At 46.5% G+C, this 71888-nt stretch overlaps 1 long non-coding RNA gene across 1 annotated transcript; it reads left to right on the top strand.

The window, feature by feature from the left end:
* Positions 1 to 13919: 13919 nt before the first annotated feature.
* On the top strand, positions 13920 to 48805 carry LOC129468251 (uncharacterized). Its single transcript, XR_008652581.2, has 4 exons — positions 13920 to 14170; positions 36043 to 36181; positions 43969 to 44161; positions 48400 to 48805. It is a non-coding gene; the product is annotated as an uncharacterized lncRNA (long non-coding RNA).
* Positions 48806 to 71888: the final 23083 nt, after the last annotated feature.

The following is a 71888-nucleotide window of genomic DNA, read 5'->3' as shown; positions in this document are numbered from 1 at the left end:
TTGGTTAATGACACGCCCTAGCAGGCAGTCCTCATTGTGTGATGAGCACTAAATTAGTCCCACAAAGGAAATTACTTCACTGATGTCCTGTACTGGTACCAACGAGAATCTTCTTCTCTCCCCAGGATAAAGCAGGTGGCCAATTGCTGCACGCTGCGGAGGGGTTTTACATGTCTGAGACCTGGAGGCAAAGCTGGCTTTTACAGGGACTGGCTTGGCTCCTGGGGAGGTGAGCTTGCGTGCCCTTCTGACTTGTCTTCCACCTGCTTGGCACCAGTTTAGTGAACACTTTTAGGTTCCATGGCTATGAGCAAAATCTTCTTCCCATTGTTGCTAAATGGAGATTTCACAAAGGTTGATGATACATATTTTCTGACCAGATGGTTCAGGGAAACCCTGAGAGCCCCAAGATGACCGAATAAGCTAGGGGCTTAGATGGCTAGGATTTTGGGGTTGCAGGGGAGACTACGTTGTCTAGAAAGGCCTGCTAATTGATGCCTGCTATTCCACCATGCCAGCCCCAACTCTGCAGAGCCTTGAAGGCACTTAGGTCTCAGGTCTCTTTTTCAAAGGTAGACCGTCTTGGGAAGGTCACATCCTATACCGTTACTGGTAGCCGTCATTAGGTCAGGTTAATGGGAATTAGTAAGGACAGAGTGCTGGCTACGTTCTGAGAAGTAGGGCCAGGCAAAAGTCAAACCAGACAGGAGAATAGCAGTGGAGACAACACAGACCAGCCCTCTCTGATCCCCTGGGATTTAGATTCCATCTGCTTTTAAGTGTAGTTTGAAGTTAAGCCTGAAGCATGATAATAATTAAGATAGGAGAGAATCTAGGGAACCATCTTGCATGGGGGGTGGGGTGGGTATGGGATGGTGTCAGGGAGATAGTGAGTGACATTGGTGCATGATGCATGGGCAGGGGACATCGAGGGCTTGGGTATTCAACTAGGACCTGAGGGGTGGCTGAGATGACCCTCCAGAGTCACTTTCAAGTCCAAATATTTGCCTTCCATTCTTAATGCAGCAGAGAAGTTCCTTCTGATTTGTTGATCTCTGGTTGATACCCAAGCATTGGGGTTGTCATGGAGTCAGGATCGACTGAGGAAAGTGAATTGGGAGCTGCCAGAAAATCGGATTCATGCCCATGTGTCGATTCATACCTTCACATTCAATGCTGTTGTGTGAAGACTCCTAACCTCCCTGTGCCTGGACTGTAAGTAGGAAAAGGACCATAGCATGTCTGGGTCACACTTTTTCAGATGGAGAAAGTGAGGTCCAGAGAGGAAGTGACTTCCCCACTGCGAGTCACAGAAATAATTCACCCCAGTCACCAGGCCCCTGTTTTATTGGTTTCTAGACCCTCCATCTCCTTTCTGTGCCCTGAGTCTTGGATCACTCCCCCCAGGCAGGGCTCTTAGGCATTTCCTGCCTCATGTGTACAATTGTGAGGATTTATTGTAGCTGGGATTTTGTTTCAAGCCTTTAATATGATTAGCAAACATCAAATATCAAAAGCTTATCTAGTAAACACCTCCCGTCCATGCCATGGATGTTATGGTCAGCTCTGGATTGAAGTCGAGTCACATTTCAAAACAGATGCAATTTCAAGAGGCCAGAGCGAGGCCGCCGCATCTGCTGGCTGTGATCTTTCGTGTGCAGTAAATGGCATTGTTGGAGAGCTGGGCTGTAAAACTCAGCCTGGTCAGCAGGACCTGCTCACAATGCAGGGAGCTTTCCGGGGGATTTTAAAAATGCAGTCGAGCACTCCAAGCCTGGTGGGCAGTCTGCCGGGGCAAGAACAAGCCGTCTGTTCAAGACTGGGATGTTCAAATCAAATATTTGTAATCTTTGACCGAAATTTAAGTGATACTCTTAGGAGCCAGTGGGGTTTCCAGGAATGACTCTGGCAGGGGAGGAGGGAGGGAGACGGTGAGCGTTTGTAAAAGAAGACTATGGCGCCTCCCAAATCTCACAGTTTAAGCCAAAAGAAGCACATTTCCGTCCTTTTCCTAGACACGAGATTAAAAAAAATTCTTTGTTCTATTTGTGAGCGAAAGTGCTGGAGGAATCTAAGGTCTGCTCAGTGGTGTTTCCTTTGGGTCCGTGGATATTGTGGCGAAGTGCAGTGCGTCTTGTTGGACATATCAAGATCAGAGGCTGGGCTCTGCCCCGGTGCCACTGAGCACTCCAGCTCTTCTTCACGGATGCCGGGTGTATTTATGTGAGCACACGTGTGTGAGAGCAGGAGAGTGGGTGAGTACATGGACTTCCAAAGGATTCCAATAGGTGCAGCTCGGCCACTGCCATACCCAGGCTGCTTTGCTCTTCCTGCTATTCCCATGGGAGGCAGGAGACACCCTATCTGGAGGACTAATGTTTCCCCAAGTGCCACAGCCCATGGATTTCAGTGACCCGTTCCAGCTGTTTCTGGCAGTAGCGCGGTAGCTGTCAGCAGCCTCGCGGGTGGCAGGGTGGGTTACACCGTGGAAAATGCTTCCTAATGGGGCAACAGCTGCCACCGGCAAGAGCTCCAGGAATTGGTGTAATGAGAGAAATTGTTCTCTGCTGCTGGGTATGGCTGATTTCACCCATAAAGAAAGATTCGCTGCTTCCAACAGGGGAGGCACTCTCTTGTTTAGATTCCTGTAAGTCGATGAGGAGTGGGCTGTAGCCATGAGAAAGTCACCACGGACTCTCGCAAGAACATGGGGCTTTGCTCTGTATTCTATCTGGGGGTGAACTGGCCCAAGCTTGATACCATCTGCAGTGTACAGTGTTGCTGAAGTTCAAAGTCACCTGGGTTTCTCAAGGTGAATCCCAATCTAGGTGCTGCATCTGGGAGGGGGCTAGAGCAGAGTGAGTGGGCAAGGATCATTCTCACAGGACTGGAGGGTGGGAATGGAAGGGATTTCCACTTGCCTGCCACAGCCAGTGGCTCAGGGTGATGACATTGCCACACTGACCATTACTAAAGCCCAGGGAGGCTTCCTTCCTTCCTTCCTTCCTTCCTTCCTTCCTTCCTTCCTTCCTTCCTTCCTTCCTCTTCCCTCCCTCCTCCCTGTCTCCCTCCCTCCTCCCTGTCTCCCTCCCTCCTCCCTGTCTCCTTCCTTCCTTCCTTCCTTCCTTCCTTCCTTCCTTCCTTCCTTCCTTCCTTCCTTTTTAAACTTTTATTGAAGTTATACATGCACACTATTTAAAACTTCCCCAAGGCTTCTTGTGAAAAGCAGCAGTTTCCCCCACCCTCTTTCTCCTTGTTTCCTTTTCCCCAGAGGCAGTGATTTTTAACTCTCCTGGTTGAATCTTGTTATTTTCCTCCTCCCCTTTCAGCAACATATTGTTTCTTGATGTGACAGCTTTAGGAACAATCTGTACACTTTGCACCATGGAAGATGAACATTTAGCTTCTTTTATATCGGTCGCTGTCTCAATACCACTGGTGCCAGCGCCAGTGCCTGATCCTGAACTAGTTTTGCTACTTCTCAGACCCGGCTTCGTCATGAAGGTCAGTGTTGGGGTTACTGATAGTCTCCTTCTCTGCCCAGGTCTGTTTAACTGGTGGACACCAATCACCTTTCTGTTGCCTGTAGTGCTTTCCCACTGATAGAATTCCCAGTTCACCTACTACAACTAAATGACTCAGAAAAGTGTCCAGAGAGCTGGAGATGAAAGTGGGAGGAGGGGGCCCCTAGTCGTGCTCAAATCACCTACTTTTCTTGCTAACTCTAAAGTAAGGAAAGCAAGGGCTTTCACTCTGTTCAACTCTGGACTCTGGGTTTGGGAGCATGATTTTTTTTTTAATTAAAAAAATGTGCTCATTACGGTAAATTTCTATTGATGTAAACATTGCAGTCCTCCTGACGATGGCCCTCACATCACAGCTTTGGGCAGGGAAAAGCAAAGGGGCTCAAGCAATAGAATGGAGCCTAGACACTCGCAGCCAAGTGAGGATAAAACTGTTTCTCAGTGAATGTGGAAAATGTGGAGTTAGGAGCTAAAATTACCCACGAAAAGGCTGATTGGTGCATGCAGACCCCAAAGCAATGCGATGTATTCCATAAGGCAGGGAATTCTTGGAAAACCTGTGTGTTGGTAAAGTGTGTCTTTCTCCACCTTTCTACCCCTGCAATACTGTGCGGTAGAGAAACCTAGTTGAGGTTAGAAATGCACTTTTCTCAGGGCTCAAGAGACATAGGAGAGGTGGTCAGGGGGCACATAAATAATAGAGGAGATATGGCAAATGCATTAGAGGTGAGCCATCTGTCCCTGCTGCAGAACTGAGCTGTGAAAATGTGATTCGACCACAAGCTCTCAGAACAGGGAAGGACCAGTTTACGTTTATGACAGGCCCTGGATGGAACATTGTGCTTGGCACAAAAGTGGGTGCTCAAACCAAATTTGTCTTCAATAAATGAAACAGCTCATTTTGCAAATGAGTAAACTGAAACTCAAAGAATTAAACTGGCATGTCCCGGGTCATGCAGCAGGTTCATGGTGGGGCTGGTAGAGCAGCCCAGATCCCCTGACTCCTCTACTCCCTGCACCTCTTCTATTGATTCATTCAGCACAAACCTGTGCCAGGTACTGTGTAAAATGCTGAGGATTAAAAAGACAGAAGAGGCTGGGCGCGGTGGCTCACGCCTGTAATCCCATCACTTTGGGAGGCTGAGGTGGGCGGACCATCTGACATGAGTAGTTCGAGACCAGCCTGGCCAACATGGAGAAACCCCATTTCTACTAAAAATACAATCATTAGCCGGGAGTGGTGGTGGATGCCTGTAATCCCAGCTACTTGGGAGGCTGAGGCAGGAGCATTGCTTGAACCCGGGAGGTGGAGGTTGCAGTGAGCTGAGACCGTGCCATTGCACTCTAGCCTGGGTGACAGAGTGAGACTCTGTCTCTAAATAAATAAGTAAATAAATAAATAAAAAGACAGAAGACCAGGCTCTGTGTCAGAGGAGCTGAGAGTTTTGCTGGGAGGCCAGAAGTAAACAAATAATTACAGAAGTGTGGAATGCTGTGATGGGACGAACTTATGCAAAGGACTTTGGGAAAATGGAGAAGGGGGAATTAATTTAGATTAGGAATCGGGCGGGGGGGGCTCCCAGAGGAAGTGATAATTGAATTTGATCGTGAAGGATGAATCAACTCAGCCCAAATGAATATGGCCAGACTTCCATTATACACTCTGTTGACAGAAGATGCCGGGACAGCTGGGAGGAAAGGGTCTGGAGGCAGGGAGATCAGGGAGGAGGCTCTCGTACTTCTCTAGGTGAGAGAAGACAGCAGCTTGAACCAGCAGGACACTGGCAGGGAAATGTGAAGAAAGGGAAGATTTGAGAAATACCTTGGTCCAAGAGCTGCATCACCCTGTGGTTGGCTGGAGGAGGGTGGGAGAGGGAGGGCCTAGGCTGACTCCCAGGGTCCTGACCATCCAGGTATTTGCCTGGATGGTGATGCCATTCACTGGAAAGGAGGACACAAGAGATGATGAGAGAGGTTTTTGGTGAAAAAGGGTAAGTTCAGGTTTCAGCTCCCAGCATTCGACATAGGTGGACATGGGTGAGAAATCTAAGAAAAATATTCAGCAAACAGTTGAACTGAAGGTTTTTAAATATAGAAGAGAGAAATTGGAGGTGTTGGTGGTTGTCGAAGTCATAGAAAAGGAATGGTATCCATCAGGGGCATGTGCAACAAGAGAAGAAGGTTGAGGGCAGAACCCCGAGGAGCACCAACATGTGGGTGTGGTGAGGAGGGGATGCGTAAAGGTGTCTGCAAAGGAGAACCCAGAGACATAGGAGGAGCTGCTCTCAAGGAGAGAAAGTTGATTTCAAGAAGGAGGTGATGGTCAATGTGTCTAATGCAGCAGGAAAGTCTAGGAAGGAAAAGACTGGTGAAGCCCATTGCATCAGGCAATGTGGTGGAGAGTGAACACCAGAATTCAGTAGAGCAGTGCACCTTTGGGAGCCAACTTTCATGTCTCTGGCCTTGGGATGAACAGAGGATGCCAATCTGCAAGGCTAGCTCCTAGGGACCCATGGAAGAGCTGACCTAGCAAGCCGGGGGATGGATTCCAGCCCAAGCTGAGGCCAAGCCAGTTTGACTGATGAGGAAATCGTGTCTGTTTCTTCTTCTTGACAACTCTATACCCTGGTGAATGTTTTTTCTCCCCACTCTGACTGGTGTACACGTTTATGAGCATCCAGTGCACGATGTTTGCTGCTCCTTCTAGGTGGAGATTCACCAGAATGAGATATTGCAGAACCAGGATTCAAAGGTAAGGCCCACAGTCCACAGAGTTTTAAATTTTTTTTAATTAATTAATTAATTAATTTTTTTGAGACAGAGTCTCGCTCTGTTGCCCAGGCTGGAGTGCTGTGGCACGATCTCGGGCTCACTGTAAGCTCTGCCTCCTGGGTTCACGCCATTCTCCGGCCTCAGCCTCCAGAGTAGCTGGGACTACAGGCGCCCACCACCGCGCCCGGCCAATTTTTTGTATTTTTAGTACAGACGGGGTTTCACCGTGTTAGCCAGGATGGTCTCAATCTCCTGATCTTGTGATCCTCCCACCTCGGCCTCCCAAAGTGCTGGGATAACAGGTGTGAGCCACCGCGCCCAGCCATTATTGTTTAACTCTCTAACAAGATCTCCTTCTTGATGGGAAGACTGAGCTAAGCAGTTTCATTTCTTCTTTTCTTCAGTAAATCCACTGGCAAATCTTGTATGTGTGATCTCTAAACCTTGTGTTAGATGAGGACCTTGCATTTATTCTTTGGATGAGAAAAATAAATGGCAAAGATGGGCCCCAGATAGACATGGGGGGTATGTTATACATATTTCTGCTAGTTTATGTAGTAAGCCATTTAGGAACCAGACAGATAAAGGGTATGTGTATTTTCCACAGATTATTTCCAGATTTTTACTCATTTAATAGTTTCCTATGAGTGTCCATGGTGGGGTGGCTGGAGAGCCAGTCTTGACTTTGACCCAAATGGTGCTTCAACCTTTTCATTAAAATTCTGCTCTTCTAAAAAAAATCAGAGGAGTTTGAATTGTCATGTCAATGAAACAGGACCATTCAAGACTAGAGAAAAGAGACATGGGAATATCCTGTGTGAGAGAGAGAAAAGCATCACAGGTAGTTGGGATAAGGTAGAAGTGCAGGTGAGAACTACCTTTGTTGAGCTTCTTGATCCCAAGGCAAGAAGGAAAACGAGCTGGTTGTATAATTGTCTATATTGAAATTACATAAATACAATCAGCAGTGATTTTAGAGATTGTATAACTGTATATTTAGACAAAAGGGTTGTTATGGAGGACAAGGAGCCCCACCGGCTTCAACACTCCCATCTGCCCCCATGCTGGTCTAGGGCTTCACGAAAAAGTATAAGTCCCTTTTCTCATTTAGCCACTTCATTTCACAGATGGGGTAACTGAGGCCAAAGAGGTGAATACATTTGCTCCATGTCATTCAGTTAATTGGTGGGTGAACTGGGACTAAATTTTGAATCTTCTGCCTGCTTTTCTATCTATAGCCATTTTATGAGTCTTCAAGAAAATCTATTATTTAAGGTTTAATTCTTATTAAATCCACTAAACATTGGCCAATCTCATCATTCAGAGGTAGGTCCTATTAACATTCAGACACACACAAACACACACACAATTTATAGGTTATATATCCATTTATTTTTGCTTTTCTTGACTTAACATTATATCATAGTTTCTCATATTATTACACATTTTTCTTTGACTGTGATTTTTAATATTTATATCAGGTATTGCTGGGTGCAGTGGCTCATGCCTGTAATCCTAGCACTTTGGGAGGCCAAGGCGGGTGGATCACTTGAGGTTAGGAGTTTGAGACCAGCCTGGCCAACATGGTGAAACCTGTCTCTACTAAAAATACAAAAATTAGCCAGGCATGGTGGTGGGCACCTGTCGTACTAGCTACTCGAGAGGCTGAGGCAGGAGAATTGCTTGAACATGGGATGCAGAGGTTGCAGTGAGCCGAGATTGTGCCACTGCACTCCAGCCTGGGAGACAGAGAGAGACTCTGTCTCGAAAAAAAAAAAGAAGATATTATCATACGGATATATTATATAATAAACTATTGGAAGGATTGGCTGGCTTTTATCCCCAGGTAAAATCTGTTTAAAGGCATGCACATCTGCCCAGCCTTCTGGGAAAAACAACCCCAGGAAAATTTTCCAACTCTGAAATCTCGGCTCACCTTCCACATAGTGATATTTGAGACAATGACCTGTAGCTTCTGAATTCCAGGGAGTAGCTTCCATTATTTCAATACTTTCGGCCAATGTCTTCCCACGACTTTGTTTCCACAACCACGGCTTGGCTTGCTGTCTGGGCTGGAAGCACTCAGTGCTTCCTCATTCAGCTGAGGAGCAAGGGGAAAGCCACTGACTTATCCAGCATCAGTGGAATCTCCGGAAGAGTTGGGCATTGACCAAAGAGGACATAGGTTCTTTGGGATTTAGAAGGGCTAACATAAAATCAATTCCTACAAGGCTAACAAATTGGGAAAGAATAAGGAATGGTGTTCAGAAAGATGCCCTCAGTCATGGCCAGGCCTGAAACACCTCCAAATCATCAGAGAAAAATTGCATTGCTGCCAGGGTGGTTATAATGTCAGGTTCTGTTTATGACGTCTGGATGTCTTGAAAATTAATCATTTAAGAAAAAACATTATTTATTTACGATCCATACTCTACTCCCCTGCTCTATCCCTCCCCACCTCCTTAAAGGCAACACATTTTGGCACTTTAAGTTGGTTTTTCCATTTTCTACGTGCTTCTATTGGTATTTTTAGGTTTATTAATACCAGGCATTGTGTATATTGACTGCAGGTGCACTTCTGGTGGATTAACATGTGTTACTGATTCTTTTTGTTTTTTGAGACAGAGTCTTGCTCTGTCACCCAGGCTGGAGTGTGGTGGTACAATCATGGCTCACTGCAGCCTTGACCTCTTGGACACAAGTGATCCTCCTGCCTCAGACTCTGGAGTAGCTGGGACCACAGGTGCACACCACCATGAAGAGCTAAGTTTTTTATTTTTTAAATTTTTTGAAGGGACGGGTTTCGCTATGTTGCCCAGGCTGATGTCAAACTCCTAGTCTTGAGCAATCCTCCCACCTTGGCCTCCTACAGTGTTGGAATTACAGGCATGCGCCACTGTGCCTGGCTGTATTGCAGATTCCTGATGGAGCACCAGAACGCAGAGTGAGATATTACAGAACCAGAATCCAGGAAAGAATACTTAACCATCACACGACTTGAGTAGACTTGAGGAGTTCAATCTCTCCTAACTATTCCCCTCACTTCCTCTCTTTCTATTCTCCCCATAATGCTTACTTTACAATTTGAAGTTAAATTGATAGTATTTACATTTTTACTATGAAAATATTGTTCACCAAAGAACCAAGTAGTGTATGAGTACCTCCCTTTTTAAATAGAATATTTTTGTTTCTTTTGGAGCTAATAATTTCTTCATTTTTTTCTCTTTTGACTTGAATAGTACTATGTACATATTTTTCTTTTTAATTAAGGCTTGTTAATCATTTTCTTTTGCCAGTGCTTCTATAAAGCAGATAATCTGCCAGTTGCATTTTCCCACCTGTAAAACTCACTCCCATAGTGCTCCATCTTCTGCTCCGGTTCTGAATGACTGTTTTTTGAGCCTAATATGCAGCTGTCGTCCTGGGATGTGGTAGACTGCTTGTTAAACATATTCACTGCACCTTCTTGCACGGGGATTATATTTCTGTGTCCCATTGATACCTGGCTTTGTCACGCAATTTGCTTTGGCCAATGAAATGTAAGTAGAAGTGTAAGCAGTGTGTATCACTCTGGAGAAGGAACTTTAGAACCAGGAAATGGTTTATCATGGTCTTTTTTATTCTCTGCCATGACAGTTGTCAATGTTTCAGATAGAGAATGCTACATCAAGTCAGATCTGGGGTAAAGAGGACATGGAGTAGGGCTGTAGCCAATCCACAGTAGACATGTAACAAGAAGAGAGCCTCTGTAGTTGTATGCTACAGCCTGACCTGGCCTATCTTGTTTAGGCCACGCAACTGATGATTGTAGCCTTTCTGCTTTGGCAGTTGCTATGTTCTGAATGTTTGTGTCCCTCCATAACTTGTATGTTGAAATCTAATTCCCAATGCAATGGGGTTAAGAAGTGGGGCCCTTAGCAGGTGATTAGGTCATGAGGGCAGAGCTCTCAGGAATGAGATTAGTGCCCTTATAAAAGGACCAAAGGAGCTAGTTAGTACCTTTCACCATGTGAGTATACATAGAAGGCACCATCTATGAGGAATGGGACCTCGCCACCCATTGAGTCTGTTGGTGCCTTGATCTTGGACTTCTCAGCCTCCAGAACAGTGAGCAACAGATTTCTATTGTTTATAACTTACCCAGTCTAAGGCATTTTGTTATCGTGGCCCTAACATACTACGACAGCTGGTCTGTTCCTAGCTTGCTTGCTTGTTTATTTATTGTTTAATCTATTGTTTTGATGGAGCATACCCTATTCCAGCTTCCTAACAAATGGTGCACAGAACATAAAACTTGTGAGTTCTTGCCTAACTAAAATTTCCTTTCTTCTATCTTCACGTTATTTAGCTAGTTTGGTTGGGTATAGTGGTCTATGTTAAAATTACTTTTAGAATTTTGAAGGTGTGGCTTCTTTGTTTTCTAATATTCTGTGTTGCTGTTGAGAAGTCTGATGCCATTTTGATCCAAACCTTGGAAGGAATTTTAATTTTTTTCCATAGAGGCTTTAAATTTTTTCCTTATCCCAATGTGTTGAAATTTTTCTCTGATATAACTTTCTATGGCTGTTTTCTCATCTTTTTTTTTCCTGTATACTTTCAACCCTGGAACTCATGTTCTTTCCTTCTAGAAAATTTTTTCAAAAATAATGATTATGTCTTTGATAATTTCTCCTCTCTGTTTTATGTTTCTGTGATTAGCATTAGTCAGACGTTAGATATTCTGGATTGATCCTGACATTTCATCTTTTCTTTCCCATGTTCCAACTCTTTGTTATTTAAAAAAAGGATGTGTGAAGATTCCTTATTTTCTGGTATTTCTATTAAGTTTTCTATTTTAGCTGTGTTGTCTAATTCACAGCAATTTACAAGAGAGTGCAGGGGAGATGACTTTGGGGATTTAATTTATGACATTTAGATTTAAAATTTGCATAAACCTTGAAATTGCTGACGTTGGTGTCTTCCACTTTGCAATATCACCTGCAGTTCACAGATGAGGATGATAATTTCCAGAAAAGAAAATGACTTAAAGTAATAGCACGTCCTCCTAATTCCAGGTCAGCTTCTTTCCACTCCCAATGTTGTGCCTTTTCATCTTACTGTAGCTGAAACTTTATTTCAATTCTAATAAAGGACACTTTTAAAATTAGCTCCTGAATGGAAGGAAGCAATGAAGATTGGTTAGGGCATCATTGAAAAGCAGCACTTGGCTGGGTGTGGTGGCTCACGCCTGTAATCCCAGCACTTTGGGAGGCCGAGGCGAGCAGATCACAAGGTCAGGAGATCAAGACCATCTTGGCCAGCATGGTGAAACCCTGTCTCTACTAAAATACAAAAAATTAGCTGGGCATGGTGGTGGGTGCCTGTAGTCCCAGCTACTTGGGAGGCTGAGGCAGGCGAATTGCTTGAACCTGGGGGATGGAGGTTGCAGTGAGCCAAGATCGCACCACTGCACTCCAGCCAGGCAAAAGAGCAAGAAAAAGAAAAAGAAAAAAAGAAAAAAGAAAAGCAGGCACTTACGTAGTGGTGAGCTAGCATAACTCGGGGCTGAGATGAAAATCCGGTGCCTCTCTGGCTCTGACTCACATGGGATCTGTTGAGTTGTTTCATTTTTGTAGACGTTGGTTTCTTCATCTACAAATTGAGGAGGTGGGAGTAGGTCATTGCTCTTCAAACTCTTGAGGTTCCATGGGGTGCCTAGGGCCTCAAGGGCTTGGGGAGGGGGCGGAACGAGGGAAAGGGAGGTGGGGCTCTGGGTCCTTGCTCAGCTTCACCTGAACAGTTCCACTTGGTACCGCTTTATGTATTTGGTTTTTGTGTAGGCTTTTGTTGCTAAAAAAGGTTTTGCGACTAAATGTTTGGGAATCACTTGACCAACCTTCTGTAGGTTTTCTTTTGGCATTGTGCTTTTCCAGTACTCTGATTAGAGATGTTCTTTCAGGCTGTCGACTTTGACTGGCTGAAACTTATAAGCTATCAAGCTCTCTGGCATTCCTATAAATTAGGATGCATGTAGAGATAATTACCATTCTGGAATTCTAAGCCCTGGAATCCTGGTGAATTCTTTTTTTATTATTTTACTTTATTTTATTTATTTACTTTTCTGAGATGGGGTCTGGCTCTGTAGCCAAGGCTGGAGTGTAGTGGCATAATCTCTGCTCACTGCAACCTCTGCCTCCTGGGCTCAAGCGATCCTCCTACCTCAGCCTCCTGAGTAGTTGGGACTACAGGTACATGCCACCATGCCTGGCTAATTTTTGTATTTTTTGTAGAGATGGGCATTTTGCCATGTTGCCCAGGCTGGTCTTGAACTACTGAGCTAAAGTGATCTGCCCACCTCAGTCTCCCAAAGTGCTGGGATTATGAATACTAGTCAATTCTTAAACTGTCTTTCAAATCAATTGTCTCACTGCAGACACTGTCACTCAATACATATTATCAACGCCAACACAATGGGAAACTGGATCCTGCCATTTTCTTGATTAGATAGTAGAGACAGGCTGGATCCTGCCATTTTCCTGATTAGATAGTAGAGACAGGCTAAAGTAGAGTCTTAGCTGTCATTCTGCTGTCGGGGTCCTGCTTCCCTCCACGGAGAGTCAAGTATGGATGTCAGGCCAGGCGCAGACACAGGCTCAATGCCTTTTGTCCCCTTGGCTCTGGAGAGGGACAGAATAGACCAGCTTGTAGTCCCTTGCCCTTGGGAAGGAAACTGGTTTTCTGCTCTGTTCAACCGTGTTTACTAATCATTAAAGGAAACAATAGATGTAGGCCAAATGCTGGTATCAGATGAGGGGGTTGAGAGTGAGCAGATCAGTGTCGGAGCCTGGGATTAAGGAAGTCAAGGTCAGCAGTGGATCCCTCTGAGGCCCAGAGAAATGGCTTGTTCAGGGCACATCTGCTACCTGGGGTGGGGGAGGCAGAGATTCACTTCAAGATGAATCGCATTCGCCTTAAAATTAGAATGCCCTGCCTAGAAAGCCTGTAGGGATTATGTGATTAAACCTCCTTATCTTACACATGGAAAAACTAAAACCTATAGAACGGACACCTCTTCCCTGCGGTCACCCACAATTAATGTTTTATTCCTCCCAGTCCACACTTGTGCAGTCCTCACATATCTCTGAATAGGGACTGGGTACTTAAATTAGGTAGCTGGCAAGGAGGTTTTTTTGAGGAGGGAAGGTGAGGGGATTTTTCGACCTTGTGCCATTGCTTGAGAGGCAGAAGCCAACACACCATTAGTTAAACCCAGACGAAATTCATCAGATTATGAGACTCTAGACCCCACACCTGTCTAAGGACTGCAAAGAGCAGTCAGTGTATATGAGAATTCCCTCCTGCCTCCTATGATTCTCAGTCCTCATCAGCCTGGGCCCACTGGTAAATTTATCTTGAGTTAAAAATACCGCTACTACCACCAGCACACGCCAAATACAGAGTCCTTGAGACACCTATGCACTGAAGCACCTATGTGGTGTTTAGCACTGATACAGTACTCTGCCCTTTCTGAGCCTGATAGTCTGGCTGTCTGATAGCAGGGAACCCACAGATACCATCTACTTCCGTAAAATTCGTTCAATTAATGAGCATCCACCGGGAGAAGAAGGATCATTTTCAGCCTCCCTGACCACAGGCTTTGGTTTCAGGACAATGCAGATTGGGCAGCAGATCAAATAAAGCCATCACCAGCCCATAGGACAGTCTCAAGGGGGTTAACTGTCCCTGTCCTCTACAAATGTTGCTGGGGAGCAATTTGCCCTTGAATCCTCCATACTGTCCCTAAATTGACAATTTCATTTCCTTCCAATCCCACCCCCTGCCCTGAAGATCTGCTGAAGCTGTGAGTTCCATGTGAGAAGGCAGGAGGATAATAGGTGAGTTCCATCCATCCATCAGCCGTAATGGTCGCAGACACTCCACGCCTTTTGTCTGCTGGTTTCCCTGAGGATGCAGGCTAGGGACCTGGGGTATTTACACTGCCTTTGTGTGTGTGGGTTTTAAATCAGCCCTCTTGTTTACTTCCCAGCCTTTACCCAGGCTGTTTACTACCTTTGGAGGGGCCAGGCCACTAAGTCAACATGCATTAAGACCCAACATCAAAATGTCATAATGCGAATGAGCAGAATTCTGAAAGGCCAGGGACATTGGCTGCTCTGTTGGGTCCTGTTTAGTCTGAGGGTAATGAAGAGCTCACAGATGACCTGATTTCATTAAACTAGGTCAGACTCAGCTGAAAAGCGGCTATGACTCTCACCCAGTTATATAGCCAGCTCTTCCTCTCTCCCTGACTCCCTCCGCCCCCACCCCCACCTCGGGTCTTGAATGCTTTCTGGGAATTAACGCTGAGTTTGTCAATACAGTAGCTAAATCTCCATGGAATAATTGGACCTTTCCCTTCGGCTTCTGTTTGTGCAGTGGCGAGGCCAGGCATGTGAGAGAAGGGGGTGGACTTTAACGCAGCACGTATGATTCAGTTGTAGCAGTTTGCTTTTGAGCCACATATTCTGAGTTACAGCATCTTATCTGAGGGCTGTATTGACGGAAGCAGCTGAACTGACTCAAAGAGGAGTTATCATGCAAACAAGGCTTTCAATGTGTCCAGGCTCACCAGCAACACACAGGCCCTCTGCATCTTCAGAAGGCTCCCGGTGGGGAGTAGGAAAGGGACCAGGCAGAGGGTGGAGGCAGGAAGGAGTGGTGTCTGAAGGCTGCTGAGGGAGGAGAGGTGGTCTTCCCCCATCCCTCCTTGCCAGGGAAAGACTGAGTCTGTGGTGGGCATCCAGGCGGGCAGAATTCACTTCATCCACACAGAAGAAAGCGTTTCTAACAATTAAAGCTGTCTGAAGATTGGATGGACTGTCAGATGAGCTCACTTATATTTTATTAAGCATCTACTATGTCTCAGACCTTATGCTGGGGACCTTCCTCTGAGCTCTGCAACATCTCAGTTCACAAGAGATGAGAAAACCGAGGTTTAGAAGTAAGTTACTTATGTAAGGTACCAAAACTAATATGAGGCAGATACAGGATTTGAACCCAGATCTTTCTATGTCCATGCTTCTTCCACCGCTCCCTCTGCCCCCACCTCTTGTTCAGGACACATGGGGGATGGCTTATTTTTGCTCCATGATGTCTGAGGCCTTAGCTCTGAGACTCAAAAGTTGGGGGCTGAGATCACTGAAGGCTTGCTGCATCACATGCCTGATGGTGAATGCTGGCTATTGGCTGGGGGTCTCGGTTCCTCTCTACATGGACTTCAGTGTGTGGACTCTCCATGTGAGTTGCTTGGGCTTCCTCACAGCATGGTGGCTGGGTTCCAAGGGTGAGCGTCCCAAGAGAGAACATAAAGTTGGAGCACTTTTTTCAGTCTATTCTTGAAAGTCACACAGTGTCACTTCTGCAAATTGGTATTAGATAGCATTCATTAGAAGCAAGTCACTAAACCTGCCTCATGTTCCAAGGGGAGGGAAATTAAACTCAATTTTTTTTTGTGTGTGTTTATGCTAATACCTTTAAAAAAATTTTCTGATTATAAAAGTAATGCATGAGTAAGGCAAGAACTCCAAACATTATGATGTAAGCGTATGACACCCTTATGCTAAATTCCCAAACAAAAGAATCATATGTGTTGTTTTCTTATTGCTTTTTGGTTATTACTATTGCTTTTTGAATATTACTATTTGTATTAGGGTTCTCTAGAGGGACAGAACTAATAGGATTGAAGTATATATGAAGAGGAGTTTATTAAAGAGTGTTGACTCACACGATCACAGGGTGAAGTCCCACAATAGGCCATCTGGAACCTGAGGAACAAGGAAGTCAGTCCAAGTCCCAAAACCTCAAAAGGAGGGAAGCCAACAGTGCAACCTTCAGTCTGTGGTGAAGGCCTGAGAGCCCCTGGAAAACCACTGGTGTAAAGTCCAAGAGTCCAAAAGCTGAAGAACTTGGAGTCTGATGTTCAAGGGCAGGAAGCATCCAGCACAGGAGAAAGATGAAGTCCGGAAGACTCAGCAAGTCTGCTCTTTCCATCTTCTCCTGCCTGCTTTATTCTAGCTGTGCTGGCAGCTGATTAGATGATGCCCACCCAGATCGAGGGTGGGACTGCCTCTCCCAGTCCACTGACTGAAATGTTAATCTCCTTTGGTAACACCCTCACAGACACACCCAGGAACAATACTTTGCATCCTTCAATCCAATCAAGTTGACACTCAATATTAACCATCACACTATTCTAAGTAGTTGTATAACATGATTAAAGTGGTATTTTGGAAAGATCACTTTGGTGGCAGCAGTAATTAGAGGGAGAGAAACTGAAGTCCAGGAGACTACCAAGGGATTAGCATCATTATTTAACAAATATATGAATACCTTCAATGTTGGCTTACCATAGTCAAATCTGAAGATAATAGGAGACTGCTTTAGGGGAACAGAAAAAAAATTAAAGAGGAATGGATGAATTCAAGAGATACTTTCAAGGCCGCTTCATTAGGTTTAGTGACTGGATTGTGATTGGGGCAAAGGAGAAAGAGGGGCAAAAGGTGCCTCAGGATTTCAAGTATGAGTCTTTGAGAGAATCATCCATTATCAGCTCAAGGCAAGTCAGGGATGGAAGCTCAGTTTTGGGGAGAGAGATGAGCAAGATGTATTTGGACTGAGCTGTCAGAAACCACTAAGTTTAGGAGCTAAGCAGAGAAGCCACTCAAAGCAATAGGCAAAGAACAGCCAGGTTTGGGAAGACAGAAGCAAGAGCATGCAGACCCAGAGCAGAGGGGAAGAGATTCAGAGAGGGTGGCTACGGTGCCAGGTGCCATAGACATTTCAAAGAGAGTAAGGCTTGGGAAAGGTGATGAGCATATAGAGGCGAGCAGTCATGGCTGACTGAGCATCCTTGATGCCAGTGAAATGGCAGAGGCAGAATCCAGATTACAAGGGCAATAAAGAGTATAAATAGCTCTAAACTCAATCTTTTGATGAGAGGAGTGGCAAGGTTCTAGAAACACACGTGGAACCAGAAGTATTGCTGAAGGCTTTTTGGAAAAATACAACCTAAAACAATATTCAAAATCCTTAAGCTTGTGTTCTAATATGTAAGAGGCTGAAAGATTACCTCCTAGGGTTGTAGGCTTAAGCCACAGGTTTCCCAGACTTTTTGGATCATGGTGCTCCTAGGCCAAAAAAAATACATAACCGTTCTGTTTAAGAGGTTATATAAAGAAAAAACCCAAATATCTCCTAATGAATTAGTAGCTATTTGAAATAATACCAATAAATGGAAAGAAAAGTACTGTTTTTATTTCTTTCACAAATAACTACAGCTCACAGGATGTGTGAGCCAGTCGGGCACTATGCACCTTCTCAGATCTTGGAATCTGATGGGCCGCTACCACCTTCACCTCCCGTTCCACATTGGTTTTCACACTGCATGTGCCTGTTATCCCTGCAACCACCTCAAACTCAGCTTTGCAAGGATATGATGTCCTTAAAAGGGATGCAGCACAATCTAATGCTGAAACGGTGAGCAGCCTGGAGCTCAGAGCTGTATGTTGCCCTTTGGGTGTTGGGCATGGCTTCTACATTTAAAATACTCTTCAGGCTGGGCATGGTGGCTCACGCCTGTAATCCCAGCACTTTGGGAGTCTGAGGTGAGTGAATCACCTGAGGTCAGGAGTTCAAGACCAGCCTGACCAACATGGTGAACCCCATCTCTACTAAAAATACAAAATTAGCTGGGCATGGTGGTCCTTACCTGTATCCCAGCTGCTTGGGAGGCTGAGGCAGGAGAATCGCTTGAATCCGGGAGGTGGAAGTTGCAGTGAGCTGAGATTGCACCATTGCACTCCAGCCTGGGTGACAGAGTAAGACTCTGTCTCAAAAAAAAAAAAAAAAACCTTCCTAGTATCCTAGAGTGCTACCCGATGTAAGATGAAACTTTACATGAACTGGAAACAATTAGAATGAACCCACCCAACCACCACACCAAAATAGTTTCTGCAACTCCCAAAGTTAAGTGAACCTAGAACATTGACATATTTTCCAAAGCAATTTCTTATTTAGCTCAGAACTTTATATGTGACCTCAATAAGGTCATTTTATGGCTCTTAGTTTCTTTAAATAGAGCACCAAAGTTATAAAAAGGCGTATTTTTTCTCTAAGGTTACTTAGCAAATTACAAATGAAAGAGGAAATATACATGAGACTAGAGAGTTCATCACCTTACTGCACTAGAAAATATGGCCCAATTTCTCTCTTTCTTGTTCATAATTCTCAGACAAGACAATAGGAATCATGTGATGTGACTGAGAAATTGGGCCAGTTAAAAATAGAAGGTGCACTTCACCAAGTTCATTAGAAAGTGGAAGTTTCATTGTTGATTGCTGTTCATTTATCTCTGCCTGCCACATCTGTGAGGGAGTGGGACAAGAGACAATTGCAGATTCTGAGGGCTGGAGCCCCCCCACCCACCTCGTTCTGTTTCCTGGCCTGGCTGAGCAGCAATGCCCAGGAGCTCACCTGAGCCCTGTGCACTCTCTCTTGGTCCTCAGGGAACTCTCTTCTCTGGTTGGCAGCAGTTTTAGTTGGGATAAAACTCTAGCTGGCTCCTCTTTCCTCCCAATGGGAGTGCTCAACGTCAGCTTTTCTAAATGGGAAACGAAGGTCTCCAGCCTCACGTATGCAACATAGTGTCTGTATTTTTGCTCTTGTAGAGTTCTGAAGGTCTTAACAAGCCTTGCCTGCATAGCAGCTGGCAGGTGGGAAAGGAGAGAGGCCACACTGAGGCCTGCCAGTTTCATAAATGGAACTGAGTCCTCCCCTCACCAGCTCAGAGTGAGCACCCACCATGGGTCCAGCAATGCCTGGGGCCCCAGATCTAGAAAGCACGATGATATACACTTGCAGGCCTTGCAGGGTTCCCAGGACAGAGGGTCCGAGGAAGGCCAGGCCAGGCCCAGAACTCCCAGACCTGATTCCCTCTGATGGTGGTCAATATTCTTCACATTATGGTTTGCAAATTGTTTCATTTAACCAGGTATTCTCACCTCCTGCCCACTTTTTTTTTCTTCCACTTTCAATTTTTATTTTAGAATCAGGTGGTACATGTGCAGATTTGTTGAAAAGGTATATTGTGTGAGGCTGAAGTTTGGAGCACAAATGAATCCGTCACTCTGGTAGTTTTTTTTTTTTTTTTGAGATGGAGTCTTGCTCTGTCGCCTAGGCTGGAGTGCAGTGGCATGATCTCGGCTCACTGCAAGCTCTGCCTCCTGGGTTCATGCCATTCTCCTGCCTCAGCCTCCCGAGTAGCTGGGACTGCAGGCACCCGCCACCACGCCTGACTAATTTTTTGTATTTTTAGTAGAGACGGGGTTTCACCGTGTTAGCCAGGATGGTCTCAATCTCCTGACCTCGTGATCCGCCCGCCTTGGCCTCCCAAAGTGCTGGGATTACAGGCATGAGCCACCGTACCCGGCCTCTAGTAGTTTTTTTCCACCCTTGCCCTCCTCCCTCCCTCTCACCCCTTGTATCCTCCAGTATCTATTGTTCCTATTTTTGTGTCCATGTGTACCCAATGTTTAGCTCCCACTTGTAAGTGAGAATATGGGGTACTTGGTTTTCTGTTCCTGTATTAATTCTCTTAGGATAATGGCCTCCAGCTGTATCCATATTGCTGCAAAGGATATGATTTCATTCCTTTTTACAGATGCATACTATTCCATGGTGTATATGTATCACATTTTCTTTATCCAATTTACCGTTGATGGGCACCTGGGTTGATTCCATGTCTTTGCTGTTGTCTCATCCTTGTTTTACAGATAAACAAGGCCCTGAGAGGAGAAGTGGTCAGACTGCCCTAGGACCCTTTCCTGTCAGGGTTGGTGATCTGTCCTTTGTACCAGATCCCTTCCTTCGATGGTATAGGAAGAGGATGTGTGTCCTAAGCCTGGGCTCCCCCTTCAGAGAGTGCTGAGTTTGGGATGGGCAGGCACATTTGGGCCAGGCTATTCTCCCTGACGTTATCACAGAAGCCATGGTTCTGCTTATACCCTATGATTCCCTCTGAGTTGAGGCCAGCTGAACAGCAGACACAGAAGCCAGCAGATGGAGGTTCGGTCTCAGCCTTGCTGCTGATGACGGTGGCGTTCAGAGCTCCGTGGCTGGAGCCTGGCTTCCTCATCCCCCACCTTCCAAGTTTATACTTTGAGACAACCTGCCCGAGGAAGTGCCAGGGGCCACCGAGCTGTCCTGTTTTCCCTTGTTTCTGCCTCACCCTGTCTAGCCCATTTGTTGGAAACATGAGAGATGAAGCTCCCGTTCTATGTGCAGCAGGTGGGCCAGGCCCTGACCTTTGAATGCTCATCCTACAGGTGCATGGGTAGATAGGCCACCCCAGCTGGCCAGGCAGACCCCCGGAGGGCCAAGCCACTCAGCCTGCCTCACAGTCAGGTAAGCCTGGCTCCTTCCTTAGCATGAGTGGCGAGTGGCAGAGGGCCCCAGTGTCTCACCTCCTCATTGTTCCCTTTTGGGAGAGAATGCACAGGTTCCCCCAACGGCCACCAAGTAGGGGGCAGCCTCTGATTTTGCCTTTAGTTTACCCTAAGCTGAGGGGCCTCATGCCATGTGACCTGTGCACACGGGGTGCCCCAGCAGTGTAGACTGCATAGCCCATGGTGCTGACTTGAGCTGTGGTGGAAGAAGCCCAAACCACAAGTCAACTCACAAAGTGCTGATTCTTCACTGCTGTCCAGGGCTGTGGCATTGGGGAACCCACCCAGCAGGTGCAGCAGTTTGTCCCGAGAGCAGCTGGCCCCACCTGCTCTCCAGGTGGACTTTCAAGCCTCAACTCTTGCAAAATGGCTTGTCAATGGGACACGCCCACTGGGTCCCCACCTGGTGTTCTTTTGGACAATTAATCTTAGGGCAGCTGGCGAAGGAGCCTTGGAGAGCGGGAGCACGGGGTGGGGTGAGGTGAGGGTGGGAGGAGAGTGTTAGAATCGCTCATTTGAGAATTTTTTTTGTTTTGTTCTGTTTTGTTTGAGATGGAGTTTCGCTCTTGTTGCCCAGGCTGGAGTGCAATGGTGTGATCTTGGCTCACTGCAACCTCCGCCTCCTGGGTTCAAGCAATTCTCCTGCCTCAGTCTCCCTAGTAGCTGGGATTACAGGCAGATGCCAAGATGCCCAGCTAATTTTTGTATTTTTAGTAGAAACAGGGTTTCACCATGTTGGTCAGGCTGGTTTCAAACTCTTGACCTCAGGCAATCTGCCTGCCTTGGCCTTCCAAAGTGCTGGGATTACAGGTGTGAGCCATGGCGCCCAGCCCATTTGAGGGATTTTAAGATATGTATGTCTGCACCAGCCCCTTCCACTGCCTGAAAATGAAGCTAGGCCAGGTTACTATTAGAATATCTAAGAAGGGGGATGTTCTACAGAGTGTTTTTTACCTTCTAAGTTAGAAACAGAAAACAGAGTCTTGAGGACATCACTAGGAGACTGGTAGCTTTCTCTTGGTTTTGCTTTTGCTACTCTTTCTAGGTTCTCTTCATTTGGCCCATTTCTAAAATACAGGATCCTGCTGCTGAATGACTCCCCCAGGACGCGATGACCTCCATCCTCTTCCTCCTTTTGCTCCCCCTCTTCCCTCCTCCTCTTCCCTAGACCTCAGCTAAAAATACACTGCTATGCCAGGGTAAGAGAGGATCTTTGTATTTTATAGTTGAGGAAACTGAGGCCCAGAGTGGGGAAAGAGGCAAGAGGCCTCTTGGGCATTCTAGGTGTGCACTGATAGATCCAAAATGAATTTGTAGAAATTGAATGTCAGCATAGAGAGAAATAAGCATTTTCTGAGTCACAGCATCCTTATGTAGGAGGCAATGTCCTTGGTGCTGTCCTGGTCCAGTTATGGTACATGGAGCCTGTACCATGTGAGGGATGTGGTGTGTGACTTATCTCCCAGGTTGTTCTTCTATAAAATGGGGGTATTCGCTTGTCTATGTCACAGGACTCTCCCCAGCGGTAAGTGAGCTGGTGTATGGAAAAGGGCTATGATTGGACCTGGTGCATTAAGGCACACCATTCATTCATTTCCAAAGGGTAGCAGACATGGTAGTTAGGATGTGGGTTCTGGAGCTACACCATCTGGGTTCTGATCCTAGCTCTGCACTTTACTAGCTGTGTGACCTGAGGTGAGTTATTTTCCCTCTCTGGTCCTCAAATGTCTTGTCTATAAAATGAGGATAATAATCATATCACCTCAGAGGGTCAGTATGATGATCAAATAAGTAAACCACCAAGAACAGTGCCTGGCACATAAGTTGTCAATAAATGTAAGCTGCTATGATAAACATTATTATGGGCAAACCATGAGTGTTATTATTTTAATTGTTGTTCCATCTTCCAGAATCTCAGGGGCTCTAAGTGATGATGAAGGCAGATTCCTAAAGAAAGTTAGGATTGATGAAAAATCCCCCCAGCTCACCATTAATGGGGATGTCCAGGGAGATATTGAACAATTATTTTTTCTGAGATGCTAACAAGAGGACTCTTGCATGAAAGGATAACTTAGAGCTAATTTCCCCTTCAAAGACTCTATGTTTCAAAAACAACATTGAATTTTTCAGGTACTTAAACAAATGGGTAAGGGGCTGGGCACAGTGGCTCACGCCTATAATCCCAATGCTTGGGGCCAGGAGTTTGAGACCAGCTTGGGCAACATAGCAAGACCCTCATCTCTACAAAAAATTAAAAAAAAAAATTAGCTGGGCATGGTGTTAGGTGCCTGTAGTCCTAGCTACTCAGGAGGCTGGGGTGTAAGGATCGCTTGAGCCTAGGAATTTGAGGTTACTGTGAGCTATGACTGTATCACTGCACTCCAGCTTAGGCTACAGAGTGAGACCCTAGCTCTATATATATATATATATATATATATATATATATATATATATATATATATATATATATATATAAAAGAAAAAGGGCAAGAAGGCATTGCATCTCCTTTTAAAGAAGTTGATCTTTATCTTCTCCCACTTGGTCATTCAATGCTTTCAGAATACCTTCGATGTGACAGACACTATATAGGCACTTGGGACCAGAGTTAGATGAGATGCAACTTTTGCCCTCAAGAGAGACAGACATACAAGCCTATGTTTTTAGGATATGGTATTGGGTACAACGAACCTATCAGGTGCAGTGTGGGCAAAGGGTGTTCTGTGACTACTTCTGGGGAATTCTGACCGAGAAGTCTTCCGAGAAAGAAAACCACTAGTCCTGGGTTCCAAAAGAGAAGTGGGAGTGCCCCAGGCAGGTAAGAGGAGAAGGACATTCCCAGAGGAGGAAACACCATCTTCTCTCTTCCTCCTTGATGGCGTTGTGAGACGGAGACCATGATGGCAGTTTGAGTGCTTTGCAAAATAGCAGATGAGAAGGGTTATCGACAAGCCAACAAGTGTGCCTCTGACTTTGCAAGAAGCTGCTGGCCCTGGTTTTGGGAGCCACCAGCATGTCTGAGGTCTGCTGTTAATGATCTCAAAGCTGAGGGTTTATGCCTAATATCAGACATCCCCTCCCTGAGGGGATACCAGCCAAGATGATCCCTGTGTTTCTGAAATGTAGAAGAAATAAACCTCATTTCCATCTTTACCTTGTTTTTTATAAATGTCAAGAAAGGCCCAACATTGCTCACATCCCCACCGCCAACTCAGATCCATTCAAATCAAAAGAGGAGATCAAATCCCCCACCTTGAAAAGCTTCTGGAATCCAATAGCCTCTGCCCTCCTTGCATCATTGCATCCATCCCCACATCATAGTCAAGTCAGGTGTGAGTTTCAGTTAACCTGGGACAAGGTACTGAAGGCTGAGTGCCTGCCAATTACCTCCATAGAGGCAGAGCCCAGGACCAGAGAATAGAAACAGCCATCATGTCAGGCATGTGTGATTACAGGAGAAAGGAGGAATTCAGGTGGGAGAATTATGGGGAGGGGAGGAGAAAGCAGAGCCTTAGGGATTATGTGTCCCAGTGGCCTTTGTAGGAGGCTGGCTGATCCTGCTCCCTCTGATCTGGTGACCACAGGAGTTGTGCCAGCAAGGCTCAGGACCACAGATGGCTCCAGCCTGGTGCAGTAGAAAAAGCAGAGTATTTGAAATCACCAAAACCTGAGCTAGAGTCACAGCAGGGGCTCTAGTCAGCTGCGTGACTGTTCACAGATGACTTATATAAATCTCAATGTCTTTACTGGTAAAATGAGGCTAATAAAATTTACCTCCAAAGGTAGTGGGGATTAAACAATATAATGAAAGTAAAGATGCAGGCACAGTGCTAGCTACAGAGACATAGCAGGTGGTAATCAGTAGATGTTCAGGCATCAAGGAACAGACATTTATTGAACACCTACCAAGAGTCTTACCTGTTGGACTGACTGTCCCTGATCATCATTGTCCAAACTTATGTCATTCACTCACTTGATAAACATTTATTGAGATTAAACTATATGTCAAGCACTGAAATATGCTCTGAGGCTGCAGACTTGTAGATAATAGGTGTCTTTGTGGAGCCCACACACTATATCCACGAAGATTCTTTTTGCAGCCTCGTCTATAAAATTGAAACAATGGAAATAACCTAGAGGCCCATCAATAAGGGAATAGTAAAGTAGACGATGGCTGGTCCACTCAAAGGAGTATTCATGTATGGCAACACTGACAATTGCTTATCATATATGAACTGAAATAAGCAGGAAAAGAAATTCTAAGTACAATTAAGCTTCGTTATTCACAATAGTTATGTTTTATAAGTTTATTAGTCTGTTCTTACTTTACTAACAAAGACATACCTGAGACTAAGTAACTTACAAAGGAAAGAGGTTTAATTGACTCACAGTTCTTCAGGGCTGGGAATGCCTCAGGAAACTTACAATCATGGCAGAAGGAGAAGCAAACACACCCCTCTTCACATGGCAGCAGGAAGGAGAAGAATGAGTGCCCAGCAAAGGGGGAAGCCCCTTATAAAAACATCAGCTCTTGTGAGAACTAACTCACTATCACAAGAACAAGATGGGGGAAACTGCCCCTATGATTTAATTATCTCCACCTGGTCCCTCCCAGGACATGTGGGGATTATGGGAACTATAATTAAGGTGAGATTGGGTGAGGAAACAGCCAAACCATATGATTTTGCCCCTGGCCCCTCCCAAATCTCCTGTCCTCATGATTCAAAACACAATTATCCCCTTCCAACCATTCCCCAAAGCTTAACTAATTCCAGCATTAACTCAAAAATCCAAGCCCAAAGTCTCATCTGGGACAAGGCAAGTCCCTTCTTCCTGTGAGCCTGTAAAATCAAAAGCAAGTTAGTTACTTACTAGATATAATGGGAGTACAGGCATTGGGTAAATACACCCATTTCAAGTGGGAGAAATTGGCCCAAACAAAGGAGTTACAGGCCCCTTGCAAGTACAAAATCCAATAGTGCAGTCATTAAACTTAAAGTTCTAAAATGATCTCCTGGATGTCTCACCTCCAGGTCATGCTGATGCAAGCGGTGAGCTCCCATGGCCTTGGGCAGCTCTGCCTCTGTGGCTTTGCAGGGTACATCCCCCGCTCCCAGCTGCTTTCATGGGTTGGTGTTCAGTGCCTGTGGCTTTTTCAGGAGCATAGTGAAAGTTGTTGGTGGATCTACCATTCTGGGGTCTGGAGGACAGTAGCTGTCTTCTCACAGCCCCACTAGGCAGTTGCTCTAGTGGGGAGTTTGTGTGGGGGCTACAACCCGACATTTTCCTTCTGCACTGCCCTACTAGCAGAGGTTCTACATGAGGGCTCTGCCCCTGCAACAGACTTCTGCCCGGACATGAAAGGCAGTTCCATGCATCTTCGGAAATCTAGGTGAAGGTTCTGAAACCTCCATTCTTGACTTCTGTGTACCCACAGGCTCTACACCACATGTAAGCTACCAATGCTTGGGGCCTGCACCCTCTGAGTCAATGGCCTGTGTTGTATGTTGGCCCCTTTTAGCCATGGCTGGAGCTGAAGCAGCTGGGACTTAGGGCATCATGTCCCGAGGCTGCATAGAGCAGTGGGGCCCTGGGCCTAGCCCAGAAAACCATTTTTTCCTCCTAGGCCTCCAGGCTTGTGATGGGAGGGGCTGCAGTGAAGATCTCTGACATGCCCTGGAGACATTTTCCGCATTGTCTTAGTGATTGACATTTGGCTTCTCATTACTTATGCAAATTTCTGCAGCCAGCTTGAATTTCTCCCCAGAAAATGGATTTTCCTTTTCTGTCACATCATCAGGCTGCAAATTTTCCAAACTTCTATGCTCTGCTTCTTGAACACTTTTCCACTTAGAAATTTCTTCTGCCAGATACTCTAAATTCAAGTTCAAAGTTCCACAGATCTCTAGGGCAGGGGCAAAATGCAGCCAGTCCATTTGCATAGCAAAAGTGACCTTTACTCTGGTTCCCAACAAGTTCCTCATCTCTGTCTGAGACCACCTCAGTCTGGACGTCATTGTTCATATCACTATCAGCATTTTGGTCAAAGCCATTCAAGTCTGTAGGAAGTTCTAAACTTTCCCACATCTTCCTGTCTTCTGAGCCCTCCAAGTCTCTGGAGAGTTCCAAACTTTTCCACATTTTTCTGTCTTCTGAGCCCTCCAAATTTTTCCAACTTCAGCCCATTATCTGCATTTTTGGGTATCTTTACAGCAGCGCCCCATTCTGAGTACCAATTTACTATATTAGTCTGTTTTCATTCTGCTAATAAAGACATACCTTAGACTGAGTAGTTTATAAAGAAAAGAGGTTTAATCGGCTCACAGTTCTGCAGGGCTGGGGAGGCCTCAAGAAATGTACAATTATGGCAGAAGGGAAAGCAAACATGTTCTTATTCACATGGCAGCAGGAAGGAGAAGAATGAGTGCCCAGTGAAGGAGGAAGTCCCTTATTAAACCATCAGATCTCATGAGAACTAACACACTATCATGAGAACAGGATGGGATAAACTGCACCCATGATTCAATTATCTCCACCTTGTCCCTCCCACAACACATGGGGATTATGGGACCTACAACTCAAGATGAAATTCAGTGGGGACACAGCCAAACCATATCGCCATGAACACTGAATTAGTGAATGCTGAACCATTGCCTCTAGGAGGAACACAGAGTCCTGAGAGCCTCTGGTTATAATGTTTTGTTAGTTGATTAATTCATAACTTTATTTTATGCAGGCTTCTATCCAAAGACAGAATCTTGTTGATTCACTAAAATGAAACTCATGGCCAATAGCCCTTGAAGTCATGTTGAAATGAAGCTCATCTAACACTATTCTCTCTGTAAGGCGCATCCCAGCCTCCCTGCACTCAGAAACACTAGACAACACTTCAGCACTATGCTTAGGAGCCATTTAAAACAGACAGATTTCCAACAGAAAGCACAAAAATGCAAAAAACGTGGGCACTAAATAGTCTGTGAAAGGGATGCTCATTTACAGTATGTGAGCTGAAACAAGGAGGCAGAGCTTGTCCTGTTCAAACTCTGCTGGCAACATGTGTGTGGAACTACTCAAAATTTCCACCACTTTGTGCATGTCTATGGACAACCAAGAAGTGCCACAAGTACTGATTTTGGAGTTACAAATACATTTTAACAAGTAGGTGAATTCACAAGTATGGAATCCACAGATAGTGAGGGTGTACATGTGGATAAAGCCTGGAGACACTGTAGAAGAAAATTAAAACGTTGATCACAGGATTACTATTGATGCTTCTCTGTTTTAAAATTTTCATTAATGTCAAATTTTTTCCTTTGTTTAACAATAAATAACACTTTAGGGAAAACAAACAAAGCCTCCATCTGGCTCTTACACCCTCCTTCTCTGCCGCCTTGCTCTCATGACATGGGCAGTGGGCTTAGAAATGGAGGGAATGAAGCTTCAGGGTTAGGGGTTCCCAGCCTGGGCTCCTCCATGCCAAGGCTTCTGGAATGATCATTGACAGTTAAATATTTTGCCCCAAGGTAGCTAAAATCATGCCTTAGGCTGGGCGCAGTGGCTCACACCTGTAATCCTAGCACTTTGGGAGGCTGAGACGGGCAGATTGACTGAGCTCAGGAGTTTGAGACCAGCCTGGGCAACATGTTGAAAACCTGTCTCTACTAAAACACAAAAAATTAGCTGGGTGTGGTGGTGTGCACCTGTAGTCCCAGCTACTCAGGAGGCTGAGGCAGGAGAATTGCTTGAACCCAGGAGGCAGAAGTTGCAGTGAGCCAAGATTGTGCCACTGCACTCCAGCCTGGGCGACAGAGAGAGACTCCATCTAAAAAAAAAAAAATGCCTTTACTCAGCCTCACCAGGGCACAAAGCACTGACCAGTTTTTCTCTGGTTGTAATCATGTCCTCACCATGTGGCAGCTCCAGTGACCTCAACTCCATCAGAAGCTTTCATGCAATTTCCTGTGTTTTGATGACAGAAAATTTGGAAAACAAGTTAGTGTAGTTTGTTTAATAGAGTCTCCCCAAAACTGGGCTCTTTGGAGAAAAGATTTTTTTTTAAAGGAGTGCTTGTGATTGAAATATTAAGAGTTGTTGCTCTAAATTATGTGAAAGGCACCCTTTTGAGTTCCTTTTCAAAGGTATTTGGCAGGAAACCAGCTCAGCCATTGACGGGACCTAGATGCCCTAGTGGATCATTCTACGGGGCTATTTGAAGAAGATATAGAAACTTCTTCATCAATACTTGCTGAAGCTAGGAGTATTGTCCTAATTCCTGACTATGGGGACAGGAAATTCCAGGCCACAAAGGTTGCTCACATTTTTACCTGATTTGCCTCCAGATTTGAAGTTATGTGAATGGCTTGTTTGTCTAACTCAGCTCTGCTCAAATCAATCTTTCACGGGTCCACCCAGTAAAGATCACCTTGGGTCAAAGATCATAGGTCATTATGGTTCTTAAATACCTACCCATTTTGTAAGAGTTCCAAAGTGGACAATTACTCAGAAATTAGGAATAAAAGCACATATTTCAAAAGACTAATTGGGAAAAATGGGTACGGCATGTGCAGTAATGTTTCAAATGTTGTCTTTATGGCTATCCCAATTAATTTCCAGTGTTTCTCCAACTTGACTTTTAAAAAGACAGAATATAATAGAAAGCAACCTGCTATCGATGTGCAGAGTTGCCTATGTCACATCTGCTGTACAATGACATCATCATTAGGATATTCATCCTTTTTATGTGCCTGGGCGCCCTCATGCACAGCACATTCTTAAAAGTATGTGAGTCCAGACATATACATGCAAAGTTGTGATCAAAAGATTTCCCTAAAGTAATTAATTCAGGGCTACTGCTGAGAAACAAGGCAAAACTTAGAGGGGCTTTCCAAAAATATCATAGTTTTGCCGTTCAGTAGTCCTGACTTCTTGCGGTGCAAATCTATTAATTTTGATGTAGTAAAAAAGTGTTCATAGAAACAAGCAAGAAATAAATAGGGACATTAAGATTATGTGGAAAGGTGGAACCTGAAAGGTGAGCTAGGGATTGTCCAGATGACAGGCAAAGGCAGTAGAGGCAACGTGGATGGAGCAGGTTGGTTAAACTCATGTGTATTTTAAAAGGGTGACTGTCCATTATGCGCACAACTCACAGGCTCTGCTTCCTGGAGAGCCAGGCAGTTGCTTTTTTGATGAAAGAAAATCATTTCAACATGCGGAAGGAGAGAGCTTTTCTACTATAGCTTCTTCGAAGTGTGACCTCCAAATGGTCACATATCAAGGTGCCTTGTATTTACCTTCATGCTGGGCTTTCAAATCAACAGTTGGCAACTTTCAACATTTCTATTGTGCAGTTTTAGCACAAGGATTAAAAAGAAATCCATCTGTTAATATTTGTTTTTCTTGTCCTTTGTTAACCAAAGATTCTTAGGAACTTTCCAATTTAAAGGAACAACTTTTATTCATCATCTTGGTTAGAAGCAGCTTCTGCAACTTGGGCCTTCCTCTTAGAGGGGAGCACATCTTAAATAAGGAAGGACTTGGTGAGTGATACTAGCCCTTCTCTAGTCAGCAGAGTGAGATGCCAAAAGGTACAAGCCTGGTTCTAAGGTGCTGAATGAATTAACTGCAAACGGTTGTTGATTCTGTTTGCTTGTTGGAGCGCCTACTGTGCACTGGACAGGGAGCTGGACACCTGGACAAATCTTCTATAGTCTTTATAGCAATGTTGCAAAGTGAGCATTATCAATATCCCTGCTTAAATGAGGCAGCATGGAGAGGCTAAGTAACTTACCTAGAGCCACTCAGCTAAGTAGTTGAGCCGGGATTCAAGCCACATGTGTCTGTCTTTGTGGCCTCTATTGGGTCACACTTCCCAGAAGCCCTGAAATCACCATGGAAAAGATGGCATCTCCGAGAGCCCACCGAGGGGGATGGGGGACTTAGGCTCATCTCACCAGGGTGGGGGAGGTAGAGGGAGCAGCCAGATGCTCCAGCCATCTCAGGTCAAATGAAGCCTGATCCTTTCTCAGCTTGATTTGACCTAGAACTGGGAAACAGATGGGTCCAAGCAGCCCCAGGGTCTGAGGACGGCTGGGCAGACACATGCGTCCTGGCTGCAATTACTCTCGTTCTGAGGGCCCAGGGCTGGGGGCTGCTCTGGGACCCAAGCTCCAGTGTGGGTCTTTTGACTTATAAAGCCTTAGCTAGGAATTCCTCTGTCAGGCTAGAGGGCTCGTCCTTTCTGAGGGCAGCAGACCCAGGGAGGCCCAGAGCAAATCCAGGGAGAGATAAGGCAGATGTCAACAGATGCATTGTAAACAACGTGGTGTGGATGCCGGAAGAGATAGCGGAGGAGATAAACAGGGATCTAGGAAAGATGCCCCATGGACTTAAGGCTAACTCAACCCCAAAGAGCTGTCCTTTTGCAATGCTGGGCCGTGAAGCTGTTTAGAAACACCCTCTAATTGGATGAGCATGGGACCCGGCTCACAGATTTTTACTACGTGTGTTAAGTGAATGAACAAATGAATAGAGACCTAGGCATTTATTCATTCACTACTCATTTACTGATATGAGGACAAACAGTTCCAGTTTGTCTAGGACTAAGGGGTGTCCCGGGATATGGGACTTTCAGTGCTAAGACAAGGAATGTCTTAGGCAAACCAGGACTAGTTGGTCTCTGTAGTTACTGAGGATCTATGATGGACTGGATCCTGGGCCCCCACTGGGTGTATGGAGGTAAGTCAGACTCAGTTCCCGCTCTCAAGAAGTATGTAGCCTGGTTGCAACAGGAAGATAGAAGGCAGAGTGGCAAGTGCCATGATAGGGCCATGAACAAGAGCGAGGCTGTGGAGCCTGACACTTTGGGGATGGCTTTTTTTTTTTTTTTTTTTTTTTGAGATGGAGTCTCGCTCTGTCCCCCAGGCTGGAGTGCAGTGGCCCGATCTCAGCTCACCGCAAGCTCTGCCTCCCGGGTTCACGCCATTCTTCTGCCTCAGCCGCCTGAGTAGCTGGGACTACAGGTGCCCCCCACCCCCCGCACCACGCCCGGCTAATTTTTTGTATTTGGCGATGGCTTTTAAGAGGAGGAGCAAACACTGGCTTGAGTCTCATGGGAGAGGAAATCACTAGATCCCTAGAAGAAGCTTGGAAAGGGCCTTGAGGTTAAGAGACAGCTGGTACAAAGGCCTAGAGGCTCACACAACAATGGTCTGGTTCAAGAAACAGCAGGCAGCATATGTGTATGTTGGAGGGTTGGGATTGGGAGCATGTGGAGGTTGGAGGGTTGGAGAGGTATTTGAGGGGCCAGTTACAAGTGGTAAGCTATGCTAAGAGAGATGAAGTTGATAATATAGGCAATAGGGAGCTGTTGAAGGTTTTCTGGGCATGGAGAGATAGAATCAGATATTACAAAACATTTCATTCATTCAACAAATGTTTACTAAGCATCTATTATGTGCCACGCATTGTGCTGGAGGAATGAATGAATAAATGCATGCATGCATGGCTATCACTTAATTTTCCAATCACAGTGAGGATCCTTGAAATCCAGGGACCAGCCGATGTGACTTGTGGGCCTGTGATCTCTGTCAGAAAATCATTCTGCAATGAGCAAATCGAAGACAGCCAGCATTGGCTCCCGCCACCACCTCCTTATCTGTTTTTCTTTTTGCAAAAGACCTTGAGGCCTGTAGTCGGTTCCACTACAAAACGGTTACACAATTTCCCTGGGAGAAGGCGAGTTTCCACCTTTGAGGATGAATAAGCCCTTTCTTTTCTGGAGAGCTGGCCAGTGAGGCACAGGCTGGGTACTGCAGGAGGGGCGGCTGAGGGAACAGCAGGCCTCGGTCTAATTTGGGGGTAACTATTTGTTTTTTCATTAAACAAAGTCTGCATGGTAGGAATTGTGGTTGCAGGAGCCTCGGGAGGCTGATAAAGCAGGCAGGGCGAGTCTGCCGGGAGCAGCGGGCGAGGGGGCTGCTCTCTGATTCCGCTGCTGCCCAGAGCTTCCACTTTTCTGGGGCTGCAGGTCCTATAAATGGTGCCTTTGAGGAGGCTGCCCTGGTGACAGCAGGACCCTCCCTGCAGCACCCACTCGGCCACTGGCTTCTGAAAGCGGGATTGTCCCTCCCCAAGCCCTGCCCTCCTGCGACATTCCTCACGCTGACCATTGTCTGCAGAAAGAGGCCATTGTCTGGGGCTGACATATCTGCTGACCAGGCACATGAAACAAGCAGAGCTTTGGGGAGAAATAAATCCACCCAAACCAACAAAAAACCTGAGCCTAGCCCGAGGGCAGGGCTTAGACCCGGCTTGCTGAATTTCCTGATTCACTGGTGTTCTTCCCGAGAGGAAGTGCCCACCATTATGGGAGGATCCGAGTTTTATCTCTGGGCTGGAATGACCATCCCTGCCTTTGTGTCAACAGCACTGAGAGGCCTTGTTTAGGATGATGTGGCCAGTGCTGAGAAGGGCTTGTTTGAAGAGAAAAAAGAAAAAAAACAGAACAATGTTTATCCAGCAGGCAGCTCCTGCCAAGGCGGCCTCCTCGCTGTCCTCTCCGTAGGATGCTGCTCGCCAGGCCTTCTTGGCTGTTCCTCGGCCTTGGGTGCAGGCCGTGGGTGGGGGGACAGCCAGCTGGCAGACACCGGTATTCGATGCCAGCTCTTACAACAGGGAGGTGGGTAAACAGGCTGCTGTCCCCACCTCTCCCAGGCACCCCCTGTGGCCTTGACTGCCCAGCCCTCCCCCTAGCATCTTCCCCACCCACAACTAGGAGTTAACTCACACCAGGGGCAGCAGAGGCTTCAGAGCTGTGGCCGCTACGTCCATTCTGAGTACTTGGTGCCCCCACATGTACCCTTCCCTTCAGATTTGGAATATCACCCCTGCATGCAGGCACATTGCTGAGGCCAGCTAAATTGCCTTTGGGCATTAAGCCTCAGAGAGCCACACTACTCAAACAGTGGTCCCAGGACCAGCAGCAGCGGTGTTACCAGGGGCTAGTTAGAAATGAAGATTCTCAGGCCCATCTTGCTGTGTCAGAATCTGCATTTTAACAAGATTGCCTGCATCTATTTGCACATTAAGTTTGAGAAGCACTGGTCTAAATCAGTGGTTCTCAAACAAGGCTGCCTATTGGAATCACCTGAGGAGGTTTTAAGAGTCTCAAAGACCAGGCAGCCTCTCTGGCGAATTATATGAGGATCTCTGGGGTGGGGGCGGCGGGGAGTGACACTGGAACATCAGTGTTTTCTCACACTTTCCAAGTGACTCCAATGTGTCTCCAGGTTTGAGGCAGAAGAGTTAGGATGGGGCCCTCTTTCCCAAGTCCTTGGACTGGGTTTCCATAAGTCACAATATTCTCACTTAGTGCAACTTAGCAACTTTTCCTGAGCATTTTCTATGTGCCAGGAACCACAACAATTGCTGAGGTTTTATCAATGATGTTGGTACATGTTCACTTCTGCAATGTCTTTCTGGCCCAAAGAACTCCTAGTCATCCTTCAAAGCCCAGTTTAGAAACCTCCTTCTCTGTGATGTGTTTTTTGACCTCCTGAAATGGGGAAAATGCTTCTTCCTTTTAACTCACATTGTCCTCTGCATTTTTCTCTTATTGAATTTGTCATGCTGAGGTATAAACATCTATTTACCAATCACTGGACTGGGAGCCTCAAGGACAGGGACTGTACGTTATTTATCTGTCGCCAGGCTGGAGCGCAGTGGCGCGACCTTGGTTCACTGCAACCTCCGCCTCCTGGCTTCAAGTGATTCTCCTGCCTCAGCCGCCGGAATAGCTGGGACTACAGGTGCGCACCACCACGCCCAGCTAATTTTTGTATTTTTAGTGGAGACGGGTTTCACCACATTGTCCAGGATAGTCTCGATCTCTTGACCTTGTGATCCACCCACCTCAGCCTCCCAAAGTGCTGGGATTACAGGCATGAGCCTGGCCTGTATCTTATTTATCTTTGCATCCCAGGGTCTAGGGCAAGGCCTGGGCATAAAGCAGGTGCTCAGTAAATGCTGTTGACTGATAACATTAATACCTGAAGGAATACAAGAATGGGTGAAGATACATTCCCTACCCTTAAAAAACTGAAATTCTAGAAGGAGAGATCATCATTGTGCAAAATTAATGTGACATTAAGGTCTGATGGGTGTTTGACAGAGGTTTACCCAAGTTCTGTGGGAGTGCAGGGCTGGGAGAGGGCCATTGACAGTGAGATCCGGAGTGGTCCACGCTCTGCTTATTATCGTGTTTCCAGTGTATACACCAGGGATGTCACTCGAGTGGTCCTCTTTGGCTCCTTTCCTTGTTGTAGCTGGAGACAAGAAAATAGTCCAATAAATGGAAGGTAAAGATATTTTTACCTTTCTAGAAGGTGCTTGTTCTGCTACATGCAGAACAGATGACTGTGGTTAGACTGTCAGGCCCTGGACACAAGTCCGGAGAGCCTCAGATAAGAAGGAGGAGTCTAATGGGCCCAGACAATTGCTAAGCAGCTGCTGCAGTCCACGCTGGCCACTGTGTGTCTGCAATGGTGTGGGCTGTGGGGTGGCTGGTCACAGCTAAGATCAGGGCCCTGGCAGAGTGAAAGCCCGGCCCATCGGAGGCAGGATGCACTGCCCAGGCAGTAGGTGCGCATCTGGCTCATGTGGGCTCCTTCCCCGCAGAGGCTTCGCAAAGCTAAGCCATCCTGTCCTGGAGGAAGGGCAGAGGCCAGTCAATCAGTTAAATGGGTACAAAAAAGCAATAGAGACAGAGCAAGTGTAGGGCAGGTGCTGGAAGCTGGCGAGCACAGCAGAGGTCAGTGGGCACAAAGGTTTGAACCAAAGGACAGCAGGCTGGAACGGGCAATGGGGAGGGGCTCTGAGACAAACAGAAAGGGGTTCTGACTCTTATGGCAGAGATTTTAAGCCCCTAGGGTGGCATGATAAGGAAGAAAAGGGTTCAATGAAGGGTGGTAGAGACGATGGGTGATTCCTTTACCAGGCACAAAAGAGGAGAAAGCTGGGAGGGCTGACGCTAATGCTATTATTGGCAGCTTGGCTGGAATCTCTCCCCTAGAGCAGCCCTGAGGGTCTCTCCGAGAGCTGCCTGGCTGCTAGCAGATACTCGGGCGTCCTGGGATATTTGGGAGGAAGGTTTCCATTTCCCTGTCTTTTCTCATTTTCCTGCACAGGCCGGGAATTCATTTTCTGTGTCAAAGATATGCATTCTACTCTTCAGCAATGCATCTCTCTCTTCGCTTTGCACCACACACAGCCAGCTCCTGTGTAAGGAAGTCAAGATTTTCTCAAGGGAAAAATTACCCTAGAAACCATCAACTCATGACAAACGTGATCTCCAACGTTCATTTTGGAAAATAGCCTCAAGGATGAGACGATGAGGATTTTGAAGATGGGTGAGTAGGTCGTCCACTTCCCGAAGGAGAAGGAAGGCCAGAACTCTCTGGGGCATGTCTTGAATGTCCTTCTCTTCAGTTCTGACTTTTCAAATCTGTCTGTTGCTGGGGCCAGCGAGGAGGGCTGGGCAGGATGGGCACCCAAAGAGGCTGGGAGGGAAGATGCTGAATTCCAGGGGGCCGTACATCATCCTGAAGGTCAAATTGAGTGAGCCGAGTTCAGAAAGGTCTAAGGCAGATCACAGGGCTGGAAAAGGGATGGAGCTGCTGGGTGGACACTCTGTGTAGACGCTGGGATGAACTGGGAATGGGAGCCAACGTCAAGCCCAAGCCAGGGAGCCTGGTGAATGGCCTCCTTCGATAGCTGAGGAAGCCCAAACCATTCTTTTGTTGGCCACTAGGTGAGGGACACACATGGGACTGTGAGACTTGGTTCAGGAAGTCGGCAGGTATATTACCCTCTAGGAAGTCTCTCTGATAACCCCAGAGGGTGATGATCTTGTCCTCCTGGGATTCACTCTGCACTTGTACTTTCCCCTCCGAGGACAGGCATGTGTGTCTCTGCCCCACCACACACAGGCCTCGTACCTTCCACAGGGCTGGGCTGGTCTTGTCCCTTCTGTGGTCCTCTGGGTGTCCAGCTGAGGACCTGGCCTGCCCTGGAGCACAGTGGGCATTTCCTAAATCAAATGGGCAAATGCATTGACTTGCCTCTTGCTAAGAGCGCCTACCTTCGGGGTGTGGAGGTAGAGACAGCAGAGAAGCCCAGGATGCTACTCATAACAGCCCGTGACTCGGACTTCCCGCCTGCAAGATGGGCAGATGGGCAGAAGAGTCCTCTCCTTGTCTGCCACCCACATGGTGTGCTGTGAGGAGCCTGTGGGAACCTGCCCATCACCATGAGAAGTGCAACACCCACCTCAGGTGGAAGGCAGGGTGGAGGGATGGTCGGGGCTTTATACCCTGTCACCAGGCTGCCAGGAGTGAGGCTGGCTCTGCTGCTGATTGTTGTCCAGTCTGGGGCCAGTGACTGAGTCCTCATGCCTCAGACTCCTTATCCGCCACGGGGGCTCTTGTGAGGATTAAACAAATAAACTTACTTACATAAAACCACTCAGGCAGGGAAGTGTGCTGTGCTCCAAAGTTTGGGACGCTTATCCTGATTCCAGATTTCTTACGTTACCAGTCTTTAAAACATAATATTGACGGCCGGGCGCGGTGGCTCACGCCTGTAATCCCAGCACTTTGGGAGGCCAAGGCGGGCGGATCACGAGGTCAGGAGATCGAGACCATCCTGGCTAACATGGTGAAACCCTGTCTCTACTAAAAATACAAAAAATTAGATGGGTGAGGTGGCGGGCGCCTGTAGCCCCAGCTACTCGGGAGGCTGAGGCAGGAGAATGGCGTGAACCCTTGGGGGCAGAGCCTGCAGTGAGCCGAGAACACGCCACTGCACTCCAGCCTGGGCAACAGCGAGACTCCGTCTCAAAAAACAAAACAAAACAAAACATAACATTGACTTCTTAAAAAAAATTAACTTTTATTTTAGATCCAGTGGTTACATATGCAGGTTTGTTACACGGCTGTATTGTGTGATGCTGAGGTTGGAGGTACAAATGACCCCAGCACCCAGGTAGTGAGCACAGTGCCCAATAGGTAGTTTTTCAGCCTTTGCCCCCTCCCTTCTCTAGTAACGCCCAGTGTTGATTGTTGCCATCTTTATGTCCGTGAGTACCCAATGTTTAGCTCCCACTTACAAGTGAGAATATACGGTATTTGGTTTTTTGTTCCTTTGTTAATTCTCTCAGGATTATGACATTCAGCTGCATCTGTGTTGCTACAAAGGACATGATTTTATTCTTTTTGTGTGACTGTGTAGTATTCCATGGTGTATATAGACCACATTTTCTGCATCCAATCCATTGTTGATGGGTACCTAGGTTGATTCCATGTCTTTGCTATTGGAAATCGTGCTGTGATGAACATACGAACGCATATGTCTTTTTGGTAGAATGATCTATAGTCCTTTGCGAATATATCCAGTTATGGGATTGCTGGGTTGAATGGTAGCTCTGTTTTAAGTTATGTGAGAAATCGTCAGACTGCTTTCCACAGTGGCTGCACTAATTTACATTCCCACCAAGAATGCGTGGCCTTTTCTCCGCAGCCTCTCCAGCATCTGCTATTTTTTGATTTTTTAGTTATAGCCATTCTGACTGGTGTGAGACGGTTTTGATTTTCATTTCTCTGATGATTAATGATGTTGAATATTTTTTCATATAAAACATAATACTGACTTTGAAGGGCAGTCCTGCCCCATCCCACCAACGGCATTCCTTGTGGGACTCAGGAATGGGACATGCTGTAGTCTATTTGCAGAAACTTTACAAATGAGTCTGGTTAGTTAGTAGGATTTGCCCATCATCAGAGTAAAGTCACTCAGGAACTTAAGGCAAAACAAAACAAACAAAGACAAAACAACACACACAAAAAATCCCAAGCTCTAGTTTATTTTTTATTTGTTTTGTTTCTTTTTCTTTTGAGACAGAGTCTCCCTCTGTCACCCACGCTGGAGTGCAGTGGCGCGATCTCGGCTCACTGCAACCTCTGCCTCCCGGGTTGACGCCATTCTCCTGCCTCAGCCTCCCGAGTAGCTGGGACTACAGGTGCCCGCCACCGTGCCTGGCTAATTTTTTTGTATTTTTAGTAGACACAGGGTTTCACCGTGTTAGCCAAGATGGTCTCGATCTCCTGACCTCGTGATCCGCCCGCCTTGGCCTCCCAAAGTGCTGGGATTACAGGCATGAGCCACCGTGCCAGGCCTAATTTATTTTTTAAAACATTTTATTTAGGTCAAAAATTCCATTTCAGGGCCGGGCACAGTGGCTCATGCCTGTAATCCCAGCACTTTGGGAGGCCGAGGCAGGCAGATCACCTGAGGTCAGGAGTCCAAGACCAGCGTGGCCAACACAGTGAAACCCTGTCTCTACTAAAAATACAAAAATTAGCCAGGCGTGGCCAGGCGCGGTGGCTCACGCCTGTAATCCCAGCACTTTGGGAGGCCGAGGCGGGCGGATCACGAGGTCAGGATATCGAGACCATCCTGGCTAACACAGTGAAACCCCGTCTCTACTAAAAATACAAAAAAAAATTAGCCGGGCACGGTGGCAGGCACCTGTAGTCCCAGCTATTCGGGAGGCTGAGGCAGGAGAATGGCGTGAACCTGGGAGGCAGAGCTTGCAGTGAGCTGACATCGCGCCACTGCACTCCAGCCTGGGCGACAGAGCGAGACTCCGTCTCAAAAAAAAAAAAAAAAAAAAAAAATTAGCCAGGCGTAAATGCGGGTGCCTGTAATCCCAGCTACTGAGGAGGCTGAGGCAGGATAATTGCTTGAACCCGGGAGGCAGAGGTTGCAGTGAGCTGAGATCGCGCCACTCTACTCCAGCCTGGACCACAAGAGTGAAACCTCATCTCAAAAAAAAAAAAAAAAAAAAAAAAAAAAGTGCGTTTCAGAATAATGGCACTTTTCCCTCAACATCTTTGCAGATTTCAGACTATGGTGCAGTCCTCCAGGTAGATGGGTTGTTGCTGAGTTGTCATCATGTAGTTTTATCAATCAGTCAGTCCACAACTGTTTGCTGCCCAAGAACCTACTGTGTACTTAGCATTGTGTTTGGGCTGTGAAACAGCAGGAGATGAACGCGTGCTCACACCCTTCAGAGACACATAGTATGACTCTCACTCCTGAAATGAAACCGGGCGTGCTTGGTGCCAAGTGTATGACACAGTTGGGCATTTAGGCCAAATGAGAACTGAGGGGGCCCAGAGTTCATCAGGCACCTCTGTAGTAGGAATGCTGCTCACAGGAGGGGGCCTGCAGGCTTTGTCAATACAGACAGAGCAGGAGGACATTCCAGAACCGTGAAACATCGTAATCGTGGCTAACATACATGTAGTGCTTACTTTGTGCTTTGCCCTGTTGGAAGAGCTTCTCATATCTAAGCTCAGTTAAATGTCACTACAGCCCCATGAGAGAGCTACTTTTATGATTCTCACGTTACAGAGGAGGACACTGAGTGTTTCAATGATTTGCCTAGGTTCACACAGCATGTAAGTAGCAGAGCCAGGATCCAACCAAGACTTTGATAAACTCTTTCTTCTCTTTTGTTCAATTTTTTTTCCCCTATTCCTTTTATATTTGCTCTGGGCTACAGAATTTGATAAACTCTTTACCATCCCACCAGACAGTCCCTCTGTGGATGGGGTCATCTGACTATATTCATGAACAATAAATGTAGATGATTTTAGCAAGAAAAATGTCCAAAACAATGTGAGCTGAGACACTAAAGTGAGGTGTTTGGGTGAATTGGGAAAGAACAAATATAACACATGATATGACCCTTTGGCATGTAGCTGTGGTTCGTACAGATGGAGTTAATGGAGAATGACCAGGAGCTGGAATATGTGAGAGCCAGAGTCCAGGAACGGTGTTCATATAAACGCCATTTACCAGGTACCCAGGACTACGCTGGGTGCAGTCATGTGTCTTATCTCACTCCATCCTCAGAGGTGCCCCCGAGGGAGAAATAATCCCCTCATTTTGTTGATGAGGAAACTGAGGCTCAGTGAGGTGAGGGGCTAGGATTTGAACTCCTTTCCATCTGGCCTCCATGCCAAGCCCTTTCCAGCTGTCATGGGCTGATTTGTATCTCTCTCCCCAGCTCATGTGTTGCAGTCCTAACCCCCGCCCGCCGCCCCCATCCCGGTGCCTCAGAATGTAACTGTATTTGGAGATAGGGTTTTAAAAGAGGTAATTAAGTTAAAATGAGATTATTAGAGTGGACCCTAATCCAATAGACTGATATCCTTATAAGAAGAAGAGATTAGGACACAGACACGCACAGAGGAAAGAACAGGTGAAGGCAGGGAGAAGACGGCCATCTATGGGCCGAGAAGAGAGGCCTCAAAAGAAACTGATTCTGCAGATGCCTTGATCTTGGACTTCTTGCTGGCAGAACTCCAAGGAAATAAAGTTTTGCTGTTTCAGTCATTCTGTCCGTGGGTCTTTGTGATGGAAGCCCTGGAAAGCCAACATGCCACCCTATTATGTTGCCTCCCAGCAATTCCAGGTCTTAGACAGTAAGTGGCACGCTGCACTGGTACTTCAAGGCCCGGATCTACCATCTCAGATTTAAGATGACACAGGGCTCCCCTGCGTTGGAAGCTTAGCACATCTGGGCCACACACCACCTTCTGTCTTGACTTGGGAATGAACTTCTAGTACACACAGAATAGGTGAGTGTGTGAGAAAGTCCCATAGAAAGCCTTCCCAGGTGGGCACAGGGACCGAGGGGACTGGAGGCAGTGAGAGGAGCTGCGATGTGGGGTCAGTGCTCTGTGGGGGTCTTCAGGACTCTGCGATGCCATCTACTCTTACAGCCCACAGCAAAGGGGAAAGGTGCTTTGTTTATCATATGCTCACAAGCCAGAAGGCCATGGGCTCAGAGGACTGCAGAGAATAGAACCTAAAGACTCCATCTGGCACTCCTATCTTCCAGGACCAGGGAGAAGCTGAACGTGCTGTGTCTTGGCAAAGCCAGGGCAGACCCCAGTATGGGGCTCCATCCTGAGCCCTCACTGTGTGTGGAATAGGTCATGCCTGCATCCACCAGAGGATGAATAGAGGCTGGAAGCAAGCAAGTCAGCTGAGGAACCAGGATGGAAATGGGGCTGCACCATCTCTATGGGGGAACGGGGGATGACCTGGATTCTGACTCCTTCCAGCTCCAAGTCAATTATTCATGCAGTAGATAGTCTTTGTGTTGGGAAGTCAGGCTTCAGCACATGCCCTTTGGAAGAAAGCATCTACTTGGCATTTCAGGCCTTTTGTCATTTCCCCTAATCTTTCCTAATCTTACTCTTTCCCCTTTCCCTGCATGTCCTCTGCTCCTGCCACACTGTCCTGCTTACCATCCCTCCATCACACCTTTTCATTTACTCATTCTTGAATTCATTGATTTATTTAAAAAATTTCTTTTATTGAGCACCTACTATGTGCTGTGCTAGAGGAGCTGGGAACTCAGAATCGAGCAGGACTTGGTCCATGCCCTTGTGTAGGTTTTGGTCTAGAAAGGAAGGCAGATCTGTGTGTTCACCCCGTTGAGCACACAATACTAGGGTGCTGTGTTTTATCAGAAAGTGCTGAGGCTATGAAAGGGTCTAAATGGCTTCCCAGGCTAGAGGCAGGGCACCAGAGAAGACTCCTGGAAGACATATGGTGGAGTTGATCAGAGGAAGAAGTAGAGAGAGAACATTCCACAGAGAAGATCAGCACACACAAAGGCCAAGGGTCAGAGGGCCCTTGGTGCAGTTGAAGAACTGAGTGGCCGCCACTTGCAGTCTGAGTCATACCCTAGAGCTATGGGAAGCCCGTGGGCTTGTTTTGTGTTCGGCTAGTGTTGATACATCACTATCCATGGAGCTCTCTCTTTTCTCTTTACCTATGGCCCTTACCATGATGGAGCTTTTAGTCTGGAGCAGGGGTTGGCAAACCTTTTTTGTAAAGGGCCAGGTCATAACTGTCTTAAGCTTCGCAGACCATATAGTCTCTGTTGCAACTCCTCAACTCTCCCGTTGTCCTGTAAAAACAGTCACAGGCAATATGTAAATGACTGAGTGCAGCTGTGTGCCAGTAAAACTTTATTTACAGAACCTGGTGGTGGGTTGGATTTGGCTCCTGGGCTATGACTTCTGATCTAGAAGAAAAGACAGACCTTGAACAAATCTTGATAACCTGGTGGCAGCTCTCAGCAATTATTTTTCTTCCACTTTCTGGACCACAGTGCAGAGGGTTGAGTTACTCTGCAGTTCATGAAACATTACCTCATTGATTCATGCCAGGCTCCTCTTCTCATTTATCCACTTAGTTTAAATTCCCATCCCATCCCCCTCTTCTCACAGGCAACTGCTCCAACGCATCTGCTTTGTATCCTTGAAATTACATGCATCTCTCTAAAGCACGTTGCCTTGTGTGATGTATTCTAAACTTATATAAATGATATTGTGCTATCAACTGTTCTGTTTCTTACTTTTTCCCATTCAGCATTGTGTTTTAAAAATCTAAGCTGTGTGTACATCTAGTTAATTGTTTCCAAATGCTGCAAAACATTTCACATCGTACATCACTAAGTTTTCCTTACTCATTTCTCTGGTGATGGCCACTGAGTTTGCTGCTAGTTCCCCCCAACTCCTGCTCACTACAAGCATCCTCCTGAGTTTCCTGTGTGGATGCTGCACACCCCTGGCTTTCCCCCTTGGCATGCCCCCTGGTTGTAACATTTGTCCACTGGACGGGATCTGGTAAGCCTGGTGCTCAGTAGAGTCAATAGTATCGGGTGAATGAATTAGTTTTCCTGGAAAGGACTCTGCCAGCTTCCTTTTTGTCTGTCAAACAGTCTAGTAGAACACTTGGTATGTCCTGGTTGTCTCCAAACAGCAGATTTAGCCCCCACCATGGCAGCACCTGTTCTGTGGGGCGTCTTTTCCCTGGCAAGGCGCTTTCCCATTATTGCTTCTTATGTAGTAACTGACTGTTAGGTGGGCTGATTCTTTTTCATATTGCAAACTTGGGGAGCATGATGGCTAATTTTGTATGTCAGTGTGGCTAGGCTAAGGTGCCCATTTGTTTGGTCAAATGCCAGTCTAGACGTCACTGTAAAGGCTTTTTTTTTTTTTTTTTAGATTAACATTGAAGTCAGTAGATTCTGAATAAACATATTATCCTCCAGGTCTTAAGAGAAAAGACTGAGGTCCCTCGAAGATGAAGAAATCCTCATGAAGATGAATCCAAAGGCAGATTCAATTCTAGCTGTCTTTGGACTCAAGACTGCAACATCAACACTTCCCGGGGTCTCCAGTCTGCCCACCTCTCCCACAAATCTCAGATTTGCCAGTATCCATAGTCATGAGCAATTCCTTAAAGTAAATATTTCTCCGTTTCTTTCTGGATATGTATAGGTTGGGTTTCTCTGGAGAATCCTGACTAATACATGAAGGGTCAAGATAAGTCTACTCCAGGGTAAGATCTTTCTCATGATATTTAAGACTTGAAAGGGACTTCAGGAGACTCTGTCTGTGACAGCATCTAGGAGTGACTCCCAGCAGGTGCCACCCTACACAGACGTGGGAAGTGCCAGCTCATGTTCCTCAAATCTGAGTTGAATCAGTGGGCTTTAAACTCAGTGAAAACCCACATCATTTCTTTCCTCCATCTGACTTTAGAATGTAAAATCCCTCCAATGGATTCAGGGAGCAAGCCTCACTTAAGCCTTGATCATTATGAACCACTTGTCAGACTAAGCTTAGCCATCCTACAAGGATCACAGCAGCAAGCCACATAGTGCTTTACTGCATGGCCTCTCAGAGCCCACAGCACCATACAATGGTTCCAAGGGGAAAGGCAGTCTGCCAGCTGATCCCTGTTATTTTTTCAATTTATGCAACACCTATTACTGGGTCCCAGGCACTCAGTAAACTGCTTTTAATTTTCACAACAACCTTGCAAAGGCAGCCCCCTTAGTTCCATTTTATAGATGAGGAGATGGAGCCCGTGTTGTTAAGTCACTTGTTTGGAGCATTCAGAGATGGGTAGTGAAGGCGGATTCAAGCCCAGGTTTGGGTTGTGAGGCTTGTGATCAGCCCATTGTGCCTCGACTTTTATTCATTCATCCATCCATCTATCCACCCACCCACCCCCACCCACCCTGCCATCTATCCATCCATTATCCATCCATCCATCCATCCATCCATCCATCCATCCATCCACCCCTCCACCCATCCATCCATTCTCTCTTCAGTGCCAGGGTATGTTCTAGGAGTGGGAGGATCTGGAATAAGATATTTCCTTTTTCTTCAAGAGGCTCACAGGCACATTGAACAATAATGGGATGGTGAAACAGTCCTGACTTGGGGGTGTGGGCAAAATGAGTGTAGAAGTGAAGACACCATTCTTTCCTGGGGTTGTGGCGGGAGGCTGGTAGTTTCAGCAGGAGAGTGTGGCAGAGCTCCCAGCCCTATATGTATACAGGGGGCCATTGGTGGCACTGGAGGAGGGGCTGCCTAGGTGGAGTGGGGACCCCAGAGGCAGCAAGGACATTGCAAGAAGAGGGAAGAGTATGTGCAGAGGCTGTTTGGAGAACTGGTCACTGGGCTGGGGTGGGTGTGCAGAGCCTGTGCTCAGGGATGAGGTGGATGAAGCTGGAAATGCAGGCAAAGGAAAGAGCTGGAAGGCTGTGCTGAGTGTCCTGGACTCAGCCATCATCCTAGGGATCACCTGGGGCTTTTGTTGTGGGCCAAGACAAGGGTGAGGCAAGTGAGACACTCATTTTATGTGCAAATTTTAAGGAGAAGCCAAAAAAACTCAGTTATCAAGATAAATGATATCAGAAATCAGTGCAAAAATGTCCATGATGAGCAATGGAGCGAAGAAATTTTGAAATGAGGACAGGAGTTGACCCTGCACTTGGATGACTCACCTTGCTCATCTCAACCTAAACCTGGCCCTGCTTTTGTTAAAGACCCAGATTCCTGGTTCTCCCCATGGACCTGCTGACTCAGGCTTTGCAGAGGAGAGGCCCTGTTATTTCCTAGTGCCCCGGGTGATCCTCATGGTGGTGTTTCTTCTTTCTAAACTGGTTCGTGGTTAACAACCACCTGTGGGCATTCAGTAAAAAACAGAGATTCTTGAGTCACTCCCGGACCTTTTGCATCTGAATCTGCCATACAGCAGCCCAGAAGGCTGGAGATTGAGCATGAGCCTAGGGAGCTTCACACTGTCTGGGCAATGGGGCAGGCAGTGGGGAATGAAGAGGAGGCTTTTAGGCCAATGGGTCTTGCTTTGGTTGGCACAGATATGGGTGCCATTGTGGCTGAGTTTTCCCACTTTTCAATTTCTAAATGGGAAAATGTCCTGGTTGTTAAAGACTGCACACTACACCCCTACAGTAGGTATTCTAAGAGACTGCTTATACAGAAAGCCCCAACTCCTGGCCCAAATTTCAAGGCCTTACACGTGTGGCCCTCCCTCTCTCTCCAACAGGCTATCGGCCCAGGAGCCTCATCATTGTCTCCATCAGGGCTTCCTGCTTGAAGCCTCTTCCCAGGCAGTTCCCCCTGCTAAAGCTCCTCGCCATCTCCCCTCTACCACTATCAATGCTGCTCCGTCCTTAAGGCTCAGGTGGGCCCTTCCTCCCCAGGAAGCCCTCCACCCCCCAGAATGGCACTGCCATGGTGACTGTTCTGTCTTCTGAAGTCTCCACCTCTCCCTCTGGCAAGAACAGTTCTGTCTCTGCTTTCACACGTTCTTGTGTCTTTGTCCTACCCTCGAAGCTTCCTCTGGTTCTTCTGCCTTCCAGGGGTGCTCCTCTAGAAGCAGCGGGGCGCTCCCCAAATTTCGTGGCTGCAGATTCTGAAAACTTGGCTTGAAGTCTTGGCCCCACCTCTTCTGGTGACCTTGGACACATCCTCTGCCCTTTGGTTTCTTGGCACAAGATCTAGCTACCTCAGTGGGGGTGTAAGAGCTGGAGGAGATGGTGTCACTTGCAGGGGGAAGTGCATGATGCCAATGAGGTCACTACCATTCCTAAGTTAGAAGCCTGCAAGCATTTGCCGAGGGCAGGGAGGGCATCTCAGGACTCCATCTTCCCCTCCTCGTGGACAGCAGTTCCGTGAGCCCCAACTCACTGGCTGGGGACTTGCCTCCCAAACCAGCACCTTGTCCTCTTCAGCAGGAGGTTGAGGGGGTGATTCTAGCCATCCATTCTTTCCACGCATAGGGCAAACTTAGGGTGGAAATGTTTTGAAAGGACTTGTTGATAGCTTACTTTATTCTACAATAAGAGATTTTACAAAGATTCAAAGGGAGGTAGAGAAAGTTCATTTTAAATTGTCTTTGATTCAGTTTTTAGGATTCCAGGAGCTTCTGAAAATCAGGCTTTTATGGAAGGCACTTGGAAGGAGGTGTGTGTTTTAAATTGCTCTGCAACATGAACATTTTTCAAAGAGACACAGTTCTCTCTTCAAGTGTCACACTAGGAGAAACAAATGCTGTCTGAGTCAGGTACTCTGTCCTCGGGGCGTGGGAGGTGCTGGGAGGCCCAGGATGGAATGGGGGAGCTGGGACCTAGATCCGATCCTCTTGTGTGTTCCGGTACCGGATGCTGGTGTTGGCTGAACAGACCCTGCTCATGGTTTCATCTCGGTAAAGACAGAGTAAGGGGGGCTTGTTTCTTTGTGTAGAGAGGCTGCTGGTGAGTACGAATGGAAAACTCGATTATCAGTGAGGTTAGGGGCAGGGTGAGAGGTCAGGGCCGAATGCCCGCGCTTCCTCTGGGTGCTGAGAGAGCTGCTCCTGTCTGCACTGCTTGGGAGGAGGATGCATTGTTCAGGGTCAAAGGTTGTGTGTCATCAAAGGCGGTCCAGGAATAAAGGGAGCCCTTCCCAGGGATTCTAGGATGGCCTGTGGAAACCCAAGGCAATTCATGCTCAGATGTGCCTCATACCCAACAAGTCTAGAATTCTTATTACAAAATTCACAAGAGAATGTTTCTTTATCTTAGGATAGCTTTCAAAGACTTAGGACTTGAAGGTGGAGAGTTTGGAAACACTCTCCATCTATCCTCCTCAGCCAAGAATTCTCCCCTTCTGGGGCAGAGGCTACACATGTCTTCCTTTTTTGAGAAAAAAAAAAAAAAAAAAAAAAAAAAAAATTCATTAAAAAGTTCTTTGTATAAGTCTGGACACCCCAAAGATAGGACCCTAGCTGGCCTTGTTTCACACTTATCTTTTCCCATGGGAATATTTCCTTTGTAGACAAAAAACCACACACACAGTAACTTGAGAATTGGAAGTTAAATCTGAACAATAACATGGCTAAAGGATTGTGTAGAAAAACCATAAAGATGGGAAGAAAAAAAGAAAGACAATCTACCAAAAGACAGAGAGGTAAAAAGCAAGACAGAAATTTAGAGGGAAGGAAAGAAAGTTTATGCGTGAACCCAGAAGAAAAAAAAAAATACCGCACGGGCAGATGCAGCCAACTATCATCTGCTGATTTAAAATATGACGAACATTCCCAATTGCAAGATTCTGAACTAGAGGGGAGAAAGGAGTTTTCCAGCAGGTATATATATTTTTCAATAATCATTTCTTGTTTTTTACAGTGAAGTGCAAAAAATGAACAAAGAGGCCCAATGATGCAACTGCTTAACTTTTCAGTTGTCAACGCACATTAAGCACAAAGAGGACAGAGTTGATGACATACCAGGAACATTCTTTACTTCCAGAACAGGTCTGAGTGCCAGCAGAAGACTGAGGTGAGGCCGACTGAGCCAGAGGCACCACTTCAATAGGTCACTGGTCTCTGCAGGCGAAGGAAAAGGTATAAGAGTTCTCCCTGCATAGATGCTATCTGTGACTTGGATGTTTTCTTTCTAATAAAAATGCATCAAACTGTTCATAGGAATCTAGCTATATGTAAGAAGTCTGGATTATCTGCCTGAGAGAACTGGCCAGTATCTCACCCGTGAGCACCAGAACCCATTTCTAGATTACTAAGAAATGAGCACAAGAACACTGTGTATAAGGCACTGTGTTCCTAGACCTTTCTGAATTTTACTTAATGCAGGTTAACTTCATCAACCCTGGTGAAAATGTCACCTCCTCTAGGAAGCCTTCCCCATTTGCCCTGTCTCAGAGACACTTGACTCCATGGGCTTCTCTGCAGTTCTGTTCTGTGTACGACTGCCTAGTGCCCAGCCTTCTTGTGATGTTCCTTGCTTATGTCTTGTCTCCCCATTTGATTTGGAGGGTCCTGGGCAGGGACCACTGGGCTGGGCTACAGTAGGTCCCCTGTAAAGACCTGTTGAGTAATTAGAAGAGACAGTGGCCCCATCTGGGTGAATCCTGAATTTAATCAATTTCCTGGATCCTTGTTTATCTTGCAAGTAGGATAAGAATGTCATTGAAATCCTATCATGTAGTCATGGAAGGGCTAATACAGTCAGTGTACTACTACTCACTAAGCATACTGTTTAGCTCAGCGGTTTTTGGTTTTGTTTTGATAACAAGGCTGTCTCTATGAAAGAAGCAGGGCATTGTTTAATATTCTAATGCAGGCTCCTTATTTCACGACATACTGGTAGTTACACTTGGAGCTGCAGTGAAATGAAACATCTAGGCCAGCGCCGTGGCTCACATCTGTAATCTCAGCACTTTTGGAGGCTGAGGCAGGTGGATCGCTTGAGGTCAGGAGTTTGAGACCGGCTTGGCCAACATGGTGAAAACCCGTCTTTACTAAAAATACAAAAATTAGCCTGGCCTGGTGATGCATGCCTGTAGTCCCAGGTACTTGGGAGGCTGAGGCAGGAGAATCGCTTGAACCCGAAAGGTGGAGATTGCAGTGAGCCAAGATGGCACCACTGCACTCCAGCCTGGGTGACAGAGCAAGACTCTGTCTCAAAAAAATTAAAAAAGAAAACAGAAATAAAACATATAGCCTCACCCTCTTCATTTGACAGATGTGGGCTTTGAGGCTGATAGAGAGGTAACTTGTCCATGATTACACAGCAAGCAATAGAGCTGCAGTTGGTACCAGGGCCTCACAACACTGGATCTATAATCATAATAAAACACCACCAGTGTCAATGCGTGTAAATTTCACACCCCTTATCACACTGCATCTACAAAGTAGTGCTGAGAACTGGGCATGGCAGGCATTAGTCTCTCCACGAGGAAACAGGCTCAGAGACTCTAAAGATCCGTCCAAATGCATAGAGTGGGGAAGTAGTGAAAAGAGGACGTTAGGATATCCCAGCCATGCCCACGTTCAGAGCTTGTTCCAACACTTAGTCTTCAGCTGAGCTCACTATTTCAGTCCTACATGCTCCAGCAATGGCCTGAGAGGTGTAGGTACATACCGAATGTCCAGGTCTTGTTAAAGATAACTGCAGGATGGGCCAGGCGTGATGGCTCACGCCTGTAATCCCAGCACTTTGGGAGGCCGAGGAGGGTGGATCATGAGGTCGGGAGTTTGAGACTAGCCTGACCAACATGGTGAAACCCCATCTCTACTAAAAATACAAAAATTAGCCAGGTGTGGTGATGGGAGCCTGTAATCCCAGCTACTCAGGAGGCTGAGGCAGGAGAATCACTTGAACCCGGGAGGCGGAGGTTGCAGCGAGCCAAGATCGTGCCATTGCACTCCAGCCTGGGCAACAGAGCGAGACTCCATCTCAAAAAATAAAATAAAATAAAATATAAAAGATAACTGCAGGATGAATACACAAGTGCTACTTTAGAAATTGAAATGCTCCAAGTTTTTAGCAGTTTCATCTGTAATAGAACTCAGTTTCTAAGAGGCTCTACACCTGTGTCTTCTGGTAACATACCTACTAGCTATCTCAAATCTGTTTTTGAACAAAATATGGAGAAGATAATACCTCAAAATGAGCCTTGATTTACACAGCAGCAGGCAAGTCTCTGATAGAAAATACTTTGTAAATCACGAACCTCATGCAAATGCTAGGTATTACTTATATTTTGAAGCCTGGAACAATGAGACATTTGACATTTTTCAGTTAGAAGTATGGAGCTGAGATACTTGTCCATTGAAAACATAGCACAACCCATAAAATCGTATTTTTTTAAATTTTCTTTTCTCTTCTTTTGTTTTCTTTTTTTTTTTTTTTTTGAGACAGAGTCTCACTCTGTCACCCAAGCTGGAGTGTAGTGGCACGATCTCAGCTCACTGCAACCTCTGACTCCCAGGTTCAAGTGATTTTCCCGCCTCAGCCCCCTGAGTAGCTGGGATTACAGGTGCCTGCCACCATGCTCAGCTAATTTTTGTACTTTTAGTAGAGATGGGGTTTCACCATGTTGCCCAGGCTGGTCTCAAACTCTTGAACTCAAGTGATCTGCCTGCCACAGCCTCCCAAAGTGGTGGGATTACAGGCGTGAGCCACTGCATCTGGCCTAAGTTTCATTTTAACAACACAAATTAGTTCAATCAAATATCTTAAATCTTAAAATGAAATCTTTTTGAACAGAAAACCAAATACCACATGTTCTCACTTATAAGTGGGAGCTAAACATTGGATACTCATGGACGTAAAGATGGGAACAGTAGACACTGGGGACTGCTACAGCGGCAAGAAAAGGAGGGGTGGAGGGGGCAAGGGCTGGGAAACTATTGGAGACTATGCTGAGTACCTGGGTGGCAGGATCAATTGTATCCCAAACCTCAGCATCACACGATATACCCAGGTAAGAAACCTGTGCATATACCCTAAGAATCTACAATAAAAGCAGAAATTAGTAAAAATAATATAAAATAAATGTAACAAAATAAAAAATACTTTAAGCAAAGCAAGCCACACACAGGAACCAAGAGGATCCTTACAAACATTGCTTCTTCCTCTGGAGCAGACACCCACCAAGCCGACAGCCACAAGTAAGTTTCCTTGCAATTTTAAAAGCCAAGGATTTGCCACACTTTTGTAGACCTCACATAAGCTCTTCATTGCACTTGGGAAACCTATGAACACTTCATTTCTGCTCATAACTTCCTGTCTGGATGTTGGCATTCAGGGGGCCTGAGAAGGGGTTTGTGGCTGCAGGGCCCCCCATGCTCTGCGGCTGCCAAATAAGGCCTCGTTTGTTACAATGAAGTGAATCAAGCTGGCTGATAGGCCTAAGTTCCCTTTTCTTTTTCCCCAGGAGAAGTTAGACTCCTCAAGTGTGGAGTCTAGATTTGCTGGAAGGATGCTTAGCTAAACATAGTCCACAGAGAAGGATGGGGGAAGATCTTTGTTTTCTAGGCCTGTGATTTTTCTAATTTAAGTGGCCAACATATGATCTTTTTAAGGAAAAAGGTCTTTACACCAGCTTGGACTGCAGCGGAAAACTGGGAATTCCTTGGCAGAAAATCTCTATTCGATTTATTTTTATTTTTATTTTTTATTTAGAGACAAAGTCCCAGCCTGACCAACACAGTGAAACTCCGTCTTTACTAAAAATACAAAAATTAGCTGGGTGTGGTGGCACGCGCCTGTAATCCCAGCTACTCAGGAGGCTGAGGCAGGAGAATCGCTTGAACCGGGAAGGCAGAGGTTGTAATGAGCCAAGATCTTGCCACTGCACTCCAGCCTGGGTGGCAGAGCAAGACTCCGTCTCAAAAAAAAAAAAAAAAAAAAGACAAGGTCTTGCCCTGTCACCCAGGCTGGAGTGCTGTGGTGCAATCTCGGCTCACTGCAGCCTCCACCTTGCAGGATTAGGTGATCCTCTTACCTCAGCCTCCAGAGTGGGCGTGCACCACCAGGTCTGGCTATTTTTTTTTTTGTTTTGTATTTTTTGTAGAGATGGGGTTTTGCCATGTTGCCCAGGCTGGTCTTGAACTCCTGGCCTCAAGCAGTCCACCTGCCTTAGCCTCCCAAAGTGCTGGGATTACGGGTGTTCGTCACTGCGCCCGGCCTCTATTTTAATTTTTTTTTTTTGAGACAGAGTTTCACTTTTGTTGCTCAGGCTGGAGTGCAATGGCGTGATCTTGGCTCACCACAACCTCCGCCTCCCAGGTTCAATTGATTCTCCTGCCTCAGGCTCCTGAGTAGCTGAGATTACAGGCATGCACCACCAAGCCTGGCTAATTTTGTGTTTTTAGTAGAGACGGAGTTTCTCCATGTTGGTCAGGCTGGTCTTGAACTACCGACCTCAGGTGATCTGCCCCCCTCAGCCTCCCAAAGTGCTGGGATTACAGGCGTGAGCCACCATGCCTGGCCTTCTATTTTAATTTTAACACTACTTTGCAAACTCAACTCACACGTTTTTGGAAAGATTTCAAGGTCTGCTGCCTCTGGGATGAAATGGAAACTCCTAGGCTAGGTCTGAGTGACAGCAGCGTAGCGTGGCCATAGGCAGAAGAGCCAGGCTGTGGAAGTGGCTGGAATTTGGTCCCAACCTTGACCAGGTACACCCTAACAGTGAGCCAGGAAGGTTGCCCCACTTCCTGGAGGCTCAAGGTCTTGATATCTGAGATGGGGCCAATGCTAACATCCAAACTCTTAAAAGTTATTGTGAAGATTAAAAGAGATAATGAATAAAATGTCTCACCCCCAAACACTGATGACCTCATCCCTCACCCCCTTTTCCTCTTTTTAATTATCTTTCCTGCCTTTTTCTTTCTTCTTAATTCATTGAAGTCACACTCAGAGGAAGGCCCTAGACACGAGGGGACCATGTTGAATTCCATGAGGTTCCAGTCCTCCAGGAGAACATCTCCTGGGGCAAACGCACAAGTGAATGGAAGGATGGGGTACACAGGCTGTCCGCAAGCTCAGAGGAGGACCAACTAACCTGGCAGTTCCCACTGTCCTTCTGGGCCTAAGTGACTCCTTTCCTAGCTTCGTGTCTACAGTTTTATTCATACCTATTGTCCGTCTTGCAAGGAATATCCTTCAGGCGTTTGGGGGAAAATGGGTGTGTACACAAAGAGAGGGAGAGAGAGAGAGAAAGAGAAAGAGAGAGAGAGACACTAATCCTCTGTTCCCTGACCACCCAGGGCTCCAAAGAGAAATGGAATAGGACATGGCAGCCACTGTCCTTCCACTCCTGGAAGCACATGACAGTTGTCCGGAGAGCAGGTCAAGAGCCATTCGTGGTGACAACATAGGACTCCAGTGCAGGGAAGAAAGGCAGGCAGGAGAGTTCTTATGATGTGTGGGTCACTTCATGGTCAAGGCATCCGAAGGGAAGAGGATTCAGCTGGGTTTGTATACAGAAAGGAGGTTCCAACAGGTTAGTGCTGGTGAACCCTCAACCCCTCCTTTGGGTCTTTAGAGGAACCCGGAAGTGGCTACCTAGGTATTGGGCAGACAGGGTCCTCAGCCAGTCCTGGCCCCACCAAGGTGAGCCGTGGGGGCTGTGGCCAGGATTCGGGGGCCTTCTCTCCACCCAGCCTTTTGGGCCTTCAAGGGCTGAAGCAGCAGCGGGGTAGGCCACGCTCAGTGGATACGGCTTATCAAGTGCCCGACCCCCATCTCTCTCCTGAGCACAAAAGCCTCTTGTGTGGCTGAGTGCAGAGAGCGGACACAGGCCGTCCTCTCTTCTCTTTGTCATTAACGTAATCTATTTGATCTTGAGGGTGGTTTTGTTTCAGTCTTTCAAGGGGTGAGGGGGACAGAGGGTGGCATTTCTTCTGACTTTGAAGAGCAGAATGAAAGGGTTAAGCAGGAAAATTAAGCCCCAGAAAAAGATGCATCTGGGATCCTCTCTACCTTGTCAGAAAAGAATTTATGCTCAGACCTACAGGAAATTCACCTATTCTTTGGAAAGAAAGTGATTTTGTTATCATTATTGCTACTAATATGATCATACTTGTTTACATTTATTTATGTACTTCCTACCTCTTTTTCAAAAGGATTTTAACATACCAGTAAAACAGGTTTACAATGATTAAATAAAGGAATGATGGTCAAGAGAAAATAAGGATAGAAGAACTAAGATGATAACAGGTAAAAAGTTAGAAGTTAACATTTCCCCTCTGAGGGCCTGGGGAATGACCAGATGTGGACGAGGACTCAGTTCTGAGCTTCCCAGCAGCCACATTAATGAGGGACACACTCACATGGTTCACAGCGTCAGCAAGAAGCAAGCTGTGTCAGTAAAAGACAGCACTGTGTGATGTATCAAAAATATGTATTATCAATAAATCCCTCTATAGATTTGAATATTAGAAGGTATGGCCCTTTGGGAACTCCTAGCTACCTCTAGAATAGCATTTTCTGTTTTTTTTTTTGTTTTGTTTTGTTTTTTGTTTTTTTTTTGAGACAGTCTTGCTCTGTCTCTGTCGCACAGGCTGGAGTGCATTGGTGTGATCTCGGCTCACTGCAACCTCCACCTCCTGGGTTCAAATGATTCTCCTGAGTAGCTGGGATTACAGGTGCCTGCCTCCATGCCTGGCCAATTTTTTGTATTTTTAGTAGAGATGGGGTTTCACCATGTTGCCCAGGCTGGTGTCGAACTCCTGACCTCAAGCAGTTGCTCACCTTGGCCCCCCAAAGTTCAGGGATTACAGGTGTGAGCCACCATGCCAGGCCTAGAACAACATTTTCTTTTTCTTTTTTTTTTTTTTTAAGACGGAGTTTTGCTCTTGTTGCCCAGGCTGGAGTGCAATGGCATGATCTCAGCTCACCATAACCTCTGCCTCCTGAGTTCAAGCGATTCTCCTGCCTCAGCCTCCCGAGCAGCTGAAATTACAGGCATGCACCACCATGCCTGGCTAATTTTTTGTATTTTTAGTAGAGATGGGGTTGCTCCATGTTGGTCAGGCTGATCTCAAACTCCTGACCTCAAGTGATCCGCCCGCATCGGCCTCCCAAAGTTCTGGGATTACAGGCGTGAGCCAGTGCGCCCGACCAAACAACATTTTCTAAATTGTGTCTTCTGAAACATTGATTCTGTGAGACACTAAAAGATATTTCTCAAAAGCAAACACTGTTGCCAGATATGCATGGCAAGTCTGAAACTCTAGTGACCTCTCCGACATTTGCAATGTAGTCTACTGAGGACTCTGAGAAGTCTGCAGAAAAAAATACCTGTTTAATTTTGTTCAAACGATCATTTTCCAAACTCTTTTGATCACAGAGCCAGAATTTGGAGAAATCTCTAAATTCATGTGGCAAAACTGGTTTTCCCAGGGCGCTTTCTGGGAAATGCGGCACGTTCTTTCTGGTTCCAATTTCCACACACACATACCAAACAGGTTCTATCTCTTTGGGAGAGTTATGGTGGTGCACCTAAGACTCCCTTGCCATTTTCCACCCTCTGCCTCCCTCAGGGGCTGGAATCCACTCAGCCAGAATGCTAGAAGCCAGCTGGGCTCTAATCTGGGGCACCTGCACCCTGGAGAGACAGAGCAAGACCTCGGGGTCTTTGCACAGCCTTCCAAACCGAGCACCCACAAGATGAATGGATCTTTCATTTCTAATATTTATCCCCTCTCATTGCATAATACCTATGCCAAGGAATTTTTATTCTATTTTACCAAAGACTTCCCAGTGCACCCAAGGGCTCTGGGATGGGGGTGGGTAGTCCCACTGCACGGGTACCAGGCAATTACATTACAGCATGATAAATACAGATATCTCTGGGCTCTTGGGAGAAACAGAGCCCTGTGTTTCCAGGTAAGCAGGCTTCCTGGAGGAGTTGACACTTTAACAGAGATTTAAAGGTTTGACACAAGCTATATGGAAGAGGAGGTGTGGGGTTGCATTTGAGGCCTGGATGGAACAAATGGTCAGAATTGACTCTGGGTAGAACAAATGGTGGGGCAGAGGGTGAGGCTGGGGAGCAGGAGGAAGCCAGCCCCGCAGGAGCCAGGGTGAGCTTCCTGTCCAGGGTCCTGAGGAAAGGCATCGAGGGACCTCCGGGGGGCATGGCAGGGCTTTCCTGTTAGAGCCTCCTGGTGATGACGGACTGTGGTGTAGAAGGATGCATGCCAGCCGCAGTCTGAAACTGTGATCCACAGAGACAAGAACCCACCCAGGGCAGCAGCTGTGGGGCTCACGGCAGAGCCTCGGCCCTCGGCTCCAGTGGGATAATAGGGCGACATGACAAGCTCTTCGTGCTCCCTGGAGGCTTGGTGCTCCCCCTGGCTGGACGTCAGAACAAATTAAGGGCACTTGTCTCACAAGCCCCACCTGGCCGGCAGCGTCGTGGGGCCGGCTGGCAGGGGAAATGTGTCACCAGCAGCATCTTGGACCTTGGCCATTGGCCTCAGAGCACGAAAAGCTCTCTGCCCTGCCTGTTTAGTGAACAATGTACAGGAGTACAAGAGACTCTATGGCAACCAAAGACCTGTGTCAGGGTCATGGTTCGAGGTTTTCTGTGCTCACTAATGTGGAAAACAGAAGCCTCACGCTACATCAGCATCGCGGCTGGTTTACATAAGCAGTTGGAGGCCACACAGAGCCAGAGCTGGAGCCGGGGCCGGGGCAGCTCCACATCTTGCATTTGCATGTTGCTAAGTGTGCATGTGTGTGTGATCTCATTTGACCTCACAATACCCTGTGACTCTGGGATTCCTCGTTATCCCCATTTTACAGAAAAGGAAACCCTGTAGGTTCCAGGGAGGGGCAGGGACTTACCCAAAGTCTGATTCTAACTTCAGTGCTCTCTCGAATTGACTAGATATGGAGGCGTCTCAGAGCTTCGTGTAGCGTGAGCTGGTGGGCAGAGCCCCCTTCCCCACCAGTGTCCTCCTGAGTCCTGATGCCAGGAGGGCAGGGCCCCCTAAGGTAGGGCACCTTGAATGCATCCTGGGCTGATTCTGGGGTCTGAGGACCAAATGGCTGGGAATGAAACAGGGACAATGAGTTGGATGTTTTCATCCAGTGCTTGGAAGCCGTCCTGGAGTTACCACTAACAGTGCTGAAGAGTGGAGAGCCTCTGGGTTCTGGAGAAACACCTGGGCCCATGCTGTCCCTTCTTCCTGAAAGCTCCTCTTCTCCTGCGGCTGCATGAGGCTTCGCCCCTTCACGCTTGAGCTAGCATATCCTGTTATCTGCAAAGTGTCTTGAATCTCTCTTCTGGACTGGGTGCCTCCACTCTATCTGCTCACTGCTCTTGGAACACCCAAGTTCCAAGTGCTTATGCCACTCTCAGGTCACGGCTTCATTTGTACTTTTCATTGCACGAAGTCAGAGACCTCTCATGGGCCCTCACATGTGTCCCTAGCACCTAGTATTGTGCCTGGCACACATAAGGCTCAATGAATATTTGATGAACGAACAAAGGAAGAAATGAACAAATGAAAGATTTCACTTTCCAGTGGTAGAAAAGCAGACATTAGGGCTCAGGAAAGCTTGCTCCATGGCTGGGGCAGCTGGGCTGGTGGTTCTAATTATGGGTAAATCTGAGCATTGGATCCTCTGAGCTCAACTGAGGTGTGCAGTGGCTCCTGGCATCTGCCTGCCAGTAGAAGCTTGTCAGGGTTCTGAGGCAAACAGTTATTTTGTTGAATTATGCAAAGAGTCAGGTTGTTGGAATTCCATGTAGATCTCAGCCAAAGCCTGGTGATGCTTTGAGAAGATGGAAATACAAAATGGAATTTAGAAACAACTATTTTTTTAAAGTAATATGTGTTTCCTACAGAAATTTTAGAAATGCAGGTATACACAAAGGATCAAATAAATAGGCTGGGCACAGTGGCTCACGCCTGTAATCCCAGCACTTTGGGAGGCTGAGGCAGGCAGATCACTTGAGGCCAGGAGGTTGAGACCAGCTGGCTAACATGGTGGAAACCCGATCTCTACTAAAAATACAAAAAATTAGCAGGGCATGGTGGCTCCCACCTGTAATCCCAGCTACTCAGGAGGCTGAGGCGGGAGAATCTCTTGAACCCGGGAGGTGGAGGTTGCAGTGAGCCAAGATCACACCACTGCATTCCAGCCTGGGCAACAGACAAAGACTCAGTCTCAAAAAAAAAAAAAAAAAAAAAAAAAAAAGGATCAGTTAAATAAATAAAACGATTATCTCACCACCTAGTGGTATTGCACATTAGTAGCTGGGGCCACCTGTGCACTTTTCTTTGATTCCATGTGGCCCCTCCACGTGGTCTCTCCAGCACCATGGCTTTAGGGTAGCCAGACTCCTTCAGTGGCAGCTCAGGGCTCCAAATGTCCAGGTCCCAGTAAACAGACCCAGGTGGAAACAGAAGTCACTCAGACTCATTTTTGCCAGATTTCATTGCTGGAGGCAGTTAGATAGTTCCACCCGGGTTCAAGGAGAGGGAGCGTGAATCCCATGTCTCAATGGAGGCCTACTATCCACCCCAGTATAAGGAGAGTTTAGCGGATGGGATATGAAATACATTGATGTGCTCATCTTTGGAAAAGATTACTTGTCACAATTAAATCTCAGTATTTACTATTACATTGTTAATTGAAGCCAATGTTATTTCAATCAGGAGTCCTTTATTTTTTATTTATTTATTTATTTTTTTGAGACTGTGTCTTGCTGTGTTGCCCAGGCTAGAGTGCAGTGGTGCGATCTCAGCTCACTGCAACCTCTGCTTCCTGGTTTCAAGTGATTCTCCTGCTTTAGCCTCCTGAGTAGCTGGAATTACAGGTACACACCGCTGTGCCCGGCTAATCTTTGTATGTTTAGTAGAGACGTGGTTTCACCATGTTGGCCACGCTGGTCTTGAACTCCTGACCTCATGATCCGCCTGCCTCGACCTCCCAAAGTGCTGGGATTACAGGCGTGGGCCACCGCGCCTGGCTGGAGTCCTTTATTGTTGCACTAAAGTCAAAAAAGAATTCTTGGCCAGACGATGTATAAGCATCTTACATTGTATGGTGTTTCTCAGGTTCCAGAAATCTTAGCAGAACTCATTTCATTCAGTGCTTACAATTTCCTGGTAGGGATCATCAACCCCATTTTACAGTGATGGAAACAAGTCTAGAAGGGAATTAACAAAGATTTCTTCAGTGTCAGCAACTGATGTAGCTGGAAGTAGATCTAAATAGCCTGTTTCAAACCCAGAATTCTCTCCTGCACTCCAGGTAACACCACTTGTTGTGGGCACAATCCACCTGGGAGCCACAGTCTAGTCTTAGGAAATTGTAAAACGGATGCAGGGGGTGAAATTTCCTTTTTAACGTTTTAACTTTAGCTTGGCCTTCTGCCTCTGATTCTAGAATGGTTTGTACTGAGTAAATATTAACCCAGGGCTCCATGGCCAGTGTTTTATGAGCTGGTGGAATGCCCTGCAGCAGGGGCTGGGGAGAGAGGAATTGGCTGGCCCCACATTTGAAGATGGCACCTGATGCTTGGGTCAGCAAATGTCTGAAAGGCTTTGCAGCTTGCTGGGCAGCCCAGGTGGGAACTTACCTCTTGGCGAAAGCATCAGGCAACTCCCAATCCCTCAGGAAACCCCGATCCCCCAGAATAGATCAGATGATGGCCGGGACTTGTATTGGTCCATTTTCACACTGCTGATAGAGACATACCCGAGACTGGGTAATTTATAAAGAAAAAGATGTTTAATGAACTCACAGTTCCACGTGGCTGGGGAGGCCTCACAATCATGATGGAAAGCGATAGGCATGTCTTACATGGCAGCAGCAAGACAGAATGAGAGAACCAAGTGAAAGGGATTTCCCCTTAGAAAACCATCAGATCTTGTGAGACTTATTCAGCACCATGAGAACAGCAGGGGTGAGCCTGCCCCCATGTTTCAATTATCTCCCAACCCGGTCCCTCCCAGTTATGAGAACTACAATTTAAGATGAGATTTGGGTGGGGAAACAGCAAAACTATATCAGGACTCTTTAAAGACCTCTGTAGGCCTTCAGCATTCTTTTATTCTCTCTCTTTTTTTTTTTTTTTTTTTTGAGATGGAGTTTTGCTCGTTGCCCGGGCTAGAGTGCAATGGCATGATCTTGGCACACCGCAAACTCCACCTCCAGAGTTCAAGCGATTCTCCTGCCTCAGCCTTCCAAGTAGCTGGGATTACCAGCATGCGCTACCACACCAGATAATTTTGTATTTTTATTAGAGACGGGGTTTCTCCATGTGGTCAAGCTGGTCTCCAACTCCCAACCTCAGGTGATCCACCTGCCTTGGCCTCCTAAAGTGCTGGGATTACAGGCTTGAGCCACTGTGCCTGGCCTAGCATTCTTATTTTTGGAGACCCTGCCGAACATCATATCAAATATGTTACAATATACTTATATCACACATCATGTTATTTATTTATTTTTGCTTTAGAAAAAGCTTAAGCCTGGTGTGTTGGCACATACCGGTAGTCCCAGCTACTCAAGAGGCTAAAGTGGGAGGATCGCTTGAGCCCAGAAGTTGGAGGCTGCAGTGAGCTATGATTGTGCCACTGTGCTCTATCCTGGGTGACAAGAGAGAGACATGATCTCTATTTTTTTTTTTTAAGTTGAAAAGAACTTTTGTAATTTTGCCTTTGAAATTATTTGGCTATAGATACTTTACTTTCACAGAAAGTTTTAAAATTTTTCTCAGTCTATTTGGGTACTCATGCAAAGTAATGAAATATAATCAACAAACTGTTTTTGAATGTAATGAAATTTTCATGAATGACAAATTCATCAATTCAGGAAGTGGCATGTGAAAGAACTTTACATTTCTCAGACATTTGACTTACCATCCATCTGCTTTGACCTTGCAGTTTTCATTTGGTATTGTAGGGCCAATCTTTTTTCTTTTTTTTTTGGTAGAGTCTTTCTTTGTTACCCAGGCTGGAGTGCAGTGGTGCCATCTCGGCTCACTACAACCTCCACCTCCCAGGTTCAAACAATTATCCTGCTTCAGCCTCCTGAGTAGCTGGGACTACGGGCACCCACCACCACGCCCAGCTAATTTTCATATTTTTAGTAGAGACGGGGTTTCACCATGTTGGCCAGGCTGGTCTCAAACTCCTGACCTCAAGTGATCCGCCTGCCTAGGCCTCCCAAAGTGCTAGGATTATAAGCGTGAGCCACCGTGCCCAGCCCAGGGCCAGTGATTTTTTGTTTTCAGATCTCAAATAATTTTGCAGGACTCTAAAGAGCTGATAGCTTGGTCCTGTAGCTCTAGAGCCTAACAGATAAGATGAGTGATTGTAATGATGCTGGTGTTTCCTTGATAAAAAGAGCCCCAAAGTCTCTATAGTTGTGTCTCCAAAGTGGCAAAGTGGAAGCCACATAAAAAAATCACTCCCCATCATGAATTGTCTTTTCAAGTGTGTCGCATACACTGCTCTGCTGCTGCTCAGTACACAGAACATACTGGGCAGGGATGATTACCAAATAATTCTGGAGGCTCATAGCTTTGAGACACCAATGAGATAGAGAACCTGATGGTGGAAAAACTCTTCCTGCGAAGAAAATAGGCCATAGGTGGGACTTGCCTAAGTCTTCCTTAGGCAGTGGGAAAGAGAAGGTAGCTCACATTGCCAAAAACCCAACCCAACCTATGGTGTACTGGGGATTTTAGGAATTTCATTTGTCCCTCTGATATCTTTTCAAAGTGAAGGTTCACGCCATTCTACAGAATAGACCACTGAGGCTCAGAAAGGCCAATACTTGACCCCAGTGATACAGGGACAAGATCTCGGATCTGCCTAATTCTAAGGCTCTGCCTTCTCTTCCTGCCATTGTGGATGGACGGAAGTGCGTGACATTTTTAGTGGAAATTAGCACTATGCTGTGTAGTTTGTGCTTGGAATACCAGCAGGATTAAGGAAATTGAGGTCCTTGCACCAGCAGGATTAAGGAAATCTGCTGGAATACCAGCAGGATTAAGGAAATCTGCTGGAATACCAGCAGAATTAAGGAAATTCTAAAAGGATACCTTTTAGAATTTTCCATTTGCAAAGCCACAATCCTGTAACAAACATCCCTATAACAAAAACTCAAGATGAAAGAGCCAGAGAGAAGCAAATTAAAGGCTTGGAAAGATGCAAATCAAGTCTTTGTCTAGAGTAGTGGCGCCAAGAACCTGGTGGCTTTACTCAACAGGTATTCATTGAGCACCTACTCTGTGCAGGAGACCCTGAGAGACGATAATCTCTCAGTCTTTTTTCTCTTTTCCTTTAAATAGGGATGGGTTCTTGCTATGTTAACCAGGCGGGACTTGAACTCCTGGACTCAAGTGATTCTTGCCAGAACTCCTGGCCTCCCAAAGTGCTGGGATTACAGGTATGAGCCACCACACTTGGCCAACCTCTCAGTCTTAAATCCTCTGTTACATATAGACACCAAGGTGCAGTGGAGAGAGAGGCTGCAGGAGAGTTGGCCTATGACACAGAAGATTGGAATTCACAAACTTTCTACTCCCTGGCCATGTGGCCTTAGACAAATGAGTGCATCTCTGAGCCTTAGTTAATTATTTGGTAAGACACAGGCGACCATTCTTGCTCAGTCTACCTCATGGGCCTGTGATGTTCTCAAAGGTCCCTAGTAAACAGGTGTGTGGAGAATCCTCATTATGACTTCCCCTAGAGTAGGCCCTTTTAGAGGGCAGGAGTGTCTGTGTCTCTGTCTTCAGCACAGGCCTGGCAGAGAGCACATGGGCCCTTGTGGGTGTGGGAGTCCATCTCTTAAATCTTAGCTGAAATACAACATTCGTTAGGATCTTCCTGCTCTGTTCACACCTTACACATGAATCCAACCTCATGGTGCACTGACCAGGGCTCTCTTCTTTGAACGTGCAGAAGACGCTTCATTAAATGTCAACTTTGTTTGCAAAATAACTTTATGGCTTTTTCTGTAAAAGCTGAAGGACTCCAGTGGTCATCTCACTGAAAAGGAAGTTTCTTCCCTAGCAGCTGAGTCTTCACAAATAGTATTCTCTTTCAATTCACACCGCAGATTAGGCAAGGATCCTTTGTAACTCCCAGGACCACAGGTCTGAAAGGGCCCTTGGAGGTCACATATTCTTATTCCTTTGTTTTACAGATGAGTTTGCTGCAGAGTGCAGAGGAACTTGCTCCAGGTCATAGATCAGGGCTGGTCTTAGAGTTATGTCTCCTTCCTTCAACTTGTGGAAAACAACTCTCCCGGCACTTCTCTGGAGCAAAGCCAGCGGTCCTCCTTGGATACGGTGAGCCACCAAGCTGGGCTCTAAAGCAGGTGCACAAGTTCAGGGCCCCCTGTTCTGATGGGTTCACAGTCATTCCGAGGCTTCTGCAAGTGTTTTTCTGGTGCAGGGCTCTGCACTGGCCCTCCAGAGAGAGACACAAAATGGCTATTTTCGCAGATACACTCATGGTGGGAGTGGCCATCAGCCAAAATGCCCTGATGTGCTTCTCAGAGTGTGTGGATAGACCTCCCTTCCTCCTCCAGCCATGAACTCACAGGGCCATGGGAGAAGATGGATGTCCTGCAGGTCAGGGCTGAGAACAGTGGCTGACTGATGGCAACAAGGGCAGTCCTGAGTGGCCTGCACGGCACCTTGATCTGGAACCCAGAGGAGTTGTTGGCGGCAACAGCAGATTAGTCAAACTCCCAGATGGCATCTCTGAGCAGGGAGTTTGAGGTAAAAAGTCCTGGACTTCCTTCTTCACTAAAACAGGACTGGAGAATGAGGTCCTTGCACTGTAATTATACTCTGGCAGGAAACAAATAACTAAGGCATTTCTCTAAGTGAGGAAGGAAGGAAAACATCCAAGGCTCTGGGGATTCTTCAGCTTCTGCTCTTGTGGCATTGGAATAATAAGAACAGCCATCTGCTCTTCAATCTTTGCCAAGCCCCGTGAAGTAGGTATTTTCCACCTTAGTCTACAGATGCAGGAATGGTGGGTTGCCCACAGCTGCAATACTGGCCAGTGGTGTCACAGAGCTGGGACTGAATTGTACTTGTGCCCAACTCAGAAGCCCCGCAGGTCTCTCTGCCTCACCTGGTGTTATGTGGAGGGGGCACTTTCTCTTATGAGTTCAGCATAGTCACAGGTACACAGCGATGCCCAACCAGGGAGGCAGAAATCCACCCTTCACTTTCCCTGATAACTTGAGTGCCTGGGTGCACTCAAGGAAAGCGCTCCTGTTCCTTTATACAAAAGTGCTGTCTGTTCACAAGCCATGCCCCCTGGGGCTGCACCCACCCCACAGGGGCGCCTTTTTTCTAGTTCACACGGAGGGACCAAGTAGACTAGTGGTGGCCTTATATTAGCTGTTGTCAATTGAACTTCTTTGGGCCTGAGTTTTTTTCTCCTGAGAAGTGAGGCTCTTAGGATGCCTTCTTACTTACAAAGTGTTGGGGCTTGCTTACAAACACCTGCAGGTTGGCAGATGTTTGTAGGCTGGCCTGTATGTGCACGAAGGAGAAGCATCCCTACTTAGACTCCTGTCTCCCTGGGCTCACGGTACTTCTACTGGTCATCCCACTTCCTGGGTTGGGGTTCACCCAGCACAAGCTGCCTCAGCCTGAACTTTGCAATGATGGATTGGTGACCAGGCCCTCACCACAGGGCTTCCAGGGACCACCAGTCTCTGGTGTAGGCATATACTAGGAGGAAAGGATTGAGCAGCCAGCTGCCCTGTGCTCTGTAAGGACCCATGGTGCACCCCCACTGCAGCCACTCTGGGGATGGGCCCTAACCCGTCTCTTTCTCACTGCCTGACTTTTGTAAATGTCCCTGGCCTCTTCTTTGCCCAGCAGATTCCTGTTCTGCTTCCTCTGTCCCATGCTGAGCACACAGCATGGAGCACAGCCCTGGGCGCACAGTAGGTGCTCTGCCCTGCTCCCTGAACTAGTGGTCAGGTGAATGATCCCTGACTTTGCTCTGCCATTGCTGGGCTGTGTCCCTTGGATTGCTCCCCCGTTCCCACAGGCTTGGGCCCATTAAGCTTTCATCTCTCACCTCGTTATCGCCTGGGCTTGGGGGTGCTTGGCTAGGAGGTTCGAGGTGTCCCAGCTTCCCCCTAGGCAGAGACCCTGCAGGTCTTATTTAGGGAAACCCCCACACGCAGAGGGTCATTGTCTCAGTGGGTGGAAAAGGCCACTTTCCTCCAGCTCATTGATCAGATCCCAGAGAACAGTGGGGAGCCTGAGCCCAGGGGCCGAGGCATCTTGAGGGGTTGGGGCTTTCCGAGAGCCTTTATCTCAGCACAGGAGATAAGACCCCAGTGGCTGCAGGAGCCATAAAGCAAGGAGGGGCTGGCAGTTGAGGATCCTGTGGAGCTGGGCTTTGAACTCTGCCCTCATGGGGGTGGGAAGCCTTTATGGCTGGGCTGCTCTGGGGCCGAGGTGGGAGCAGAGCCATTATGGGAGAAAAGAGTCCCCAGAGCCGGCCCCCTGGCACCCAGACTGCACGGTGAGACAACGGAGCCCGGAGAGGTGGGACCAGCGGCGGAAACAGCGCTCCATCCGGGCTTTATTGACTTGTAAACGGCACCATTAAAGAGGAAGGCCTCACCTTGGCTGGAAGCAGCTGTGTGCGCTGCCGTAAATCTAGGAAGACCTCCGAGGCTGCAGCCGGGCCTGGCAAATGCCAAGCGTGCCCTGGGCAGAAGGGGGTGCAGGCCAGGGATCCCCACCACACCCAGCTCCTAGCTCTATTGAGGGACTGAGTGTGGGAATTTATAAGAAGGATGTTTACCAGGGGAAATATCAGTGGCTAATTAGACTTTGCAAATAAAAAAACTTTTCAAACTTTTTGTTTTCCACTTTTTTTTTTTTTTTTTTTTAAAAAAAGGGAACGGATCTCGCTTTATTGCCCGGGGTTGTCTCGAACTCCTGAACTCAAGCAATCCTCCTGTTTTGGCTAGGATTACAGACGTGAGGCACAGCACCCAGCCACCCAAAGAAATATTGTTAAAAAATATTGTTAAAAAAAAGAGAAAAATTTCTAGATATCTTTGAGTCTCCATTTGCAAAGTTGGCCCAGAAAGAAGGACATTGAGAAGCCGAGGCTTAGAGTGGCCTGCAGAGGAGTGAGCGAAAGTCCATCACGGCTTCTTGTTCACTGTGTATCCGGGGACTAGCTCCGGAGAAGCCCAGGTCTCAAGTTTTTTTTTTTTTTTTTTTTTTTTTTTAACATAAAGAATAAACATAATACCAGTTCTCAGAGGTTGGCTATGATGAGTGAATGGGATGAACATAGAACACCTCACCAGTGGGAGGTGCTCATCAAGTGAATTTTCTTTCTTCTCCGATTGACAATAAAACAAAACAGAAATTTGAGATATTGGCCTTCTTTTTGTTTTGTTCCCCTGGAATTAGCTAACCTTGCACAACAAAAGACTAGACTGCTAGCTGCCTAGGGGCAGGGACAGCCTGCCTGCTTCAGTTTTGTAGGCTTAGTTGTTAGGAAGAAAGCTGGTGTAGAATTCTGAGAATGTTTTCTACAAATGTTGGGTGAATAAATAAAACAGGGGACTAAGAAAAAAGAAGGAAAGAAAGAGTGGAAGGAAAGGAGGGTGGAAGGAAGGACACAAGGTCACTTTTCCTATGGACAAAGTCCAGAGTTTTTGGAAGAGAAGGAAAGGAGAAGTAACATTTGCTGCCTCCTGCTGTGAGCCCAAATGTTATAAAACTTAGTTCTCACAACCACCAGGAGGGCCCTGAGGATAATCACCCAAGCTCTGCTATTTACTTATTAACCAATAAGTAAATCTGTCTTCTGGGCAAGTTATTTGCTGAGTGGGTGAGTAAGTTCTTTGTGCCGCTGTCTTCTCCTCTAAAATGGTGAGAATTAAATGAGATAATAGGTGTGAACCCATTATACAGTTATTAGCAAATACTAAGTGCTCGATACATGTTGGATATGGTTATGCTTCACGAAGAAGAAACAGAGGTTAAGTAACTTGGCCGATTCACAAATCTGAGAAGCACGTGGCCGGATTCTCACTTTGCTTCTAGAGCTCACACCAGTTCTCTGGGGTCTGCAGCTGTTGAGGCATCACAAGGAGTGGTTTGTGGAATCCCCATGCCACATGGTCTCAGAATGTATTACCAGACAGAACTACTAAAAGGAACTCTTTAGGGGACATAACTTTTAGGCTGAGCTGCTGGAAAGGGTTAATTGGGCCATTGGGATTCTTATCTTTGTCTGAGGGATTCCTTCATTCATTAAATAACAAACAGATAAATAAACAAACAAAGCCAAAAGGAGGTAAGATCCTTAATGCTTACAGAGCCCTTACCCAGCCCAGCCTGAGCCAGGAGCTGCAGGAAGCTCAAAGCTCTAGGACAGGGCCCCTCACCTCCCTGTCTCCAGGGACTTAGTATTTGCTCATCATTGCTTGTCACAAGTAGGACATCCTCAGCGCTGTGTGTTGATGGGAATCAGTTTCTTATAGTGTAACAAGGAGGCTGGATGGCAAGTGGCATTTCCCACCATCTAGAATTCTCTAACGATTCGCAGTGAGAGAGATCTCAATCCAGGGCCTACCATGGTCCCTCTGCATCTGAGATTTCAGCCTAGCCTTTGTAGGTGCTCGAGTATTTTGATTAAATGCTTAGATAGCTCTCAGGGCAAGGCACTGTTCTGTATGTCCACACATACTAACTTATTTAATACTCACCTCATTTCCACTCCTTTACTGTCAAGGAAGTGAGACACGAAGAGTTTAAGCCCACACAGCCAGCATGTGGTGAAGAATTTGACTCCTCACAGCCTGGCAGCAACGTCGGTGCCATGCTATGCTGTCTCCCTGCAAAACGGATCCCAGCAAAATGGAATTCAGTTTACAAAGTGACTATTCATCTTCCAAGGAGGGATGGAATGAAGGAGCTAAAGACAGAGGGAGAGAAGAAAGAAATGCAGAACAGGGAGGGGAAACGGGGGCTCCTCCCTTGCAGCACCTGAGACACGTGATCTCTCTGCCTGTTCCTTCCTCCAGCACCCAACCCCCTCTGCCAGCAACTTCCAGATAATCCCACTAAGAATTCCAAGCAGGTCTCATTGCTTCTTGGAAAGTAGCCGGCAGAGGCCCACACCCTGAGCGTGCGAGTCCGGTTCCGAATCCTGAGACTGGCAGAGAACGCTCCTGGGAGGGGTCGGCCTTCCCATTCCTCTGAGTCTGGGCCCAGGCCTGCCACATTCCATTCTTCAGGTCTTAAAAGCCTCCTATTCTTTTACAAATCACTGGTTCAGACCTAAATTATCCAGATAATTGAGCCGCCTGGCCCGTCATTTTGTTGGCATAGACACCATTTATGTGTAATCTGAGAATATTCTATCTGCCGTGGAGTTTCTTCCAAAGGCATTATTTCTAACCTTCTTTAAGAAACAAATTTCCTGTTGCCATGGAGATCATCTTTTGGCTAATTTTAACAGGCTCAGGAGCCAGGCTGGAAGCAGCTCTCTCCTGTCTCCCAGGTTCTCTACTTTGTAGAGTCCCAGGTTGTCTATCAAACGAGGCTCTCGGATCTCAGCAGCCTGCGCATGAGACAATTCAGATGACGGCTACATTTTGGTTTTGAATTTTAAAAGCCTTGACATCATCTGCACAGGCATTTTTGATTTGTTTTAATGAGAAAACACATACAATAAAGATTCAGAGCTGATAAGTTTCATAAATGCATGCTTTCTGGAACCTGACTGTGAGGAAACTGTTAAAATGAGAAGTTTCTGAGCTAGCAAAGACTGTAGAAAATTCGGAAAGAGGAAAAGGCATTGCTTGGGCACCAAGCCTTGTGCTGCCCTGAGGTGTACTAGGGGAAGCAGGGAATGGAGCGTGCAATTTGCCTCTTTCCAGCTATCTGGGGATAATTAAATTGCATCAGCACTTGGAGGGACTGAAAGGGTCATCTCTTTTAAAACTCTCATTTTATAAATTGGGAAATTAATCCAAATTCTCTGGAGTTAGATTTGGTTTTTGGGAGGGTTTGTACTCAATGTCTCTGGACTTGCAGTCACTTGGGATAAAATCCAAATGAAATCCTCCCAGGCTGGACCAGGCACAGCTCCCTCCAGACTCCGAGGCCCTCGCAGCTCCCGTGAAGCCTGCTTTTCTCACCTCCGTGTCTTTGCACATTCTACCTTCTGCTTTTTGGAATGCATTTCCACTTTCGTACCCTCTTGGACAATTTTCGCTATCCTTCAAAGCTCACCTCTAGTGTCACCTTTTCAGGAATTCTCTAGGCTGGGTCAAGTTGTCTTATGAAGCCCTCACACTGTGCAATTATTTGCACATGTGCCATTTTGTCTACTGGACAGGGATCTCTTTGGGGATCGTGTTCTAGTCACCTCAGAGTTCTGGTTCATAGGAGAGCACCTGGCTTGGAGGAGACACTCAATGAATGAAGAAATCAGTAATCCCAACAGTTAACATAGGAGAACCTACCAAGCACAGGTATTGTATTAACGCATTAGGGCACTTAATATGAAGTGATATTAATATTGGAAGGTTGATACCTCCTAGGATTAGTGGGAATGTTAAGTGAGCTAATACATTAATAGCTAATACATTGTTTGACTGTTGAGGAAACTGAGGCATAGCAAAGGAACTTGCCAAAGGCCACCCAGCTAGACAATATTGGAACCAGGATTCAAACTTTGGGGATTTGCGTCCAGATTTTTCACTTTTAACAGTTATGGGTTCAGGATATGCTACCCCAAAATATGGCACCTTGGCATTTTAGAAAACACCAGAAGCAGGGAAGTCTTTCTGACCTTGTTCTGCCATTCTCCCCTGAAGCAGGCCAGAAAGAATTCTCTGACCTTCCTCTAAAGTGGGTCCAGAGGGATCCTCTTTACACCCAGAAGAAAGGAATGAAGACAGAGACACAGAGAATAATCTGGATAAATGTGTCTTACTAAGATCCCCGCCACCGTAGTTTATTCACATTATTTTTTATTTTTATTTTTATTTTTTTGAGACAGAGTTTTTGCCCTTGTTGCCCAGGCTGGAGTGCAGTGGTGTGATCTCAGCTTACTACAACCTCCACTTCCCAGATTCAAGCAATTCTCCTGCCTCAGCCTACCGAGAAGCTGGGATTACAGGCATGTACCATCATACCTGGCTAATATTTTTGTATTTTCAGTAGAGACAGGGTTTTACCATGTTGGCCAGGCTGGTCTCAAACTCCTGACCTCAGGTGATCTGCCTGCCTCAGCCTTCAATGTGCTGGGATTACAGGTGCGTGCCACCACACCAGCTAATTTTTATATTTTCAGTAGAGACAGGGTTTCATCTTCTTGACCAGGCTAGTCTCAGGCACCTGGCCTTAGGTGATCTGCCCACCTTTGCCTCCCAAAGTTCTGGGATTACAGGCGTGAGCCACCCTGCCTGGCCGGCTTGTTCATTTTAGATCAGACCATTTTGTCCTTCAATCACACTTCTGGATGACTGCCCATAAAAATACAGTTCTCCAGCCGGGCATGGTGGCTCACACCTGTAATCCCAGAACTTTGAGAGGCCGAAGTGGTCAGATCATGAGGTCAGGAGATAGAGACCACGGTAAAACTCCGTCTCTACTAAAAATACAAAAAATTAGCTGGGCACGGTGGCGGGTGCCTGTAGTCCCAGCTACTCGGGAGGCTGAGGCAGGAGAATGGCATGAACCCGGGAGGCGGAGCTTGCAGTGAGCTGATATCACGCCACTGCACTCCAGCCTGGGCGACAGTGAGACTCTGTCTCAAAAAAAAAAAAAAAAAAAATACAGTTCTCCTGGTTTCTTTGGTTCTTCATTTCTGAAGGCTTTGTGTCACGTAAAACTTGCATAAATTTATACATTTTTCTCTTGTCAATCAGTCTTTTGTTATAGGTGCCTCAGCTATGAATCTTGTGATGGGTGAGGAAAGGTATCTTTTTTCCCTCCTGTAACAGGTATTCTAGATGCCTCCTGGATCAATGAGCAGGTCTAGAGTGCAGGTATAAACCACACTTTGTAGCTGAGGAAATGAACATGATGATAAGATGCCTCTTCCCAGGTCACATGGGCAGTGAGTGATGGAGCCAGATTCAAAGCTGGAATGTCTGACTTCAAAGTTGATTCTCTTGCTGCTTCACTGTACTGTCTCCAAAATTAAGTATGAAATTATGTGGCACTGACCACAAATGTTGTAGAGACCACTTCTCTTGTGAGACTTTCTAATTTTCTCTTATGATTTCCATATAAAATACTTTAATTCTAGGATCACCCCTACTCTCTAGCACAGAAAACCCCAAGGCTTATATCTCTTCTTGGTACCTCTGAGACA

This window comes from Symphalangus syndactylus, chromosome 18, assembly GCF_028878055.3.
Source record: "Symphalangus syndactylus isolate Jambi chromosome 18, NHGRI_mSymSyn1-v2.1_pri, whole genome shotgun sequence".
Taxonomy (NCBI): Eukaryota; Metazoa; Chordata; class Mammalia; order Primates; family Hylobatidae; genus Symphalangus; species Symphalangus syndactylus.
The sequence above is the reverse complement of the archived record's forward strand: the minus strand, read 5'-3'. Positions and strand labels throughout refer to the sequence as shown.